Source organism: Grus americana, chromosome 2 (assembly GCF_028858705.1).
Source record: "Grus americana isolate bGruAme1 chromosome 2, bGruAme1.mat, whole genome shotgun sequence".
In the NCBI taxonomy this organism is placed as follows: domain Eukaryota; kingdom Metazoa; phylum Chordata; class Aves; order Gruiformes; family Gruidae; genus Grus; species Grus americana.
In genome coordinates, this window is record NC_072853.1 from 162,174,072 (window position 1) to 162,246,160 (window position 72,089).

Below are 72,089 nucleotides of genomic sequence, written 5' to 3' on the forward strand. Positions count from 1 at the left end.
CTCACTTACCAGTTGTACCTTTTGGTGGTAAATACTTCCCAAATTGGGTTAATCTCTGCAGAAGCGAGCACTGTCTTGGCAGTTTTTGGGATAGACTAAAGGGTTTGGATACTCTGGTAGCTGAGGCTGTGGCAGCCAGAAAGATGAGCCCAGCCCCTTACCATACCCAAAGGTCAGGCCCCTCGCGGGAGGTTGGGCTCTCCAGGCACTGCTCCAGCTTTATGCCAGATGTCTCCTTCCTTCCCCGCAGGGTCAGGATGTCGCCGGTGACTCCGTGTGATCCTTGGCTCTGCTGCAGACAGTCCCTGCGGGTCGGTGGGTGACCTCTGAGGCTGCTGGCAGCGCATTTTCCTGGGAGCGCTGTGTGTCCACTGATGCTGCGAACCGTGGAGACACCTTGGCCCTCACTTGAACTGCAAAGGGTCTGGTTTACGGGAGGATGCAGAGACAGATTTTCAGAAGGCATCAATCAGGATATCTCTGTTCTCACAGACTGTGATTCCATGGCTTGTGTCGGCTCTGGTCACAGCTCTCCTTAAACCTCTTCTGGAGCCCTGGGACCAAATGTGGGTTCCCAGGTCCACTGGCTGCAACCAACATGCAGCATTTTGGCAGGGCAATGACAGAGGCGCAGTCAGGGTGACAGTGTGCGGGCGCAGACCTGGCCCCATGGCCATGATCATGGTGTCTGATAGTCATGTTCTCGTGTTGGGCTCTTTGTGGGGGAAGGATGGGGAACATGCCTGCTGGTGGCTTGGTCCAGATGTGGGAACCAGTGGAGACTCACAGCACAAAATCAAGACCAGGAGAAACGGGGTCTGAAACCCTCTTGTCTTGCCCACGCCATGGGGCAGAGATGTCAGGACCTGAGAAGAGCTAAAACCTTCTGCTTGCATGCTGTCTGCTCCAGGTAGAAAATACAAAAGAAGACAAAAAGCCCAGCCAAGTCCTCACCTGGTGCCAGCAGCATCCTGATGTCAGCCGGGGCTCAGCCCCACGCCAGCGCCTGTCCTTGCAGGCTTTGCCTGCACGGGAGGAAAGCCGGTGGCTGTGGAGGGGGAGCGGCGTTGGGAGGCAGAGCCGTTCCGCTCTCTCCTTCCTCCCCATCCCTCCCAACCCCCTTCTTTAGGGGGTTAATTTTATTTTTTCCTCCAGGGGTTTACGAACAGCTAGCTGAAATGCGCAGGCCAGCTGCCTGCCGGTGGCAGCAGGAAAACAGGCAGACAAAGCAGATGGACCCAGCAGGGGTGAAGGAGCACTGTCTTCAGCGGGCCACAGGCACCACTAAAGAGTAAACAGCTCTCCAAAGGGAGCCGGGAGCTAACCCCAAACCCCGTCCTCTCCAAAGTACTCAATCACAGCACATTAACAAGAGCGCCTGGACTGCTGGGGGAGAGTAAACAATAAGAGGCTGTGCTGGCGGGAGAGTGGGAAAAGCAGTACCCCTCCAGCTAATATTTATTGTAAAAGGGCGTAAAAAGTGGCTTGTGGCTCAGCGTGTTGTCAGCGAGCTGTGGTCTGTGTCACTGCTCGTCTCCCTTCGGGACAGCCGCCCTTTCCCTATCGGGGAGAGCAGCCGCCTGTGTGCGCACACGTGTTCGAGAGACCTGCTGCGAGGAAGGAACAAAGGAAATCCAGAAGCTGGAGGTGAAACCACTGCCCTCTCCTCTTGTACCAGCTGCGGCTTGGTGGATGCACCCTTGCTTCCCAAACCCGGGCAGGGACTGGCATCTGGGGGCTCGACTCTCCTCCTCCAACACCGGAGGCACTCGGCCGTGCTACCACCCAAGTGAGCTGCTCCTATGTGGGAGGGGGGGAATTGTGTTTGGGGGCCCAGGGCTATTGTTTGGGAGCAGGAGGGAGTGATTCCTCTCCCGCTTGTGCCAGCGTGACTTCCTTGGTTTCACTGGAGCGGCTCCTGATTTATGCTGAAGAACTGGATCCCGCTCGCCGGGTGTTGCTCTTTCATCTGCAACATTGCAGTGAAGTTTGTTTACAAAGGTTTTGGCAAGGCCACAGATTCCTTCTCCCCTTCCCCCCTTCCTCCTAATCAGCTGCAGTTTTCCCTCTCCTTTGGCTCCCGCTGCAAAACTGATTGACCTTTCTGAGCTGTGTCTGACACATGAACCATGCAAAATCCTTTCTACTCCCCCAGCCCCGTGCTTGTTTGCTTGGGAACCCGGCCGCCTGGAGCAGCCCAAATGGGTGGCCTCCGGCAACCGGGTTTGCTGACTTTTGGGAGCTGCTTTGCTTTTAATATTGGCCATCCTTGACGTTGGGTGAATACGTGTTTTGTGGCTGTCTCCCCAGTGCTCTTTTTGAACAATGATGCCATCACTAAAAATGTGCCTGTGATGTACACTCGGTCCTAGGTTGCCTTTAAAATGGACCCATTTAAGCAAAACTGAATTTCAAGCCAGGATATGAAAACTTCTGGCCCAGCGGCCACCTCCATCCCGGTGGGGTGGTACCCGCATAGGAAGGGCACAAAGGCAATTTATTCCTTCTTGGGACCAAACACTAAGCAGAGCCCTTGCATGAAAAATTAGTCTTGTGGCATGCTAGGAGCCGGTCTCACCTGCGGTGGCTTTGTTTTAGCCAGCAGTAAGAGTTGCCTGTGCTTGGCCTGTTGGGCTGCTAAAGATCTCATGAGCGCCATGAATTTGCCATAAATATGGTTAAACTGTTTTTTTCTTTCTCGGTCTCTTGAGGGTAAAGAAGCATGGGGGAAGAGACGAATGGTCTGGTGGGCTGGCTTAAATTTTCTTTGTAGCCATTTCCATGGACTCATATCAGTCCAGTGACATTGGAGCCAAAACACTCTTTTACCCCTTCTTGAGCACACGTTGGACCTTGTCCCTTTTACCACATCTCGCTGCTGGTTCAGCTTTCTGTTGTGTTACTTGTCTGTGTTGCAAGAGCGAGGTTCAGATCAGCTTTCTGCTGGCAGCAGGTGGAAATGGAGTAATTTTCCTGTTCCAGGCAGGCCAGCAACTGCTAAAGGTTATCTTTTGCTGTCTGCCTTGTGTTTTAAAAGCTGGAGTTTGAGGCAGGTGAAAATACAGAGGTGTTTTCTTGCTCTTGTCTAAAGCAGCGTGTTTCTTGTGCTAACTATAGTGACTGTGTTATACACCTTGGTGAAACCTGAGTGTTACTCACTTCAACCAGCACACATCAGAGGAAATGTAAACAGTAAATTGTAGCACAGGCAAGGACAGAGCACTGAGAAAAAAGTGCCAAGGTGACCGGGGATGTGTCAAAGAGCGAAGGCTGCTCCGGCTCTGGGAGCAAGACAAGAAGGTTCCATTTCCACAGAAAGACAACAAATTGTCCAAAATAACTTCACAGTAACTGTGCAAGCTGAGCCTCCTCAGACTCGAAATATAAAGCACAAGGGTCCCATGGGGCACCCAACCCTGTCTGGCATGTATCTGGCAAGGGGAGCTCTCCTTGGCTGTGACATACCCCAAATGACCCGTTCCCAAGGTCACGGATGTTGGCAGAAGGCTTTCACAGGACTCGAGGAGAGCATTGATGTAACTTAACAACGGGGTCTCCCTCCCTTTTCCAGAAAAAGACATGTCTTCAAATCAAGTAAGAAATAAAAGCATTTTCTTCACTTAGCCCTCCTACGTTCAAATTCCTCTGGTGCTGGTGGTGGGCTCCTATTTTCCCTGGGCAATACATCAATTTGATTTTCTCCCTCAAAGGATTAGTCACTGAACAACACCACCACCCTTTCCCCCCCCAACTTTTTGGCTGCCTCCAGGTGCTAGGGGAATACCAGTGAAAGGAGCTCTGAATTGCTTCAGTCCTGTGCATGCTCATTTTATTTCTCATGTTTGCTTTCTCTCTGATCATTCTTTTTTTTCTCCCCAAAACATCCTCCTCTCCACCAAGAGTTGGTGCTGCTGAGGCTGTGCCTGCAGCGGCTGAGCATGCCCCAGTGTCCCTCCTGGGCAGCTGCCCATCCCTGCCCCTCCCCTGCCACGCTGATTCCTGCATCTTTGCATCATTTGCTGAATAAAATTGCCAACAGCAGCAACAGAGTCCAAGCGTGTAGACCCTGCTGCAGGGCAGTTGCAGAGCTATATGCTAGGTGTAAGTGTAGAATAATTGGACATCTACAGCCGATGGTGGCAGAGCCCTCACATGGTATATAGGACCAGGCAGTGATGGGCAACTTTTCTCAAAAGGCGATAAATATTCAGCAGCCCTCCATCTCCCCCGGACATGGCAATAGTTCGGTCTAGAGGCTGACAACAAACAAGGTGGGCTCCAAAAGTGTCCTGATGCTTTCAGTGCACTGCGGTGGTTTTCACATGGTGCCATTCCATCTCAGTCTTGGGTTTAACCGCTATGACGTTGGTTTTTCTTTTTCTCCATGGCCAAATAAAAGCTCCTGTGTTTTGGGAGGTTGCATGGGTTTATCAAGCAGAGTCATGTGAAACATGTTGCTCCTTCCCTGCAGGTGGGCAGAAGAAGAGGGGATTCATTTTGAAGACACTTCAAGCTTGCTTTTCTTTTCCTCATGCCAACGTCACACCGCTTGAATAACTTGGCTGGAAAATTCAAGCAGAGCAAAGATCTCAGCTTCTTGCAGCTCTGGTAGTGGTCTGCACTCCCCTCCTAAAGCCGTGCTCTTGGGGAACAGATTCACCCCGAACCAAGGGCCGAAGGGTGAGTTTTGTGTTGCTGACCCTGGGGCCTGTGGATGCCGATGCAGATCCCAGAAGAAGTGAAGAGCCACCGGGGCTTGTAGAAGTGAATTGTGAGTTGGAGTGCTCTCCCCTCCTGGATGCTGCACCGTGCTCCTGTGGAGGCTTTGGCTGGGCTTGCCCCAGGCTGGCACAGTGAGATCCACCTGGAGCAATGGGGTCACTTGCAGGGGTATCAGGGGGGCTTTACATTTGGCCGTAGTGATTTAAGAATGCCTGTCCCTGTCTCCATGGCTCTTAATTTCATGAGATTGTGTGTTTTAGGGATCTTGAATGTTTTGAGTGCTCAGTTTCCTAAAGCAACTGAAAATGCTGCCTTCCCCCTGCCCTGCAGAGGGTCTGCCAGGAGGCACCCAAGACAGCCCCTGCTTTGGGGAATGAGTCTGCTCGTTTCCCAGGGACTCAGCCAGTGCCATGGTGGCCTCCAACTCTGGGCTGGAAAATAGGGTCTGAGGAGCATGCTGTGCCCACGCCTGCCCAGGAGTGATCTGTCAGCCTAATACAGGTATGACATCATTTTAAGGACAAGAGTTTTCTAGCCAGCATCGAGGGATGTTGCAGTTTCCTTAATTAAAGACCGTGGAGTGCTTTGTGGTCCTTGGAAGAGGAACTCTGCAGCATGTCCCACACCCTAATGTTGTTCCCAAAAGTAGGTGAGTTGTCAGATTAAAAAATATTCTTCCCCACATTGCTCTGACCTCTGAGGTGTCTGGTTTATTTTTAAAGACATTACTGCTCCCCTCGGGAATGGTGTCTTCCTCTGTTTTATGCTCTAAGGAGGTAGCTCTTTTCATGTTTATCTTTGATTCAAGCATTGTAAGGAGCAATCCCTCGCACTTATGCGCTTCATTGTATTCTAGCCATGAGAGATTCTCCCCTACTGTTTGTAGCTCTCTTTTCAGTGCAGCTAGTAAAATATTTGAACAGAAAAAAAAAAAAAAGGAAAAAAAAAAGACACTAAACAGCCTCCAGCATTTAGAGGATAAAACGAGATGTAAGCAGGACAGCTGTGGTTAATGCACAGGGCTGGGAGGCCTTAGATGGTCCATGGCTTCTCTTAGCTGCTCTTCTCCTGACTTCTTCTGTGACTTTGTCTAAGTTATTTGACCTCCTCCTGCTACAGCTCTGTGGTCTTTAACACACCCCATGTTTTCTGCCTGGAAAACCCATGCAAAAGCAAAGCCACAGTCAGAGCTGCAAAGTCTCGGGGGAAGATTTGATGCTGTTTATTAGTCTAATTCCTGGCAGATGAAGTCTTGGTGGAAGAGCTCAGACAGTGTTGTGTTGAGGTGCTGGAGTGTGTGAGGGGCTGTGCACAAGCAGCTGCAGCCTCCAAGGCCAGAAGATTCAGGAGTTTGCCCCACTCCAGCTTTTTTCCCCCTTGCTGGCCACATGAAGTCTTGGGAAGCAGTTAGGCTACAGGTAGCAAGACATTTTGGAGCATGAGCTGTTGTCCTATGTCAGGATTCACACTTGCTGGACACATTTACTGGAGTTGTTTGCAGTGTGGTTGCATGTCCACATGTCAGCTGAAGCCCCAGCAAGGCTGAGATCTCTTCCTCCACTGACTGTTTGGGACAAAGACAGTTTTTAAGCCATCTCTCTGCCAGGTCTAAAGCTGCAGAGAAGCTGCTTTGCACAAGGTGATTGCAAGCCAATGGCTCATCCACTGAAAAGTACATTAAATCTCAATGGGCTATGGCAGGCAAACTTGAGTCAAAGGGTCTTACGGCTGATTTCCTCCTTTGGAAACCCGCTGTGAATTCAAACCTGAGCCAGACTGGCATGGAAGGGCATCATAGGGTTAAATGTTTGGAAAAGTAGAAACTCATTGCGATGGTGATCATGGGGTGGTTGAGGGAGGCCTCCAGCAGGCAAGGATCTGGTGCAGTCCAGGTAATTCCCAAATAGTACCCCACATTGCAGAGGGTTTTCTTAAACTTCTGGGGCATTATGGCATGTTTGGGGATGGAGCACAAAGTGACTATTTGACATAAATAAACCAATGTTCCTCTGTGGGAGAGGGGCAGAGGGAGCCTGTGAATTAATGATCAGCTTTTAATTTGTCCTTTCATTGGAATCAATGAAAATGTCAGAATGATTGAGGTTTATGTGCTGATGGGAAAGATGTGAGCCCAAGAGAAAGAGATCAGACCTATTTTTTAATATATTTTTTCACTGAAGAAGATGCTTCCCTTCATCTCTAATACCAGAAAAGGGATGACAGAAAGCGAAAGGGCAGCCTGAGATTTACCCCTTTATGGGAGCTGGTCTGAAGGTTGTGATTCCTGACAGTGATTTCAGTCACCTAGAGTCAAGTTATCCATCCTGCCCTGCCCAATTTGAATGGGCAATATGAGTGAATTTCTCAAGAAGCCTAGACAATGCTCAGGTCCCATCAGAGTCCTCAAGCCCGCCATGCTCGGCATGGTGGCTGCCCTTGGCACAGGATTCAGCCTGGCTGGTGCTGGCAGATGCAATTTTGCTGGCTGCAGACGTGTGCTGTTTGCTCTCTCCAGTGCTGGGAGGTGCTGGGTGCGTTTCAGGATGGTGGGAAGACAATGAGAGACTCATGTTTCTGAAGATCCTGGATCAAAAAGGCTGGATGCTGCTGATGGATGTGACAAACTGGCATTAATGCCATGGAGGCAAAACCAGATTTGGATTCTGACTACTGGAAATATTAATGTTTGGTCCCCAGAGCCACATCTGGTTCTGCAGGACAATGCACTTGACTCTGCACAGGGTGCCACCTTCCCCACCGTAGGACCAGAAGGACTAATGACCTTTGCAGTGTAATGAAGCTTCCTGAGGGCCACCTTCAAGAGCAAGCAGTCTCCCAGACTTCATGCTTATGGACATACATTCACAGAGATCTTTCACACCTAAAATGGGCACCTACAGCTCCTGTTTTGGCTGCTCACTTGGTGCTTGTAGCATTTCTGACCATTAAGTCAAGTATTTAGGTGGGTGGTCAAGGGTTTGGCTGCCTGCAGGAGGGACCTGGGGTGGAAATAGTGGCCTGAGGTTGTAGACTCCTTTGCGCATCACCCCTGTCTTGATGGAGGTTCTCAGGCAGCCCCATGGCAGGGGGAACGTGTCTGCAAACCGCCAGGCACGCTTTGGCCTAATTAAATATTAATTGTGACAAAATGCCACAAACACAGGGGAGTTTTCAGCGATTGCTTCACCCTAGAGAACAAACTGACGCCTGCTCAATCCGGCGAGGCTCCCACGATGCATTTCCTTCCTCCCTCCACACTCACCTGCTCACCTTGGTCAGCCTCTTGTTTCTTGTAACATACAGGGAAAGGGTGAGCAGGGCTTTTTTATCTCATGGCTGCTTCGTCTCAGTGCATCAATTCTCCCAAATGCTTCTTTTTGTCACACAGGGACATGATTATCGCATCCTACACTCTGCTCTGTGGACTCTGGCATTGAGTCGAGGTCTTCCCCAGGTGGGTCAGCTGCCAGACTGGACCTATAGCCCCTCTCTTGCTTCTGCACCTTGGCTCAGGCTGGGTTTTTGTTGCAGAAAATTTGTCATTCCCAACACTCCCAGACATGAGCAATGCAACCGTGCTGCTGCCAGCAAGCACAGCCCTCAACAGGAGCTTTTATGATAATATCAGCTCTGCTATTGCCACTTCTTTTCCAGCCCCGTGGCCGCCGTCTCAGGAACTGACCTCACCGTTTCCTGATTTTGAGCTCAAAACATGGGTCACGGGGAATGTGCGTGCACGTTGTTGTAAAACCTTAGCAGCCTGGTGAGCACATCCTGCGTGAAACCTTCCATCAGCCTGTCCCTGCATTCTGGAATCAACACCGCCTGTCGGGGACCATGAGCTTCCCTGGTGGTCTCAGCAGACAGGGGTTTTAGCCAAAATAAGGGTCAACTCCTACTCGTACCTAGAAATAGAAGTGGAAGGACTGAGAGTCAGGCTCCTGGCTTCCAGCTACATTTCTTTTCTCTTTTGAGATGAATATGCATTTCTTGTGGAAGGCTGCAAGCTGGATGTCCAATCTATCCTCCAGTCCAGCTTAATACCCATCCCACAGCCTGACCTGTCCTTTCTGATTCAGGGCAGATGCTAAAACCCCTGATGTTATGGAATATCTTACTTGGAGAGAAATTTTCTACAAAATCCTTGTTTTGCTTTCCTCTCCTTCCCCCATCCCTCCAAGCAAGTGGTTTTATATCCCTGCTGAACTGCCTTTTTTTTTTTTTTTTAGGGCTTTTTTAACTCCTTGCTTTTATTGCTTTTGCTGTTCTTATTATTGAAATGTCCAACCTTGCCTTGAACATGTGGCTTGTAGAGATGTACCAGAGCAGTGAACTGCGTGGATAAATCGTGCATTATGTCAAATCCAGGGCCTCAGACATCCTTCAGTGAGATGATTTTTAGTGGCTTTAGTTTCCCAGCTGATTATTTAGCCATCTTCACCAGAAAGTTGTCTCAGTGAAACGAGAACTCGCCCACATTAAGGATAAACTCACGGTTTGGTTTCTTTTTTTTAGGTTTGGAAAATGTCGAGTTGTCTCTGGTGGAGGATGTGTGTGTGTGTTTTATTTTGTGTGCGTGGCATCCCTGCATATGTCTTGGATTGGTTCAGAAGCTGAAATAGCAAAATAAGGTTTTCTTTATTCAAAAATGGAAATGAAATGATCAAACAGCTCAGACAAGAGCTACGTGTAATGCTGTATTTTTTACTGATTATTTAGTAGATATCAATAACAGTAATTATTGTTACTATGACTCTACGCTGTTGCTTTCCTCATCACTCCTGAGTCTTTCCATATTTGCGAAACATTTTGATAGCCCATTCCTGTTTGTTTGCCACCCATTGAGGATGTTTTAAATTCTGCTGCAATCTTCCTAGAGGCTGTGGTAAGCCAAAGACAGTGGTTTGTGCAGTGCGCTGCCAGAGCAGGAATCCGGATCCGTGCACAGAGGCGGTACTGGGGATGCTGCGGCAGCAAGGCATTAAGTTTACTCGTACCCTGCCTCAGTAGAGGTGTGCATTTGACTCATGCTCAGCTACCAGGGAGCATCCTTATGTCCTTTAGGTAAACATCTCTGGTCACAGGGATGCTCTGATTTTTGGGCTAGGGATGCTAGGACTCCTGAATACAGCAGAGTGCGATGGACAGACTCTAGGAGGGGGAATCTGAGACCTAAGGGATGGTCGTTGAGAACAGAGGGCAGCTTCAGAGGAAATCCTGCAGGAAAGAAGGTTGGGGGTAAGTAGAGGAGGGGACCTGCATAAATCCATGTCCTTTTGCAAATTTCAGCCATTAGAAGATGTGGAAATGCAGGGTGGAAATAATTTCAGGAAACTGGTTTTGTTGCAACTACATAGCTACGTGAGTTAAGAAACAGGAAAAAAAAAGCCACATCAAAAGTTTTCAGGCTCTGTATTTTTGGATGGGGCTTTGCTGAGCTTTTTTTTTTTTTTCTTTTCTGAATTTGGCACGGTTAGCACGACAGAAGCTAAGATGATACATATGTTTTATAACAGTAGTGCACATTGTGAGTTTAAAATCAGTTTATCAATGTCTCTTCCCCTTTCTCTTTTCTTGTTCTGTGTATTTTCTCTTGTTCTTCATGAAAGTTCTGCAGCCTCAGCTGAGGAACTAGATGCCATTTCGTTGAGGGAACAGCAATGACATTTTGTTTGGATGGGACTGACATTCTTGCATTTTGGATGTCCTGGAGAAAATAACAGCCAGATATGTTGGTTGTTTTTTGATTTTTTTTTTTCTGCTCATCATTTCTCAAATCCTGGCCATAACCATAAGAGCATTCATTTAGAAGAAAATTCACTTTCAGAGAGGAATTACCACAGCTAAGTCTAATTAGGAGGAGCAGAATGCCTAGCACAGCGCACAACACATTTGGATGCAATGGAGTCTCTGTGAAGAACAATAGCTTCAGCTCCCCTGGAGGTGTTGGCCACTGCAGATGTGTTGACTGGATGTATCATGGGGCAGAATAGCTGTGCGCATTCAAATCTTCAAACATCCCATAGCTAAAAGGTTCACAGTATCCTGTGTTTCTACACTCGACAAGGTCCACGCAGCCCACAACTGCATGTATGAGGGGAAGGTCTAACAGTGCAGATGTGGGAAGGCTTTCCCATATGCAGGTCTTGCTTTAGCATCTTAAAACTGAGCATTATCCCAGTAAATCCAATGTCTGTACATAAGGCATGTGGACCACCCCCGCTTGGCATGTCGGCAAGCTCTGGGATGGGATTAGAAAGGATGCAGCGCTGGTTTAGGTTGTTGGCTGATGCTCGCTTGGTGTTGTTCTACTGCCTTCCATGAAGCTAAACTGAATTACATCTACTGAAACCAAATCCATCTAATTTTTTCCCCTAGCTTCTTATGTTCGGGCTTGATGTATTATGTCTGGAAGCAAACAGTTAGAATAAGATGCATTTGTTAGATTGTATCTTTTCATTATCCAGACAGAAGGAAGAGGCAGTTGACAAAGTTTCAGCAGACGGTGCATAGTTGTTGTTTATGTTAAACAAAACGAGAATGTGCAGCATTCGGGTGTATAAACAGCATGACAGCAATAAGCATAAAACATAAGATTGGAAGCAGATTTCACTTTCAGGCCTTGGGGAGCAGATGGATCTGAGATCATTGTGCATTTGTGTACAACTCCAAGACCTATAGAAACTCATTTATTCCCCATGTCGATGTGTTTTACAGGACTCAAATGTAGCACGGCTGCAAATGGATGCAGCTCCATTGAACGTAATGGGCTGGACCCAAGCACCTAGATCTGTCTCTTAAACTGCTCCAGCAACACTAAAAGGATGGAGAGCCGCTTTAGTCTTGCAACCAGAGATTGCCTTGTCATCTTAATGTTCAGGTGGCATAAAAATGAGGCAGCCCTTATTTGCATCTCCTCTGTGTGCAGGCTGGAGGGAGCTGAATGCAAGAGGAGTCACAGCTGGAGGAGGTTACTCTTGCTGAACTTGCACAGGAGCTGGTTTCCTCCCCATATCTTATATATATATAATGTATAGGTATGTAAGAAGGCTTAAACTTTTCTCTTGATTGCTCTTTTCTTGCTCCCTCAACCCCCAAACTCCCATCCCAGATCTTGGACCAGGGTGAGCACAGCTGGAAGCGGAGATGTGGCTCAGTCGAAGGAGCTGCATCTCTCGGTACCTGTGTGGTTCGGGACTGATGCTGGAGAAGTCAAGCCCACCCTCTATGCAATGGTGGAGACAAAGCCATCATTTCTCAGTTTCAGTGGGCCAACTGGATCGGTTCAAAGGCCGCACTGATTTGGTCCTTGTGGAGGCAGGACCACACGGGCTGCCTATTATTTATGGCCCTGATTCCCCGGCAGATCTGTGTCATTGAAATGAAGGACATAATGAGGGATTTCAGTCCCAAGCAGAGACTATCCAAGCAGGTGGGAAAGTAACGGGCCAACATCCAGCCTTCAGAGCACAGACCAAAGCGAAACTGTTTTAAATAGCAACAATGGTACTAATCCCCCGGCAGGATGGAGAGATGCAGATTGGTAAAGGGAAGAAAGGGCAGAAAATAGTAACCAGAGAAAGTGTGTGTATGTGAGAATCCCTTTCAGGATGCATTAATGGGATGCAGTGAATAGGAAGAAGAGACCCTGGAGTGTGTTTAAAACTGATTCCTGGTATAATATGAACCACTGTAAATGAAGCGCTGTACAAAAGAAATAATAAAAATACATCACTGTAGTCAGTATCACTGGCTGTGTCAGTGTTTAACCACATCAGAGCTCATCATTAACTAAGAAGCAGAATAACGAGAGCAAACAAGACAGCAACTGGGAGGAAGAACATAAGGACTGCGACGGGGCCCCAGCGAGGTTCCTCCCGATGCCGCTCCAAGAAATGGGGGCCCAGGAGAGAGAGAAAGCCCACCCGCCGTGTACAGCTCAGCAGAGACACCTCCGACGACGGCGTGGGTATGTGCTCACCTCCTCCGTTGCCAGCTCTCCTGCAACAATTCGTCTGGAACAGCCACTCGCCTCCGAGTGAAGAGTTTTAATAAATGATCGTCATGCACAAGCCGTGCATGTATGTGAGAGAGGATGGGGACGTGTATTTTTAAACGCGAAAACTCCCACCAGCCGCAGTTTGAACACGGACTGTATGATCTTCAAGGGAAGGAAGAAAATGTGTTGGTTTCCTCTAGAACTGGATCATTTGCTGCAAATTGGGCAGTAAACCTGAGAAGAATTATGGCAAAGGTAGTTGACAGTGTTTGGTAATTTGAGGGTGGTGTTTTAGGATGGCCTGTTAGAGACTCTGTCCCAGAGAAGATGTTTTGCACTTTCTGGAGATCAAACCACCTCTGGATGCCTCAGGCTGGATTGCCTTGACTCCAGGAGTTGAAAATGTAAATCTATATGATGCAGTTTCCAATGGCTGATTGTGGATAATCTGTGCAGCCCTTAGGAGAAAAAGGGTGAAATCCCACCTCCACTAACATTAATGGCAGATGTGCCATTCAGCAGGGTGAGGACTTCCCTGGGCTGCCTGACTCTGTCCCCTCAGCTGACTGTGGTCTCCAGGTAGGATCTGAAGCCACGCCAAATCCGGAGCAGCATACCCAGTCTCTCAATGTAACGACACCGGCCAGCCAGATTTATCTACCCTTTGTATCCTGGGTGGTTTACTTTTTGGTGTTTAATACCTTGCCTGATGTAAGCTTTTGTCATGCTGAAGAAAGCAGCTTTATTGAATTTGGCTTTATGTTAGCATTGACTGCACAGACTGTATCAATTCAGAATGGGCTATTACCATCCCTTTTGCCAGTTATCTGGAGCTCAAATATCCTAAATAACATGCTTTGATGATGTCAGCGTCTCAGTATCAATAACCCGTCATCAATACATGTCCATGCTAAGATGTGCTGTCTCTTTCTCTTTTTTAGCACAGGAGAATATGCATACACATATTTGTGCAACCTTTATGTTGAAGGCCATGGTCTGCTTGCACAGAAGTCGGTGTGGGTGTGCTACGGCAACCATGAGCTGGACCACGGGTCCCCAGGGCTGGGCTTTGGTTGCCCAACAGCTTCCACCATGAGGCTGCTGCCTTTGGCTTGGCAGTATCACTGCAAGAACAACTCAAGTTGCATTTGGGGTTCTCGGTCTCTGACTCTTTGAGGCAGTTGGGAAAGTAGGAGGGGAGATGAAGAAATACATCCTACAGCCCCCTGAGCCTCTCCGGTGAGCCCAGTGGGATGGACAATGGTGAGAGTGGGAGGAAGGTTACGGAAAGGAAAGGGGACACCACAAAGGAGAGAAGTACAGACTTTACGAAAACATGCTGTATAGATTTAACCTAAATACCCGCCTGCTGCCCTGGCCTCTCATGGCCTCTGGGGACTTATTACTACAGCTAGAGGGTGGTTGTGCATGACAGGGGATTTTAAAAATGAGTGACGGAGAAAGCCTTCCCCGCGCCCTCAGCCTGACCTGCCATCCCCCAGCCCGCAGTGATACCCGACATTTCTGCACGTCCCACCAGAATACCTGCATACCTCCAGCTGCGGACAGAGCCCCGGGCTGGTGAGACAGGTTTTAAGTCAGCTTCTCAAAGCTACTCGGCTGTGTGTGTGTCAGAGCGGCATTTCATCCCAGCGCTCGAGGGCTGTGCGGAGCTCCCGGGTGACCAGCGTTTCCAGCTCTAAGCTTTCCCAAGTCCAGCCAAATAAAAAGGAAAGGTCAAAATTGGTTCTGCCTCATTTCTGCCGAGGAGGCACTTCATGACAAGTGCAAATACAGAAGTTCCTTTGACTCCTGGATGGATAAACTCTGGAATCTAAAGGATGTTTGAGGACGAATTTTCAGAGGTTGGCACGTACATACTGACTGTAAAATTACTTCATGGAGCCTGGCTGTGCATGTTAAATCCATATTTGCCTGCGCAAACAAGGTGCTTATGCATGCAGTTAGATGTTTTGCAGACACAAAGGCGAAGACGAGTTCAACCCTGGCTTTCTCCATCTTTACGACTGTACTTAGCAGTACTCTCCCCTGGCCAGGAAAGCTTCCCTGGGACCCGCGTTTAGGAGGAGGAGCTCATGCTGTGGCCCCAGATGGAAAGGCTTTAAGCTCATAGCTTAGCTTCAGATAGACCATTTTAATTGGGATGGTTCCCAAAGCAAAGAATAATCAGCCTTGAGTTTTAAATTACCCTGGAGGAAAGTCTCTTAGGCACACGGGGGGAAGGTGCCTGCAGCATGAATTCTCACTCCTCATTTGAAGCTGCAGCTTTGGCTCCTGATGCCAGCAGGTAAAAGCTCAGAGTGAGTCTTAGAAAATGCTCAAAATTACCCTCACTTCTGCCCCGGGGCAAAGCTGAAGGCTGGCGTCTGTGTTGTGAGATGATGCTCAGACCCATGGTCAGCTTACGATACTCCTGACTCTTCTGACTTCAGTCCATATTGCCAGCGGTAGGTGGCTGAAGTTCAACACCTCCATGATGCTTAGGGAGAGCTGAGCTTGGGTTCGCTTGATCCAGCGGGCATGGATGGGGGTTTGGGTCTATGCTCTTCCCCTGCCAGAGCCCTGCAGAGCAGAGCTTAGGTGCAGGACTGCGTGCAAGCCAGACCGCTGCCGGGTGGACCTGGACTGGAGGGTGGGCTCAGAGGCAGAGGAGAGGGACCAGTTGTGCATGGGGAGAACAGAGATATATCAGTGCTGGGTGCTGCAGAATATCCTCCCCCTTTCAGCACATGAAAACTGCCTGTGCTTTCTGCGTACGGGGAATTATGCTGCAAAAGCAGCTGGTCGCACCTCAGTGTCTAAAGGCAGAGAGAAACCGTGCTGCTCTTGGGGAGATAATAAAGGCCTAAACGTCCACAGGCTTTGAAAATAATTCTCTGAGTAAAGCGTGCTCCTAATCCTGCCTCTCCTGTGACATTCCTGCCTCCCCAAAGATCTTTGTCTCCTGCTTGGCTATCCAATGCAGCTCAGCGAGAAAACTCGTGTTAGTTAATAATAGTGGCTTGGAGATAGAGATTACAACCAGTGCAGCGTAAATAAGACATTTATTTTCAACAAATGGGATAGGGTGTCTGATCCGCCACGTTTGCATTTGGCATCCGCTGAAATTTAAGGCCTGATATTTGGTGTCCGGCGTGTCCATAACAATGTGGGTTCATCACAGCCCTAATTATAGCTCTTGGGCAGCTCACATGGGGTAGCATGAGGCTTATTTATAGGTAATATTTATAAACACACCCACAATCTTCCCAGGAAAAGGGCTGTTACAGCGAGACGTGTTATGCTGATTACTCTGAGAGGCATCATGGGGAACGTTGCTGCATGAACCCTTTCCCCTTCCCATCGCTTCCCTGCAGCAGGTGAGTGCCAGTCTCCCCATCCCGCCCCTACCCCAGCATGCAATTCCTGCTTGGGTACCCAAACTTATTTGCTGCACTTTCTGGTTTCTTGCAAAGGAAAGGGGATGTCTTAAAATAGCGATTTCCCAACGCCACTGAGGGCATGTGACAAGCATGCAGTTGTATCTCAGTAGGCCACCGCAGTGTTCAGCTGCAATCATGTGGCTTAATCACCTGACTGTATAAATGAGTTTCCCTTGACAAGATTCGATCCCTTTGGGCCCCTTGACTAATTACCTGCTATTGTGAGAGGCCCTGCTCGTTGGGAAAAGCAACTCTTGTCCCCCAGCAATAGCAAAATAGAGAAATAAACACAAAAGTCTGGAGATCAGAGGGTGCTCATTTACTCTCCATATTTACTGCCACATAAAGGGCCGTTAATTATATTCCTCTTTCATGACAAAAGTAGCTTTTGCAAACAGTTTTGCTTGTTTGTTCTCTTTTTTAAACAAAGGTACCTGTATTTTTGTCTTCCTAATCACGCTGTAGCAAGCAGCAGCCTTGCAAGGAGAAACTGGCAAGAAAGCATCTCACCCAGCCCTGTACAACTTGGGTTTCTCCAGTCCCTGCAAAACAGAGGGCAGAGCTGCCTGTCCCTTGTAGATCCCCTGGATTAGAGCTGCAAATTGCTATGAACATAGAGGAGGTGCCTGGCATGTTTCTTGTGCCTACCCCTGCACGGAGGTAAGGGCTGGCTGGAGAGCGAAAGGCAGGTAGGAGTCAGGCCAAAGAAATGATGCAATACCTGGAGGGAAAGGCTTTTAGTGTCTGCTCTTAGCTGTGCCTCATTTTCCATGCATATGGGTGGCAATGATGTACAAAAAGCATTTGAGAAAGTCGCTGAGTTGCCCAAGAAGAAAGTTGGCCTCTCTTCAGAAGAAGCCATCAAGTCTGTGGTGAATGTGGAGACTTTTAGTTTATTCTGCCAGGCTTTCCTCATTCATTTCTGGGTACGTGAATCTGGAGATGGAAGGTGACAGAGCATAGGGCTCTGTGGTCCTGCTGAGTGGTGGAGAGGGCGTTGAGATGCCAGTGCTTTCCCTGCACTGCCCTTGGGTGCTGGGTGATTTATAGTCCCCTGCCAGAGCAGAGCTACCTATAAACTTTAACAGGCCATGATCATCCCCGCTTCTTTTTTATTTTTAATTTTTGTTTTTCTGAATATGCAGAAAACAGCCCCAAATTGTCCTAAATTAGCCTTGTTCTGACATGCTGTCTCACACCTCTTTGGTGTCAAATTCTTTTTTAGGTAGTGCTAGAAATCACAAAGATGAAAAGAGGGGAGTCGTCTGACCTGTGCCTTTTCTTAGAGCATCACACGATTGTGGCTCACAAGCTGGTATAAGCCAGCTCCACTGGTGTCAGTCACCCTGTACCAGCCTGGTCCTGCCCTGGGATGAGCAGAAGGTCTTCTCCTGCCCTTCTTGGGGAGAGGAGGCCTTTTGGGTATTTCCTAGTAGGGATGCTCTATTTATAACTGATAATCCTCTGAGAAAACGATCAGGAGCAACCTGAGGTCATTTTCTATTCTTACATTTTTTGCTGCTTTAAGCTCCACCTAGGATAATGAAGCTGCTATAGGCTTATGCAGCAAAGCTGAAATCCAGCTGAAATGGGGCCTTAGTAACATGCAGCGGTGCATTGGGCCAAGGTTTCAGTCCTGGCTCACTTGGTGCAGCAAAAACCCAGGAGAAAGATGCATCTTCAGGGGTTTTCTTTGAAGGCACACAGTGGATCTCTGCTTTAAAAATGCAGTTTCATCTCCACTTCCATTATGATTTGATCTTAATAGGAATTTTCCAAAGAAATTGCCACTCAGGAAATACCCATCTTTCAAAAGCAAGTTTTTCCCAGAAACAGATATACCTCAGTGAGACTTTCGAAGGGTGAGTTTCTCAAGGTAAGGAAGAGACAAAATAAGAAAGGGACATGTGATACTGACTCCTGCCAACTAAGAAATAATATGTGTAAGACACTTGGCTTGGACCTGCAAGGATTACATTCAAGACCCTGCTCTGCACTATGAGATGTCAAGAGCCCAGCATCCTAACCTCTGGCTTTTTCAGTAGTCTGATGAAGAAGAGCAAGTCAGTCAACATTTCTTTGGTCTGTCTGACTTGTAAACAACTCCCTGCCCCATCATTCAATGTAGGCAGTTCTTTCCCAAGTTAAATGTCTATATTTTCACCAGCCTGCTTCCCCTGAGTAGGGGGCTTTCACTGTGTCTGTTCATCAGTGAGTTTCACTTGATAAGACTCATATCTTGACCAACTTGCTGCAGATCTGCTTCCAAACAATCTCGGGTAGCCCCACTCTGGCAGAGAGAGATTTGTCCTCCACAGATACTGCTGCATAACTGGGCAAGATCAGTTTGCAACCGGCCTTGACCCATGGTATCCAATGAAGCAATGCACACCTGTTCCAAACTATGGGGCAGGGTTGCCTTCCCTTGGTTCCTGATCTGCAGGTTCATTTCCAAGCCCTGCAGCAATCTGCGTGTCTACAGGGTGAGCGGGTGTGCACCAGCAGCGAGGGCATACACCTCGTTATTCCACATAATGGAGACCTTCCCTGCCTTTGACTTCTCACACCCCTGCAACCAGGGTGAACGGTACCAGCATCTCTCTCTTGGAGGCTTTTTGACTGACTTCATGGTCTCTTTCTGTGTATGTTTAATTTCTTGCTGCCCAAATTAATTTCCCCACTTGTAATTTTTTCTACTGACTTTAATGAAGCTTTCCCAAGACTCCTAATCTTGATGACATTTCTAAGAAGAAATACAAGTCAGCTTGTTTCCCCAGGCAGTTTTTCCTAATTTCTTACAGCTCTGTTGACAACACATTCCCACCTCCTTCTAATTTCCTCTGGATATGATGACTCCTCTCCTAGATCTAGAGATAGTAATCAATATCAGGAGGAAAACCAGCCATTTTGGCTGCTTGCTGGGGAAGTGCTTTGTCCTGTTTAAGGAAACTCCAGAGAGGGTCTGTTAGACACAAACCAGAGTAAACTGTCACCTCTCATGAGCTGACAACTCATGTCTACTGTTTTCCTTATGCTGATGCTTTCAAAGTCTGCGTCAGTCCCTAGCATCCCCGTTGGGGTTGCTTCTCACCTGACTGCTGAGATTCCCGTTGAGGACTATCATATAACTTTTTTTTGTACTATGATGTAATTATACTTTTTGCAGCCAGAGAAAGTAGAAGGCATTTGGAGATGACCAAATGAGGCATCAGCTGAAGCTCAGGTCTTCAGACGTACTCTCCTGTTGCAATCAGCCTTAAAGAGCCAGCCTAAATGACTTGCTGAGGGTCACCCAGAACATCTGTGGCAGTGACAACTGAACTTTGGTCACCCAAGTCCCATGCTAGTGCCCACCAGAGGATTATTAGTAGTCTCTTCTGTAGGAACTGAAGAGAGGAGAGTTACGGATTTCCAAGACCAAAATCTCACTTCTTCAAACCTCTTTAAAGGCTGTGGATCTAAATCTTTCTTGTGCAATGGGACCAGTATAAGCAGGGCAAAAATAACAGTAACCTTCAACTCAGGTTGGTCTGCAATCAGAACAGCCTTTCCCTGCTCCCCCCTTCCTTTTTCCACTTCGATATTGAGGGCATTTAAAGAACAACAAAAACTCAAAGACTATACACGGGCTCTGTATTTCTGGCACCGCTTGAGCTACCGCAGAGGAGCAACACCTCTGTATTCAGATGACTCGCTGACTATGTCATAGGCCTGGTAAAACACTGTTAAAAATAGTTATTTCTAATGACATATTCCAATGCAATGGAGATTCCTGTGTACACTAATTTGCTTTGAGGATTGCATCATCCCAAAGGAAGTGTAGCCAGAGAGATTTAGAACAAAAGTGGTCTGTCTCCAGGCTGAGCTGTGGTATTTGGCAGCGATACCACTCTCCACTGAGCCCAACGTGCTGTTTTAACATACTGCTCCCCTCCCTGTAATGTCACACTGGAAGGATGGCATTTCTTGTCTCCCGATCCGTAAAAGATACTGGATGAGCTATTCAAGCTGCCAGTGTCCTTGAATGAGGTTATTAGTCCACGTGGGACCTTGTACTGTGAGCATTACCAGGATTTCAGGGGAATTGTTCAGAAAGCAAAATGTTGAAATAGAACCTCTCGTTATTGAAGCAAAAGCCATTGACAACTACTGATAAATTGGTTATAGGACTGACATTTATCCCTGTTACTGTCCCAGAATTATATTAGCTAGGGTCATAAGTTAAGAGGTGAGTTGAGATGGTTGGATGCCCAGGAGGTGGAAGGATTTCTTTGCCCACTTCCAGGATTCACACAATGGAAACAATCCTAAGGCACACATTTTCATCCCCAAAAGCTAACATATGTCCTTCACTACCTGGAGGAGACAACTCTGGGTGTTGGCTTTGTGATGGGTAGAGCTGGTGAAAGGGCTGAAGGTATGTTCTAGATGACTGTGGAAGACAACACTGGCAAGTTCCTACCCATTGCTGAAGGTCTTGAGAGAGTTGTGCTAAAGGTTTGGAGTGCCGGTACTTCTTCTTCTTCCTCTGTAAGGCCCCGAAATGCCAAGGGAGGAGCATCTAGCTCTTTCCTCCATCCATTTATAACAGCATCTTGATGGGTGCTTGTCTCTTAGGTAAAGGGTGAACATATCAGCTCTACTGTAGGAAATGTGAACTGTGGCTGCATGCACGTTGCAGCCAGACGAGGAGTTAATTTTTCTTTTCTGCTGGTGTGAGTGAGTGACTGCTGTAGAAGAAAAAGTGATACCTTGGACTGAATGACAGTAAGATTTTTTTTCTTTTGAGATCACAACTAATGAAAGCATTGCCTGTCAGAGTTCAAGGAGCATCTGGATGATGCTCTTAGTCATAAGGTTTGGTTTTAGGTAGTCCTGTGAGGGGCAGGGAGTTGGACTTGATGATCCTTATGTATCCCTGCCAGCTCAAGATATTCTATGATTGTCTTTAAAAAAAAAAAAAAAAAGGCAAAACCAAAACCAACAAAAAACCCAAACCCAAAAGCAAAAACATTGAGGAAATCAAACATTGTTCCAAAATGAAAATAAAGGGGAAAAAAAAGTATCTTGGCTTTTATAATTTCATTTACTGACTAATCCACCATAAAATCGCAGAAACCTAATAGAACCTGGATAAAGAAAGAAGAAACTCTGCTTGATAATATTACCTTGTTTTAGGACTGATACATGGTACATTCCTGATGTTAGTGGTTATGTGGTGGGGATATGGGAGTGGATATAGATGGGTAAAATGCTCCTAGGCTTTGCATAGAACAAACACTCTGGTTCTCTCCCTTGGAAGAAAGGGAATTCCTAGAAACCTGGCCAGAAAACAGAGGACAAGCTGTCCCGTAAAGGACTAGCCCACTTGGGTTCCCTGGTACATCCACGCTCGCTGTCTTAGCATGGGGAAGATTGTCAAAAAGCGATTCCTAAGCAATCTTTACTGAAATGTAAGGCTATTGCAATTATGTCATGCCTTCCCTCCCACCCCACAAAGTGGTTATTAATTAAATTGCATAACAATTCTACCTAGTATTTAAATATTGTGCATGGATTATCTTCATATTTCATTATCCATTCCTACAGAGATCAAAAAGTATAGCTCTGACTCTGAGGAATATCTCAGTTAAAAAATGTAATCTTTTTGTCGCGCTGATCTGCTAACTACCTGTAATTGGAGGTACATCTGCCCACTCCATCAGCTGGGGGCAGCTTCTACCTCTGCAGCTCAGCCTCATATGGGAGCTGCCTGATGAATTCATGCTCAGGTTCAAAGGACTTCAGTGGGATAACCGATCAATTAAAAGCAGGAGTCATTTAATCTGCTTTAGATACGCTTTCGATGGTGAAGTTTAGAGGTGCTTAAGTTTAAAGTTGGCGATTGCAGGTTTCTTTTATGTTCACTGGAACAATCACTCTGGGATCCTTTTTACATTTTCTCGGTGGAGAAAAATGTCCCTTTCTAGAGGGTCGTTCTTCTGACCTCTCTTAGATGCTTATTTTAGGATGAGATCACTTCCCATCTCGCCATCAGCTGTAAATGAGGCTGAGGGTGAATATGTCTTAGTTAGATTTTTGGATACTTAAATGAGGGTGGATGGGCTGCACCCTGCCATGCCCCTCCGTGTGAGATGGGCCGTGGGACTCCCCTGTTCCCATCTGGGGAGCAAGCGGGCTCTCGGCCAGTGCCTGCCTCCTCGACGGGTTTCTTTCCTGACCTCAAGCTCTGAACACTTTCTTGTTCCTCGATACATGAGCCACTGGACATCCAAAACAGAGGGTGAGTTTTCAAGGCACGTGAAAGGGAAACCCTTTTATTTGGGAACGGAGCAAATTGGATATAACCTTGTTGGATGACAGTAAAACAGAGTTCATGGGGATACCTTTACAGAGTCAGCCTTCAGAGCAGCTCCTGCACCCCACGAGAGTCTGGCTGAGCTGAGAATACAGTCTGGGAGGCTTCAGGCTCTCTTCTGCTCTGTAATACACACTTCAAGCAAAAGGGATCGTGCTCTTCACCTGCAAGAGTGAGAGGAGCCGAGGGGAAGGCAGGAGCTCAGCATGCTAACAAGCCGCGTGCCTTTGTTACAGAAGGAATAAAATCTCTTTGCACCTATTATTCCTTTCTGTACCCATTTATAAGTGTTTCCACAATGCAAGTAGTGTTGTTCAGAGTTCTCTGCGTCTGACTTGTTTTTTAAATCTCTGTTATACTATTATCTGGAGCATATTAACCCCTAGGTGCTTAGGTTTTTAAATGTATAAGAGATGCCAGAGGGAGGGAGAAGGGGGGAAAAAAAAATCTAATCCTGCTTAAAAAAGAGCCAGAAGGTGAAATAGCAGAATAATCACTCTTTAACACAATTTGCTGTCACCTTCACCACAAGGTCCCTTTGCTCTGATACCCAGAATTAAGAGACAAACTCGGCTAAGTTGCTGCAATTCAGAAAACATGCACATGCACACAAATAAATCTGTGCCCAGCAGTTCCCTGTGGTACAATTGTTGGAAGCACAAACCATTTTTAAACTGATACCAGAAGTGAACTTTTATTTTCAATCATATTTACTGTAAATTAGAAATTGCTCAGTAAAATGCAATCTGTTAGGCAAAATGCATCCTGTCACTTTCAATTAACCAGCTAAAAGGTTGTTAATGAATAAATATTGACTTTTAGAGGAAATGCTTCTTAACCAGCTGCAGATCCATGTGTATGATATTTGACAAATGATCAATACGGAGCTGGTACACTCCTGCTAACCTGGAGGTAACTGTTCAAAATGCCTAGGCACAGCGTTAAATGACAAGTTGCACAGTGGCCCAGCTGTAGGTGTATAATAAAAAGATGCTGAGATACTGCAAAGCTGCCTTCTGTTGATGCATCCAACTCTACTGCCACTTCTAAAACTAAGCAACCAAGAGTGTAAACTTGGAGACAGAAATCAGCCATTCAAGCACCCCTGCAAGTTTCACTTGATTTTTCAAAGCCTTGAACACTAATGAGAGCTAAGACAGCTCAGCCCCTTTCCAAGTCAGACCTTTTCATTAGATACCAAAAATGCTTACGTAGGTGCTGTACAGATTGACTCTTCAGGCTCCTAAAGTCTGTCTGTTAACTGTGTCTGGAGAAATATCCCATGATGACACTCCAGGTCTGCACTGTCTGGTGTGTATGGTGACTCACGCTGGGCTCTTTGCTAATCCAGAAAACTGAATCATAGAATCATAGGATGGTTTGGGTTGGAAGGGACCTTAAAGATCATCTAGTTCCAACCCCCCTGCCATGGGCAGGGACACCCTCCACTAGACCAGGTTGCCCAAAGCCCCATCCAACCTGGCCTTGAACACTTCCAGGGATGGGGCATCCACAGCCTCTCTGGGCAACCTGTTCCAGTGCCTCACGACTCTAACAGTAAAGAATTTCTAACATCTAATCTAAATCTCCCCTCCTTCAGCTTAAACCCATTACCCCTTGTCCTGTCACTATACTCCCTGATAAACAGTCCCTCACCATCTTTCCTGTAGGCCCCTTCAGGTACTGGTAAGCCACAATTAGATCTCCCCGGAGCCTTCTCTTCTCCAGGCTGAACAATCCCAACTCTCTCAGCCTGTCCTCACAGGAGAGGTGCTCCAGCCCTCTGATCAGCTTCGTGGCCTCTGCTGGACTTGCTCCAACAGCTCCATGTCTGTGTTGTACTGGGGCCCCCAGAGCTGGACGCAGTACTGCAGGTGGGGTCTCACAAGAGCCGAGTAGAGGGGCAGAATCCCCTCCCTCGACCTGCTGGTCACACCTCTTTTGATGCAGCCCAGGACACGGTTGGCTTTCTGGGCTGTAAGCACACACTGCCGGCTCATGTTGAGCTTTTCATCAATCAATACCCCCAAGTCCTTCTCCTCAGGGCTGCTTTCAATCCATTCTCTGCCCAGTCTGTAGTTGTGCTTGGGATTGCACCGACCCACATGCAGGACCTCGCACTTGGCCTTGTTGAACTTCATGCAGTTTGCACAGGCCCACGTCTCCAGCCTGTCAAGGTCCCTCTGGATGGCATCCCTTCCCTCCAGCGTGTCGACCCCACCACACAGCTTGGTGTTGTCAGCAAACTTGCTGAGGGTGCACTTGATCCCACTGTCCATGTCACTGACAAAGATGTTAAACAGTGCTGGTCCCAGTACCGACCCCTGAGAAACACCACTCATCACTAGTCTCCACTTGGACATTGACCATTGACCACAAATCTTTGAGTGCGACCATCCAGCCAATTCCTTATCTAGTGAGTGGTCCATCCATCGAATCCATGTCTCTCCAATTTAGGGACAAGGATCTTGTGCAGAAAAATGTCAAATGCTTTCCACAAGTCCAGGTAGATGATGTCAGTTGGTCTTCCCTTGTCCATCAATGCTGTAACCCCATCATAGAAGGCCGCAGGTGGGTACTTCACCGGACTGCCAGGACTTCTCACATCCTTGAGACAGATGCAGCTGGGGGGACATTGACTCTCAAAATCCAGCAGAACTAGTTGAGTTGTAGCATCTATGAGAAGGGGAGAGCCAGGCAGACCAGAGGATCCCATGGTGAAGGAGCATGACTGGGGTTCAAATCCTGGCCCCAGGCTGCACTTTTAGGGCAGGCCATATAGTAGCTCTAGTTCTCATTTGTATGTGAAAGAGAGATATTAGTGGGACTGTTTAGCTGAGGGCTGCGGGTGGAAGGGTCCCTAGTAAGTCAGAAGCCTCTGGATCCCAAATATAGAGTTAGTTAGGCTTCCAGTAGGTTCAGTCACTTCATTATTAATGCCATGAGAAGTAGTCCACAGCATGACCTACAAAACACTGCTTTGTTTCACATGACTTCTATAGAGACTAAAGCTGTACCTGCCCCAGCACACTGTTGGACACCTGGCTCAGGGAGAGATGGGGATGGGGGAAGGCTTCCATGCCATGGGAGGTTATTGGAGCTTCTTGGGATGACCAGGGCTGTCAAGTGCACCCGTTACAGCCTTTGTTCCATGTCCTGTGTGCATGAAAATAAAGGTTGTTTTGTTCAGTGCTTCAGCACTTCCAGTTGTTCCTACACTAAAAAAAGTACCTTTCAACCTGTCGTTTCTAAAAACAGCGTGTTTTTCACCATGTTGGTGTTTCAAGTGTTTTTCTTGCTTGAACGGAAACAATTGTCGCTGGCTCCCTGGGTTGAAGATGATCAAGATTATGAAGTTCATAGATGTTTTGCTACTTTGGCATCTAAATGGAAATGAGTCCATCAGCTGGGACTCCTCAGGACACCATCAGCAAGATTACTGTTTCAACTAAGCCAGTTGCTGTAGAGGTTAAAAGGGGCCTTGTGGAGAGGTATTAGCCCTGTCTTAGATGAGCAGGATAGTCTTTATTCCAAATATCCTGCTGATCACTCTGATGTGGTGTGTTTGATTGGTTTCGTTATATGAGGGCTCAAAATTTATTCCAGTTGCCTTTGTGGCACTTGTGACCCTGCAGTAGCAGAGGGTTGTGCCGTCTTGCCATTTCAGATGTATTTGCTCCTTTCTTTCTGCCTGTCCTATTTACCTGGTTTACTTTTACCTTTGACCAGAACAGCATGGCCTGATATGTGCAGGGAAATTCAATAGCTGGGCCACCTTTGTCATCCATCTGACATCCAAGGGCATGTTAGTGAGGTGTTGTGCCCAATCTAACAAGCCCCATTTCTCAGCAGGACTATTTTGGCACACGCATGATGGTCCAGCTATGGCTTCTGGCTCTGAGGTGGCTCATTCAGTGCTCACCAGAGGATTTTTGATTTATGTCCTTGTGCATGTTGAAGGCAGGACCTTAGAGACTTCTTGCCTGAAAAGGGCATTGGGATATAACTCTATGATTTTGATAGTCCAGGAATTCAGAGTACAAGTGAGTATTTGGAGGCTCCTTGTGAAAATTATAGTAGAGTTTTTTTGTTCACTAAAAGGAGAGCTCGTGTATATATTGGATTTATACCCAAAGTCAAATGCGAGGAACCCTGCCTTCCATGTGAGCGTATCACTAGATTTTTCTCCAACTGTAATACACAGCAAGAACTTGTGTGCGGTGATGCTCCCTCTCTCCAATTGCTTTAATTTCTGTGCTTCAGATGCACCTAGATTCCTCTCACGTTCTCATTCAGGTGATAAGTAATGCAGCACAAATTATGGGAATGGGCATTGGGTGCATCAACAACAGTAAAAGCTAACAGCATTGCGCAGGGACCAATAAAGCTGAGATAAGAACTGCTGGGCTTTTCTCTTCTTCATTGGCAGTTAAATGTGATTTCTATTATCTCACTGTTTGCTTTAATGTTATATGGAACCTGTCAAAGCCCCATAGTCTTGCCGCTCACTGTTCCACTAGAAAGAAAAGACTCCGTAAATTACAGTACCTTTTGCTACTGAAAGGTGTGTAAAACTATTCCATCTAATTCATGGTCCCCTTTATCATAAGTGATAGTGGAAATGCAGAAGATTAGCAAGGTCAGATGAGTTTGGGATATCAGGCCAAATCTGTAAATCTTCTGAGCTTACTGTATTCTCACCATTATCCCTAGACCTGTGGCAGCCTATATTCACCTCTTGTGTGCTCCACCTCCAGTTCATCTTCTCCCACAAAGTCCCCTGTTTTGGCGGCCTGCTGGCCAAAGCTACCAAAACTGCAATAATCCAATGTATGCCAGAGAGGACATGATTTATGGAATGGTAAGCCTTGTGAACCTCTGCACTCAAACTATTTGCTCATGTATCTTTATAGACCACGATGGGAGACAGGTATCTTGAAGAATGTTTGAGAAGGTCATTACCTGTACAAAGTGTCTTAACTAAGTAATTCCAGTATAGCGTCATGCTAACCTCACTACACTGTTCCTCTTCAGGAGCTCTTTCTTGAACATCTGCATAAAACTGCCTTGCATGGTATGTAGGACCTGACATACACCTCAAGGCACTTCAAGGTGGCAGAAATTTCTTTAGATGTCTTTGTTCTACCTGTAGGGAGAAGCTTTGTTATTAACCTTTGCACAGTAGCATCACTTACTAACTAGGCTGGACTATCATTCTCTTGTCTCTGCTGTTCTCAGCACAACTCATCTTCTGCCTAGTCAGGTTTTACCCAGCAGCGTTGACTTAGAGGATGGCTTTGATAACACGGTTGAGTCCTTGCTGGGGGCCTTAAGTTCCCTCTCTGGAGCTGTGCTAGCGGTGGCTGTAAAACAGCCAGAACAAGGCATGAGTGTATAAGGTACGTGTGATGTAGGAAAGAGACTCAGTCTCTCTGGTAAGGGTCCAAATCTTCAATATGATCAGATTTCTTCAGCTGGCCATTTGTAGAGTGATTGAAATATCAGGCATCTAATAAAAATCTCCTAGAACACACGACTCATCCTGTGCTAAATCCTCATCCCCCTGGTGCTGTTATCAACAAAAGGTCATAACATTACTACTTAATATTTATGTTGCAGAATAAATCAGGAGCAATTGGGCCATGTTGTGTTATATACTGCACAAATAAGTGAAGTTGCGTCTCCTGCCCCAGGGAGTTTGCAAGATGTGCAAGGCATGTAAGGCATGGCAAAGGTTGCTAGCTTGGAAGGGAGAACCTCCATGGTGAACCATGACATTTTCCCATCTCTGGGCTCTCTCCTCAGCTCCCTACACCAGCAGAACAGACTTCAGAAATGTTGGAGTAACTTTTATAGAATAAAAGTTACTTTATGGAATTGGTGTGGGCGATGGGAAGGAGCCAGTACGTCAGCTCTGGTTCTGGCCCAAAACAGAAGGATCCTAGTGGATAAGATATATTAAAGACCATTGAAAGAAAATACCAAAGGGATGAGGGATAAAGTACCCTGTGATTACTCCAAAATGGTGTGTGCCTTTTCCTAGCTTACTCCTGCCTTGACTATTACTCTCCTACTATTGCGATCTCACCTGAGCCAAGAGCTGATCCCTTAGGTCTTTGCATGAAGATCACCAATGTCCCACAAACTCTGGTGGTACCCAAATCTACATGCAGCTGGGCTAGTCAGGATCTAGTGACTCCTCCCACCTAGGAAGGAGGCAGTAATTTGTACCCTGGACCCAATGCTGGGAGGTGAAGAGGGAAAGTGGAGGATACGTGTTGAGTCAGATCTTACTAGAACCAGGTTGAGGTCTGTACAGTCCTGTGTAGTTAACACCTTTTTGTGGGGGGAAAGGACGTGCAGAGTGTCTGATTTCAGAGCTGGAAAAAAGGTAAGTTTTGAGCTGGCAAACTGTGCAAGGAGGGAGAGCCAGAGCTTCATGTTCACAGTCGCCTGTGCACCTGGTGAAGAACACGTTGCGGAGTAGCAGGACCGAGGATTAAAGGGAATCCATTCCCTGTGCTCACAGCAGGAAAGGATAGCAGCCTTGTCATCCTCTCAGGAGTTTCTTTTCAGACACGGTCTTAAATAAGAGAGGATAGTGATTAAATTCCTTCCCTGGGAGCTTGCCTTTCTGGGACAAATGAAAAAAGGAAAGGAAACATGTAAACAAATATTAAACAGACAGACCAGCTTCCCAGATTTTATCAGGCTCTGGGCTGTTGCTTGGCTTGCCTTTTGAAGGAGATATGCATGCCTGTGTTTCTGTGCTTGCTTCTGTTTGCATTGGCCTTTCTGCATCCTCCCTCCATCTTTGTCTCTACACCCATCGCTGTTTCTCCTTGTGCCCTAGCTGTACAGTGAACTGAAAATTTTGAAGTCGGAGTGGGACTTTTGCTGCCAAGAGTTCCTCTCCAAACGGATTTGGAGATGATGTTTGATTATTCAGCTTTGAAGTCCATGCAGAGGTTGGGTAGTGAGGTCAGATTTTGCTCCTGCAAAGGACACAAGCAAGATAGGTGCCAAGAGGCATTTCGGCACCCAAAGCCAGCCTACGGGTGCAGGCAACGCTGCGTCTTTTAAACATTTCAGACGCATCCTGCTACGTTGAGCTGCACCTCACAAGTATGTTCTGTTGCATTATGTCAGGATCTGACATGACATGAGGTAATTGGATTTGATATGACATAATCCACCCATAACACAACATGTGATAGATGAAAGGACTTTCCCTGAGGCAAGCAGAAAACAGCTGGTAGTGTACAACACCTGCAAAAAAAGGAGGTTTTTAATCATCTCCTCCTGCCTGGCTGGGGTGGCAAGTTGTTCAGTCTATGCATATCCCTAATTTAAAGCTCAAAATGATTAATTGTTTTTTAAAATGCCACAGCACGTTTTATTGAGTTTGAAACAAAGGAAAGTTTCCGTAAATTCATATCAGCCATCCACACAAAAAAGAAAGAAGAAAAAAAAAAGCTCAGGTGGATTTCTACACTATATGAGATATGATCAGTCTGCTTCAAGTTCTTCTGATCTACAGTACCTTCTGCTCACTCTTGATATGTGCACGTTTAACCTCTGTTTGGCTGCTAAGGGGAACACTGATGGGCTGATACCCATTTAGATCTGCTCTTGAGCAGAGCTTCTTGTGGTGCTTCCTACTGTTCTGCCAACACCAGTGACCACATTTGATCGTCTTTTCCTTGGGGACATCACAGTCTGGGGTGGAAAGGGAAAGCCATGAACAGAAGATTGTTCATGGTTTAGGAAAGTGTTTTGGTACCTTGATTTCTGAATGAAGACATCCTGTGAAAAGAGCTGGAGGGGCTGGAGGAAGACTTGCTTTAGATAAAGTAAAAAGGATCTAATCCTAAAGGGACCTGTCCCCTGTCTGTTTTGATTCAGGTTACTGTCATTCAGCTGTTTTACAGGCTTCCCTTTCAACATTACTTTCTGGTATGCTGTCACCTCTTCATTCACTATAAATGTTTCAGAAAGGTGTGAAAAAAGTAGTAGTAGGAAATCCTGACAAATATAGGGATGGGAAAGAGAGGGCGTCATTTTCAATGTACGTGTCCTAATTCCTCTTGGCTTTGATGTATAGCTTGCGTCTTAAAGAGTTTAGCATAGACTGTCTTGAGCATGTGGCACTCACACTTTGATGACCACACTCGTTATTTTCCGAGGTGCAGCATGTGAAGGTTCATGTTACATCACTTGGCTATCAAAAAGATTAAATGCTCCTCTTTATCTCGTTTCAACCCCAACCCTACCCCCAGTATTTTTGTCCTGGGGAAAACCAAACAAAAATTGCGGATGATAAGACAACAGTACTTTCTGGTGTGCAAGGCTCTGGTTCACTTAGGGAGAGCAGGACTTTCCCTTTATTGCCACAGCACCCTTACCATCTCACGGACTTTTCTACTCTCTTTGCTGGCCCTGCAGTAACCAGGCTGGGCTCTGCTGACCTTCTTGAGTTCTTTTGCAAGCAGAAGCAGCTTGACTACAAAAATGAGGCATGTGATGACTTATTATGATGATCTCCAAGTAAGAGGTGATTTTGTATTCCTGTCAAAAGCTCTGCTGCAGTTTCCTCTTGCTGGTGTTTCCAAGTGCTCCTGCCAAGTGTTGCCATCCTGGTGGATGCCCTAGTAAGCAAAGGCAAACTGCGTTTCAGTGCTGGCCTTGAACGTCCTTCGACTGGGGTTGAGAGACGCTGAATGTTGTTCTAAGCTGTTTCCTTTGTGATGCCTTTAGTATAAATCTCTGCCCCCTTTCTTAAAAGCCAGCTCAGCCACATGAACTAGGCTTTATTTTATGAGGCTCATTATTTTTATATTGATGTTCATTTTCTGAAAATAGTGTGAAAGCTAAATGCATACAGCCCCCTAGACATTTTAACAAAATCATATTTCAGTTGCAGTATTGATTGTCTATCTATAAAGCAATATATGGCCAGGAGTTAATGTTAACAGTGCACTATGTTAACTGAAGTAATGTAGTGAAAAACAAAAATGAGAGTTGGGCTTGCTTTACTTTTTGCTGCAGTGTGACACCTCCAGCTGAGCTTTATTGCTTCTCCTGAGTGTTAGGTAATCACAGAGATGACCTATTGCAGTTTCCCTTAATGGATGATAAGCAAAATCAGCCAGAGTTCATGGTTGCTAGTGTGGGGGTGGCACATAAACAATCCTCCTTTCATTGTGTTTACACACATTTTGTTTCTGTCCTTTGAGCAAGAAGCAATTGGGTGCAGGTTCAATGTTAAAGTGATGCCTACACTTGGTTACTTCTATACACTCCTCTGGTCTTGAAACTGTTCCTGCTTTGCTGCAAATGGGTGGAATTTTTATAGGAACTATGTTTGTTCAATCATTTTCTCCCAGGAAATGAGGCTTTAAGGCTAAAACCAGGCAATCGTTTAGGCTGCAAATCCTTTCTTTCATGGTTTGTGCAGTTATGCAAAACAAGATGGAGGACCCTGATCTACGCTGTCTCCATCTATAGTAGGGTGGATCAGCTCCAGTTTTCAGAATTCAGCACCATCCCAACAGATCCATAGTCAGACAGATTTTCTAAATGCATTATTTATTACTTCTTGGTTTTTTCCTGAAAAGGGTTGAGGGGTTTTTTTCTGTGTATTTACATATGGGAACATTGATAAGTAGAGGAACGTAGTAATCTGGCCAAAATCATGTTCCACCAGAGATGTCAGCAGACCTAAAAACTCTCTGGTGTAAAAAGACTGTGAGGGACCCCAGCCAATGATCTAGTCTGTCCGTCAATCACTATGTCCCTTCAATTCAAACAAAAGCTTTTCCATCTTGTTTTTAAAATCCTCCAGTGATGATAATGTTAAAGATTACCTCGGCACTTGCTAAATAAGGAAGTTATCCTGCTGTCCAAACTAAAACCGCCTTAATTCAATCTGTCCTGTGATTCCATCTCCTACCCACTGTGGTCATGGGGAAAAGTTTATCCCCTTTGTCTTTGCAGCTGCTTTTTATGTGTTTGAAACAACCATGGTGCCACCTTTCCATATTGTCTTCTCTGGTCTTCCCTGTTCTTGTTTTACACAAATCATGTTTTCTGGCTTTCTGTTAATGGTCAGGATTTTGTTCTCTTTTCTTTTTTTCTCTCTTTTTTTTTTCTTTTCTTTCTTTTTTTTTTTTTATTTTAATTTAAATCTTATCTTCTCTCTTTCCTATTCATCTAACTTCTCCTGACATACAATGGCCAAAACGTGAAAAAGTTCTCCAGTAAAGCCTTTACCAACCGCAAACAGAGCAGAAGGCTTTCTTCACACATCTCAAACATGATGGTGCTCTTTGCATGCCTCAGCATGGTGTTCGCTGTTTTCAGCATAACCCTGTTGATTCACATCTATCTGCTGATCCACTCTAACCCTTAAGTCCTTCTCCGCAGAGCTGCCACCCAGTCTGTTGTTCCTGGCTTGTAGTCGTGCAGTTGTTGTTCCTCTCTGATCTTGATATTTGTTAAGGACAAAAGCTCATTTGCATCCTATTTTTTCAGACCACTTCTATCGTTTGCCAGGATGATTTTGAACTCTAGCCCTGTGTTTTCTGGCATGCTGGTAGCCCCTCCCTCTGTGGTGGTGTGTGTGAATATGTAAACATAAAGGTTATGCTGTCATCCAAATTGTGAAGGAAAATATTTCATAGTGTGACATCCCAGTCAGAACCTTGAAGAATGTTTCTTGATATATACCTCCTTCTTGCAAGTGAGCTGCTGATTACTACTATACAAATGCATATTTTTTTCCCAGATAATTTTGCATACTCCAATAGCAGTTTCACCTAGACCGTATTTCTGTACCTTGTTATGAAGAGATATAAACTGCTGAAGTTGAGGTATGATCTCTACTGCTGCTTTTCCATTCACCCTGCCAAAGCACATCAGTTTGGTTTAGAAATTATTTGATCTAAAAAAATTTCAAACTTGAGTGTTGCTCAATGTTCCTGGGTTTCTCTTAGATATTTACAAACACCTTCATCCTTTGTGCTCATATTTGTGTAGAAATTGAAGTTAAATTGCTTTTCCACTCTTTCTCTCCTTTCCTCTGCAATGGCTGTTTTCCATTTCCCTGTAATCACCACCATCCTTCAGCAGATCCAGATGAGTCCTGCCAAAGGCTCTGAGATCTTTTAGCCCACTTTTGAAATGCCATGCTTTCTTAGCCATTTTGTCTCTTCTTGGTCCTCCAGTGCTGATCTGCTGGATCATCAACTCCTGCTGTGCAAATCCCTGGGAGATGCATAGAGCAGATATACAGTATCCTAAATAGAGAGGTGAATGGTCTCACCTAATGGCTGGAGCACTTCTCAGCAGCCAGGAGACTTTGATCCATCGTGTCTCTGGAGAGTTATCTCGCAGTCATGATGATGGTCAGGGAAAAGGTGCCGACCTCCTCTATTCCAGCTGCTGAAAGGCTCCCACTTTTCCTATTTAATCCAGAGACCCCCCAAGCCAAGGAGAAGGTGTTTGATTGTCACTCAGTGCTCTTTTCTGGGAGGAGGAGCTCTTGTTTCCAGTCCCTCCTGCTCCAGGGACTGTTTTTGTCATTAAATGTGTTATTTTATGCATTTTTTCATATGTAAAGTGGATAATTAAACCACATTAAATCTCTTCATAGACCCTCATTCAAGTTGAACATTAATTTGGCTGAGCTTAATTTACTTTGTAAACTGAATTAGCGACACTTTAATTCTGAATGAGAGTGTGCATAAAAGAGCCTAATGTGGATTAAATAATCCAAATTAACTTAAAGTGTGAACAGAAAATGTATTAATTTTCCTGAGTGTCCCAGTGTAGGCTCAATACATCAATCATTCTCTGCTGCGACTGCTCATCCCACGCAGGTGAGGATTCATCTCCAGCGATTCTCTCCCTCTTTGCTACATGGACCTCTCGTTTCTCTGGCCGGGTGATGACCAGATCCTGCCAGAGCACAGATGGTGAGTTGGACTGACGGCAAGGGAACGGGGGGGGGGGGGGGGGGTGTTGTCAACAGAAAAGGGTGCAAGTGTGCAGAGCATGCAGGCAATGTGAGCAGCTTTCAACCAACAGTTAAATGCAGAAGGGAGTGAGAAACAGCATCTCCTGACCATAAAAAGGGAAATGAAAAAAAGCTCTTTCTCTGCTTTTAGCTTTGTTCCCCTTTGCTTTAACTGCCAGTCCTGATTTACACTGAAAAGAAGGGCTGGGCTCATGACTCCTGAACGTAAAGTATTCCTATAGGACACCATCCATTACTTGTGCTGCGTAAGCACTAATAATCCCATTGAGCGCTCTTTCGCTTGTGCCTTGATGCTAATGCCTTGTACACCAGCTTTCTCATGCATTCCCCCTTCATCAGGAGCTCTGGGGAGAAAACTAAAATCAACCACAGATTACTCAGACTTGCCGAGTGTGCTCTGCAGACCAGAGAGTACATCCTCAGCTCAATCTATGTGCACAACTCCTGTTCAGATTAATGGGAATTATGTGCTTAGATCCACAGGAGGCTATTCCCCAATGCTGACATCTTGTTTCATCATTTATGGTACTGAAATGACCTGCAAATTGTAGGGGTCAGGAGCAAACGCTGATATACCGGAGTGGTGCCATAGTTACATGTAGACTGGAGATCCCTTCTCTTTTACACCATGATGGTGCCTGGCCCAGGGCATCTTTGTTCTCTCTCTCTGCTAATAGGACAACTTTCATATAGTTTTACAGTGTTTTCCACATGGAATTGAAATAAGACAAAACTTAACCTCCCAAACGCTTTGACAACCCTGTAGAATAGATTTATGCCAACCCTACGTGAAAGGGAATTAGCCCTATGGCAACAATCAGCAATTACATATACCAGGGAAAAAGAGCAGTTGCTGCAAAGGGGATTAATTAGGAATAATGGGATAAATTTGAGGGGTGGGGAGTTTAGTTTAAATATTAGGTCATACTTTATACTGTTACATTTTTCAGCCCATGGAACAGTTTCTAAGAGAGGAAATCTTGTCACTTTGGGAACTCAAATGTGTACAGAGCTGGAAGCCTCTGAAGGGACTTTACCTGGTTCAGCAGTAATGGAGCAGGATATGAAAAGGATGGGACCCTCCTCATGGTGCATCAGGGTGAACTGTCCAGCATCCCTGTGTCCCCTCCTCCTTGGCAAAGGGGACAGGGGCTATGGATAACAGAGCAGGTATGAATATATCTATGCTATAAGCAAGAGAAATAAACATCAACTCCCCTCCCACTCACGGTGACGTATCTGCAAGGACTCATAGCCTGCTCACCACTACCCCTTTAACCAGGTGAAGGTTTGCCCGAACCATGATGGTGCTTTCCCTTCAGAATGACAGAGCATTTATTTATAGTTAATGGCATTTTTGACCTTCCTCATCTCCTTACTGCTCTTTTAAGTCTGCTTTAATCTCATTACATAAGAAAGTAAGAGCCTTAGAGGGAGAATCTGTACCCAAGCAGGCCAGCTCAGATAAAGCTCTAAGCACTGTAGGGTGAAAAAACCCCAGTATCTGGTTACCGGCTACATGAGAATCAACGGGAGTGAAGATGTAACCTGGCAGCCAAGTGACAAAAAGACTTAGAAGGAGGCTGATTCCTCTCTCTGCTTCCTTTTTGGTTTAACCAGACTTTTTCCAATTCATCTGGGTAAAGAAAAGTAATAGCAATCATCAGCCACCGACTCCTTGGCTTTTTCCTGAATGAGGTTTGAGAAGCAGATTCATCCTTGTCCTGGTGAAACACTAGAGAGGAGGTGACCTCCTGGTTTCTGTTTCTATAGGGGACTGCTGAAGGCTGGTTTGGCCCATGGCAAAATTTACAGCAGGTCTAACACTTGCTTTGTGTTCACAGGAGGAATGACAGCTCTGCTTTGGTCAGGCTCCTTCCCTCCTCCCAACCTGCCCTGAAACGGGAGACCATCCATCCCCACGTAACCAGCAGAGGTGGGATGCACTGGGAATGCAGGGAGGAAATGTTTGTGCTGTGTATAGTATAGAACTGGGTGCATTGAAAAGAGTTTGGGGTTATGTGCTCGCAGCTAAATGGGAAAACCCCTGTGGTTGGGGTTGTGGGAGTTGGGTGTAAGCAGCTGAAGGCAGAAGTCCCAGGACCTCCATTATTTGAGCTCTTCTTTCAGAAGCAGAGAAGAATCCATAGTCTCGGAGCATTGGGCATATTCCAAATGGGTGCAATAAATGACCGTCTCCTGCATAACTCCCCAAAGTCATGTTTCTCTTCTCCTCTACTCCTGCAGGCTTTCCTGGGGCAGTATCACCTCTGGTTTTAAATTTAGCTTCTCAGCGACACTCACTAAGAGCAGAAGCATTTAATCTCCCATCCTGTGTCCAGGCTGATGTTCCACTTTTTAATGTCTACATATATCTGTAATTATTAACTTACAGCAACATTTCATTGGCCAATAAATGTTAGTTATGGTATATTTGGTAGCTTTATGAAATGTAATTAGTGCTGGAATAGTATGAGATACTCAGGAGCTCCGGCACTGGTAGATGAACCTTTTATCAGCTGTGGGCATTTAATTCACTTTAACAGAAAAGACATAAACAAATAACAATATTGCATACTTGGACTGCCCTAGTTTCATCTTGTTTGCCTGGCTGGCTGCTGTGTTTCTACGGTTTCCTTATGTGATTTTTAGCTCCCACAGGCTTGTAGTAAATTGATCATTGTTAGTTCTGAGATTCAAATTTCCCTTTATACTATCCACAGACCGTTTATTACTGCTTATCATATTTCACTGGAACCTAGGAACCTCCACCACTTTTAGAGGTCCTTGCTCGAGACTCTAAGAAGTGCAGAACAGATAAAATTGGAAAAATGCTATTACCAAAGCTTTCAAAAGATGCGTTTTGGTTTTTTGTTTGTTTTGTTTTTTTTTTTTTCAGTTTGGCAATCAAAGTAAAATAAATACCATTTAGATCAAACTAAATAATGTTTTCCTTTGAGTTATCTGGCCAAAATAAATAACCCCAAATGCCATTTTATATGAATCAAAATGTTCCCTTCAACTTGGAGGAATGCATTGTTGTTTGGTCATTTGTCCAGAAAGTAAAGGGCTCAAAGACCAGCAACTTTCTGAAGCAGTGGATATTTCAGAAAACTTGAAGATGATGTCGAAGACCCAAATTCAGCTGTTGTTTCAGGCTGAGAAAACCAGCATCTGCTCCTGCACCTCCCAGGTGAAGACTTTAGCCACTAAGAGAGAAGCTGTTCTTGCCTGAGATATGCTCAGTATTTCTCTTTGGCTCGATTCCACTTTATGCAATCAAACACTCAAAGGAGCAGGGGTAGGTTTGGGTCTACCACCTTCTAAAGTGGGTGTCCTGGATGCTTACAAGGAGGTTCACCTGCTCAAAGTAGACCAACTCCAAGATAAGCTGAGAGATGCCCGCCTGAACTGCAGAGACTCAAATTTGCAAGTAACTCCAGGCTGGCCAAAATGGATTTTTAGCATATTTACTGGTTGTCAAAAGTGCTGTCCTGGAGCTCTGGTTATTATTTCTGCTTTTATGACAAGTTAATGTGAGGCAAGTGAGGTTTAAAGTCCAGGCACACTGGAGAGGTGCAGAACATTCGCTTTAAAACTTGCCTGCTTTTCCTGAGCTTTTAGATAGCACTTGTCATGTGGTATCTCAGCATTTTGCACATCTGAAAGCTAACAACACTGCAGGGATCTCTCCTTTCTTCTGTTACGAATGTCTCACCATCGTCTTTTCTGACATGTGAGATGGCTCTTGGCAGCCATGGGTGTGGGTCACCACACCAGACCCTGGCTGCAGTGGGCACCGTGGGGTCCTTCATCCACTGAGATGCACCGAAAAGGCCATGGTCACTTGCAGGTGTGAAGTCTCCCTCACTATAAGGTCTCAGTGCTGAACATCTTCTACTTGCACGGATGAATCATGCAAGCATTTCCTGGGACTCTTCCATAATAGGAATCCTATTCTTCTAGGATAGGTTTCACTTCCAAAAAGACACTAAGCTTGGTCCTGAGTGTCAGTCTCTCCATCGAAGTCTTATTCATAGAATCATAGAATCATTTAGGTTGGAAAAGACCTTTAAGATCATTGAGTCCAACCGTAAACCTTACACTGCCGAGTCCACCACTAGACCATGTCCCTAAGTGTCACATCTATGCATTTTTTAAATACCCTCAGGGATGGTGACTCAACCACTTCCCTGGGCAGCCTGTTCCAATGCTTGATAACCTTTTAAGTGAAGACATTTTTCCTGACATCCAATCTAAACCTCTCCTGGCACAGTTAGTTGAGGCCATTTCCTCTTGTCCTATCGGTTGTGACTTGGGAGAAGAGACTGACTCCCACATCTCTACAGCCTCCTTTCAGGTAGTTGTAGAGAGCGATAAGGTCTCCCCTCAGCCTCCTTTTCTCCAGACTAAACAACCCCAGTTCTCTCAGCTGCTCCTCATCAGACTTGTGCTAGACCCTTCACCAGCTCTGTTGCCCTGCTTTGGACACGCTCCAGCACCTCAGTATCTTTCTTCTTGATAAAGCTTTGGTAATCACACACAGCAATCTTCTCAGCAAGACCTTCTGTGTAGCTGGGGGAAGAGCCTTTCCCCTGCCCCCTCACTCTCAGGGGGCTTATAGCATCGCTAGCTAAAATCCACAGACATGTGCTAGTCTAGTGAAAAAGGGAAAATAAGATGCTTGTAATCTGACTTTATTTAGCTTGGAGCTAACACAGAGAGCTCTTGGATGTGGCGCCGTTAAGAAGCCTTTTGGAGCTGCCAGCACCTGGTAGAGGGTTATCAGCACGTTGTGGGACTGGTCTGGATGCAGGCTGACAAAGCTGGCGGGAGGGGGAATTCGCTTGTCATCCATTGGATTATACCTGATTTATGGTTTCGCTCATTGACTTCAGAAATCTCGCAGTGGCAAGCTGCATTGTCTTAACTTTGCATTTGTAGATTATCCACACTGCAGAGTTATAAATCCTTCTGAGCACAGCATGCTTCCAAGGCCTAATTATATTGTCAGTGATAGGGTCTGGAGCGGGAGTGTATGTGCTACAATGCTCTGCTGGCCCCGAGTTCAGGAGGCATTCATAGAGGCATTTTATCAGTCAATTTCATGAGACATTAATTAATGAGATACTTCAATTAGATCATTTCTGTCACTAGGAAGGAATTATTCTTCATGGTCAAGATTACATCATCTTAATTAGTCCCTCTCCAAGTAATTTGCTTCTTTTCAAGCCCTGAAGAAGGGTACATTCATTATAGATAATTAATATTCAAGTTAATTGACTGTACCCTACAATTCATGGAGCCCCTTTGAAACAGATTTTCTAGTTAGGCATCGGGAAGGGCTGTTGAAGTTGCACTGCGCAGTCCTATGTAAGGCTTCTCAATCATCCGGGGGACCAAATTATAATCATCAGCCCCAGGCCTGCCTTAGCCACTCCAGTTGATATTCACAATAGAGCACCCATTCTGAGCAACTACTGTATGGGCACAAAAGTTGAGACCAGAAGGTTAGGCTAAATCTCTTGTATTTATGTACACACTATGCAGGGAATCTATTTTTTGTTAGCACACACATTCTTCACAGCAAAATTACTTTGATTTGACTATTTCAGTTTTAAAAGGGAATTTTTATACCAAGCCAATCAGGAATAACAGATACTTGAAGCTGAGATGCTCTGTTAGTTTATTCTCTCGTAAGAAAGGTCATGCAATATTAATGTTGTGTCTTTGTGTTGGGTTTGCGTGGCAGGGTTTTGGTGGCGGGGGGGCTACAGGGGTGGCTTCTGTGAGAAGCTGCTAGAAGCTCCCCCTGTGTCTGATAGAGCCAATGCCAGCCAGCTCTAAGACGGGCCCGCCGCTGGCCAAGGCCAAGGCAATCAGCACCTCTGTGATAACATATTTAAGAAGAAGAAAAACACTTAGAGAGAGAGAGCTTTTGCAGCCGGAGAGAGGAGTGAGAAGATGTAAGAAACTCTGCAGACACCAAGGTCAGTGCAGATGGAGGGGGAGGAGGAGCTCCAGGCGCCGGAGCAGAGATCCCCCTGCAGCCCGTGGTGAAGGCCATGGTGAAGCAGGCTGTCCCCCTGCAGCCCATGGAGGAAGGATGAGGGGGTGTAGAGATTCCACCTGCAGCCCATGGAGGACCCCACGCCGGAGCAGGTGGAGGCACCTGAAGGAGGCTGTGGCCCCGTGGGAAGCCCACGCTGGAGCAAGTTCCTGGCCGGACCGGTGGACCCGTGAAGAGGGGAGCCCACGCCAGGGCAGGTTTGCTGGCAGGACTTGTGACCCCGTGGGGGACCCCACGCTGGAGCAGTTTGCTCCTGAAGGTCTGCACCCCGTGAGAGGGACTCCATGCTGGAGCAGGGGAACGATGAGAGGAGTCCTCCCCCTGAGGAGGAAGAAGCAGCAGAAACACCGTGAGATGAACTGACCGTAACCCCCACTCCCCGTCCCCCTGTGCCGCTGAGGGGGGGAAGGTTGAAGCCGGGAGTGAAGTTGAGCCCGGGAAGATGGGAGGGGTGGGGGGAAGTGTTTTAAGAGTTGATTTTATTTTCTCATTCCTCTCTCTGTTTTGCCTAGTAATAAATTAGATGAATTCCCTCTCTAAGTTTGGTCTGGTTTGCTCGTGACGATAATTAGTGAGTGATCTCTCCCTGTCCTTATCTCGACCTACAAGCATTTCGTTATGGCTTTTCTCCCCTGTTTAGTGAATGAGGGGAGTGAGAGAGCGGCTCTGGTGGGCACCTGGCCTCCAGCCAGGGTCAACCCACCACAGTCTTTTAATGTTGCCAATGACCCACAGAAACCAGTGCATCCCACTCAGAGTAGTAACTTTAAGGGAAATGTTCTGTATCATATACAAACATCGTTGCATAAATTTCCTTCCCTAGTATTTGTGCTTAATTTGTTACATTTGACTTAAGTCAAAACTTAATTTTTCTCTGTTCTGTTTCAGACTATAGCAGTGATCTTACATTTGAAAATGCTGCCTGCCTAAAAATCTCAGAAGCTGGAGACTCAAATGCAAGTCAGTGTTTCCAAAAGCAGCTATTTAAGAAAAAAAAGTTGATAACACTTTCAGGTTAGCAAACTTAGAAGCATCTACAAGTCCGGAATAAACAGCTACAACTCCCATTGAAGCCAGGGAATTGTGCTGGCTGTGCTTATATCAGGGCTAAATCTGCCTAATTGCAAGTGCAATATTGCTGCTCTTCATTTTTATGCAGATTGCTGAACCCATCTGATCCAAGCAGAGCTTCTGAGGAGAGGAGATGCAGTTCATACATGTGCAAGTCTTTGTTTTTAAAAACAAAACTTCCCCTTTGACTTGAACTTTAAATAGTAGAGCCAGGCACATAATGTGGATAACGTCACTGAATATGTGCTCAGATTTCAGCATTTTATAGCTCTTCCTGTCCTCATGCCACATATTAGTTTCCTCTGAATAGTCTTTCAAAGAAATTAAATGGCAGGAATGTTAGTGGAAGCAGTGAGATATAAACAAACACTGAATATTCAAAGCGACTATTTTTATTCCCAGCAGAAACCTAATTTTAAGATCAGACTTTCTCCAACCGCAGAGAAGAAATATTAGTACGAGTACAACAGTGTTTGTGTGCCGTACTATTACAGGAGCGCTGCTAGAAGCTTGCCGGGAGCAGGATGCTGTTGAGTGAGCTCACACAAAGTGAGACTTGGGGCAGATCCTTATGGGAGAGGGTTTTTGGCTAGTGTGGTCAATCCAATTCCTGCATGGCATGGACTGTGTGGAGAAAGAAGCCTGCTCACACTAATCCCACCAGGGTCTGTCTGAATAGGTTAGAAGCAGGGATGAACGCACTCGAGGAGCTGGCTATTTGAATTTAGTAATATTGACGTGGAGCTGCTCTGCTTGCATTGCCCTTCCTGCAGACTTCCCAACCTCCTCCAGCCACCCTGTGAACCTCGCTGCAGGAGGTGAGCACCAGCCCCACAGCAGCCGTGCAAGGCAGGGAATAGGGGTGCTTGGGGGGGTGGTACCCTCTCTCCTGAAAGAGCTGCCACCCCATGGGCTTTCTTTCCTCAGCAGCCATAGCTGCGTTGCTGGCTGGCTGGGGCTCTGGACTAAACAAAGCTCTTTCTTTGCTGAGATGTTGCTATCCTGAATATGCGACAGAAGAACTCCAGTGCAGAATCCCGAGTAATGAATAATTTTGGAGATGACTGTATTATGCATTTGGTCAGGTGGCACAGAAAAGTTTAAGAACAAAAAGAGAAGTGCATAAACTTCAGCTAGGAAATACTTTGTTGAGAGTTACTCACCCAGCTTGAATTAACATCCTGCCACTTGCATAGTGCCTCTGCCTAACTCTGTTATCTGTGATGATTGATTATCCAAAACCAATTCTCAGAAGCTTGCCCAATTTGTTTTTACTGCTATTTAAGCCAATGAAAAGCAATCATCCAAAACTTCTTGTTGTCTGTCCCCTCTCCCTTCTCCATCCACATCCCTTTTCTCTAGATGACTCACACACCTCCTAGCTCTGTCCCCTGCATCATTTCTGCATTTGACTTGCTGATATTTTTTTTTCCAGTTTCCACGCCCCACGGAAGATACCAGAACCCTTTTGCTGTTGGTTTTAGAATCCATTAGAGTTGACATTTTGTGGCCCAAATCAAATCTGTGTTCTTCCGTCACCTGCTTACAAGAGTACAGGCTTTGCCTCCGCTGGCACAGAGTACGGTAAGTGCACAGAGACAGAGCAAAAGACTGTACTTCTTCAACTGTAATTTTGAAAGGGTTCCTTTATTGATTTTGGGATAAAACAATGCTAAAAAAGCATTTCTGATTGTGTTACGAACTTGCCTGCCAGGCTGCCTGACTCCATGGCTGTGGACACGTTTGCTCTTTCAGCTCTGGAGCTGGCAGCGCTTTCTGCATAATAACTATAAAAGGTTTAGTTTGGGAGGATCACTGCAATATTTTTGCACCTCCGGAGCAGCCAATTTGAGAATCTCCAATTGCTCTGCAAACAAAGGTGCAAAATCTACCGAAGTAGGTCAGTAGCATTAACCCTATTTCAGCACTGACTAATTTAATGTCCAGAGAGACAGAAGGTCCGCACTGGAGATGCTGAACACGTGCACTTTGAATTGAAGTCTGGAGGAGCTGTGGGCATTTGATGTCTGTGAAAAGCAAGGATGCCATCGGGGATTTGTTTAAAGGTAAATAGAAGAATAAATGGGAAGTCTTGACTCCCAGTCCTCTCCTCTGATCACTGAATTGCACTAAAGGATAACTTGTTTAATCACCCTATGCCTGTATGATACCAGCCTGTAGCCTGTAAAAAGCTTCCTTAGTATTTCAACAGTTTTGTTTCTTATCCTGGGAAAAATACTTACTCTTTAAAACCACTCCCAATATCTGTGCGGTTCTAATGTTTAAACTGGGCTCTTCTGAGTGGCGGCTGACTTGGGCACATTTAGGTCGCTCACTGTTCCTGCGTGAACATCTGATGGAGACTTTTACAATGTTACACCATCATTCTCAGCAGCCCAGAAGGTTTTCCTTGCACTCAATTTTCTTATACCTTGATTTCTGTCCCCAGACCTTTATTGATATCTTCAGGCCCTGACTGACTCCAAATTAGGAAGGAAATGCCCTGAGACAGAGAGCACTCATCAGTACACCCTGCATGCTGAATAATTATGGTGAAAACCTGCATCCATTGGCAGAGGTGAGCAAAATCATGGAAAAAAGATAATGGAGTCCACTGGAGCAAAAAATCCATTTCAGCACAGATCTCTGAGAGCTGGGGGAGCTGTCTTTGGTGAGAAAATAACAAATTGCACATTTTAAACTACATGTTTCCTTGCAGAGAGGTCCATGGACTGTGGAGAACCAGGTAGACGCTGGCTTTGGACAGCCTGGATCCAGGGTCCCACAGTCCTGCCAAGACGAACTGGAAATCTGAGAGCTGTTCGGAATGGGAGCATCTTCCTGACATGATGGTTTGCCAGACACAGGGCAAGAGGCAGAAATCAGAATTTACTGAAGTGACTGATCGGCTCTGACGACATGAGGCAAGTTAATCGCAGATTATGCTGTAACCTTGCCATCGGGCAACTTAACTGTTCTTCTGAATGTCTTAATGGTGTAGTACAGTACCCCCAGCATAGCAGTGTGGTGGGTGTTTCCCAGCTGAGCATTTCTTTTTTGATAATCTCCAGCCTTTCATGACAAAACTTCTTTTAATTAGGGTTGTCGTATCTATTTGGACATTTGCCCATCATTCTAGCATCTGGCGTTTGCTTTGTAGGTAGGACCATTGCTGGCACTCGGAGAAAGAAGTTTTTTCCTGGTCTCTGATGAGGCTTAGAGAAGAGTGAGCGTGGCCCAAATCTGTAGTCAGAGCATTTCCATGCGGTGCTTTGAGTCTGACAGGCTGCAAACAAAGGGAAAAAGGGAAGTGCTCCCTGAGCGCAGCCATGGGGACTGAGGTGACAACCTGATGGGACCTTTCCAATGAGCACTGAAAATACCCATCATCTTCATTCTGGAGAAATTCTTTTCAAGTTTTTTTTCCCCCCGCTCTTCTCTTTTTACCTCTTCTTTCTTTCATCCTCTCCTTTTCATTTTCAATTTCAGCCACTTGATCTTCAGATATTTTTGAAATGACTAGGAAAAAGGGAGACAAAAATGAAGCTGACATAAGGGAAATTGAAGTGTGTGGAAAAAACACAGCAGTTTATTCCAGACCTTGTTTAATGAAAAATAATTAGAAAATTTCAAAACACTCTGCAAACTGCAATCCCATTTTCTGTTTATTCATGATGGACGAAAACCTTGAAGCTTTGGTTTCCTATGATAAAAGCAAGCAACGTTTACTTTTTTAATCACTTTTTCCCCCCACTTAATAATGTGAAGGGCTTTTCCATCTGAAGAAGACACAATATTCAGAGCTCTGCATTCTTTCTAACTCTTCTTGTCCTGCTGCCCCAGCTTGGTTGACATTTACCTCCATGACTTCCATTGTGCCTGGGTGGGCCCAGAGCTAAAGCCATTGCTTGAAGCTACTGGTGAGTGGTCCTGACTCATGCAAGGAGACAACTTGTGTTTGTGCCCTGTTCTCCAACAGAAGGAAGAGCTGATGGGACTGGTCAGGCTGGGTCTTTCCAGTTTGGAAAGGAAATTACTGTGAGGGAACAAATTAGGAGGCACCAAAATCAGGGATGGAAAGGAGGAAGCAAAGAGGGAATAATTTTTCACCTCTTCTCAAAATGAAAGACCTACCTTTATTCAATGCAATTACCAGGTCACATACATAAAACAGACAAGACGGTATTTTCCACCTAAAAAATCTAAGGAACTTGTTGCCACTGGATGCTGCAAAGGCCAAATGCTTTAAGTGTACTTAAAAAGGACTGAACAGTTATGAAGGATAGCAGTACTGGTGGCTATTAGACATGATGGTTCTCACCCAACTTACAGCTCAGATAGCCCTGAGCTGCCAATGGACAGAAACTGAAGGGATGAACCAGGTTACAATGTGTTTTTTACAGTCTTTCTCCTCCTCCTTCCACCTCTGCTTTCAGTGATAGGACAGATCTTTCATGTGTCAGAGTTTGGTGGGTTTTCTGTACCAACATGCCATTCCCCTGCCCAGTTGCACTTGGATTCTGTTAACTAAAAACTGAGCATGAATTAGTTGAATCAGTAGGTAAATCTAAACCATTGAGTAAAGAAAGACAAAGATTTCCCTCCCAGATATCCACCCCAAACTCTGTCAGTGCACCAACTGCTGTGGCAGGAAAAGCAGTTTTATTCTTTACTTTTCTAAGCTCTTGGTTAAAATATTTTCTTCTCTGATTATTTTCTCTTCTCACCTGTGTTGAGTCTGAACTTTTTGGAGCAGAACCTCTTCAAAAACCTAGGTGTCTTCCACTGTTAGTACAAAGCCTAGTATCATGGAACTTTAACCTTCTTGAGGTCTCGAGGTTCTTCTTTAATGCAAGTAAATAATTATAATTTCTATAAACTACAGCATATTCAATTAGGTCTTGATAAATATCTTCTGGTAAAACAGGGCTTGTAATAAAACTAGTCTTTGGTCTTACACTTACTGAGCGATGAGCAGAGCTCTCTCTTTGATGTTATATTTCCCTACTTTCTCCTTTGAATAAAGTGGAAAATATCTGAATGATGTACAAGGGCTGCTTCCTGTGGTGTTTTGTTGTTTTGCAAGTGGAGGAGTATTTTTAAAGAGATCTAAGTTGAGAACCCCAGGAGTGCATTGATTAACCAGAACTAAATACATCAATATCCATGTCAAAGGAAAGGTGGTGTTTTGCTACTGGAGACCACAGACAGAAGGGGGAGTGTAAGTTTTCTACATGGAAAAGAGTAATAATGACATTTGTTCATTCAGATAAAAGAAGTTAAAGATTGCCCCTTAGAAAGTTGTTTTCCTAAGTATAAATAATCTCAAAGTGCTATCGTGCTCATCTATATTTGCATATGGTTATTATTCAGCAGCACCAAGTTAGATTTGGTTGCACATTGCCATGTGGACGCCATTTGAATGATCAGGATGTGATATTTTGAGGGTTGGTGGGGCAGGAATGGGGGGGGGGTGTTGATCTTCTGTAAATGTGAACAATGAAGGACTAACCCAGATTTTCTGTTCTGACAAGCATGTAACTCACACAATATGAAGTTTTAAAAAAAATTGCCTGGTAGACAATTTGGATTCAAATAATGTTTTCTAGAAGGAGCTGCCTGCTGGCAGTGTGTCTCAGTCCGCCACGTGTTGACAAGCCCAAAAGCAGAGTTAAGAGGCCCTCTGAAGTTGACTGAAGTCAGTGTCAACAAAGCTGGGATTTCTTCCAACCAAAAGCTATGCAACCAGTGTGAAATGTTTGTCAGGCTGTAGAGAGGAACAACTAGAGGAGCTACCAAAATATTTAACTGAGAATCTCAGAGACACATTGGGTTTCTACTAAAAGATACTGCGGTGGTGTCGAACACTAATGTTTTATCCAGAAACCTCCTTGAGTTTCCACTTTAGAAAGATATCATTGGCAGGTATACGAACAGTTGCAAGGTATTTAATATTCAGGCGACAGGGGACCTGTGTTGCCCTATCCAGGGGCTGGAGGCCACTACTAGCCGGATTTGGGGCATTCAATTCCAGCCCTACAATTTGCAACCCAGCAAGCTTCTGCCAGGTCCTGGTGTGCTAAACTCTATTCCCACCTAGTTTCTGCCCTGAAAGTATTCCTTGTGAGCAAGTAAACCCCCTACAGAGGGAGAATAACTCTACCTCCATGCTCTCCATTGACTGCCTAGGGAAGGATGAATGACTGAAGACCTAAATTAGGCTCCAGTTCAGTTGTGGCTCTGACCTGACAACAGCCTGTGCAAGAAAAGATCTTCAAAGGTACATGAAAGGTGGAAGGAATGAGCAGTTGGGTATAGTTTAATGCCTGATGTAAGGGGTTAAACTCCTACCAGGACCTGTCATTCACATAACACCTCAATCTTGACATTGTTGGGTGCTGTCTCACACTGATGCCTGAAGGAGTGCAATTCCTTCATCAAATTGCTATATTTTGGAAGCATCTGGTGCGTGCTTATCAATTTAAGTCAGTAGGTTAAACATGTTACATGCACTCTTTTGGCTTCTTTTTCCTCTTTGACTTTTCTAATCTGCTTCAAAGAATTTTTATTCCTATTTCTGTGAGTTGCCCCAGCTGCTCTCAGAGTATTGTCACCTCTCAATCCCCAGTGATCTAGTGTCTGCCCTAGACCATGGCTGGCACTCTTTCCTGGGAGGTAGGAGATGTGGATCTGAATTCCTTGAGGCAAAGAAAGTTGTTAAACCTCGGTCTCCTCTGTCCTTCGCCAGGCTTCACATCACCAGTGATTGCCTAAAAGTAGGGCAATTCCAGTGCCACACTTTGTATGGATGTCCAGCCCTCGCTCCGGGAATGAATCATGCAATTTCTTCTGAGTATTTTTAATATCAAGTACAGACAGTCCTGAAAGCAGAGACCCCCAGAGAAAGATAAGAGGTCTGATATCCATTCCCACCAGTCCCTGGGTGCTCCACAGGGTGGTTGTTATGGATCCTGCTCTGAATTGCTCATCTTCCCCCAGCTATGTTCCAGGTCTCAGAAGCCTCGGGCTTCAGGGACTGTATCCCTTTTTAGAGGCAGCCCAAAGCTAATAGAAAGTCAGAGCTGATCTGTGATGATTGTGATTCCTGCCATTTTAGTGATGCTAAATTGCTTCCTGTGCCACTCACAGACAGACGCTACTACACTCACATACCACAGACATCACATTTTTCCTAACTCCCCTAGAACTCATGTTAGAGCTCTTGGTGTCAACTACTTGCCCAATAAATGGATTCTTCTCTAACTATCCTAATGTTTAGAATGACTCCCAAAATGAGACTATTGAACAAGAGTGACTAACTATGACTTTACTCCTCTGTGGCGGAACATAGCAGCTCTGGTGAACATACATACTGCAGCACGTATGTTGCATGTCCTTAAAGCAGGGATTTGACTAATAGCTTTGGAGCAGTAGAAATGAAGCTCCACCTGAAAATCCAAGGGGAACTCAACACAAGCGAATTGATGAGGACACTGAAGATAGCTCTCCTGCTCTTGAGAAAATGCCTATGTTCTGCTGTGCTCACAATTGCTTACAGTCTCAGCTTTATTTCTCATCCAAAGGGCAGCTGCTCGATGAGACCTTGGTTGGGAGCCAGTTTCTTGCTCTGTAAAGTTGTATTAAATACCCACTGAGGCCATCACAAGGAATCTTTGCAATGGCCTCAGTGGGTGTTTAATTGAGAGTAAGAGAAGACATGAATTTTAAAGAGGTAACATTCCCTAGAACAAGGGACTTGCACGAAGCAATTCCTACTTGCTTTGCCACCTAACTAAAAGATGCACGGATCATTAGAGTGCATGCTTCCTCAGCATCTGGGATAGTGATCTACTGTGGCTTCAATGATGATTATCTACAGAGCTTAACCATGAAAGCCAGGATAGCTGATGAACTCATGGTACCAAAGATCGGTAGGATTCAAGGCTAGAAGAGACAATTAGATTATCTGTCCTGTTCTCATGAACATACAAAACAGAAAATGTCATCCAGTGATGCCTGCACTGAGCCCAAGGTCTTATGTTTGATTAGACCATCTGCATCAATTCAAAATCCCTATCACCCCTGTTTGCAGACTGTTTTAACCAGAAGTTCCATCTTGTTTGAGCATTACAGGAGTGCAACGGCAACTGTTGAGTCTATAAATAGACCAATGCGCTATCAAATATTATTTGGTGATCATATTAATCGAGACCTTTGCCCCTTGCCATAGGAGGAAGAGGAAAGGCAGTGTTTACATTGACTGGAGGTAGCAATAAATGCTAGATTCTCACGGGCTAATTTATAGGACCCTGTGGAGTGCTGAGGAGTGGAGTGAATGTTTTGACCTGGTGGGGTTGAAGCCAGTTCTGTTCAATAGGCTACAATGAAAATATTTTTGAAGGATAGTCCTTGCTATTGTTTGGTGTTAAATGAAAGAAAAAAGGAAAAGGGACAGAGTAAAACCAAGAATAGAAAAAAAGATCAGAGAAAAACATTGGCATGGAACTCACCATTTTTTTGGGGAGGAGGACAGAGGGGAAACAATCCCTTTCCTCAAAGATTTTGGGGAGAAAAAAACCCCTGCTGTGCTTGCTAAAATTCCCTTCCAGCTCCTATTGTCAGTGTTAATTGGTGATAGCCCCCATCACACAGAAGCACTGTGGAGGCAAAATGAAAGGAAATATGTAAGGGGGTGTGTGTGAGTAAGAGGCTGCTGTATCATGTGAATGAGGAGCACAACAATGGCCCAGAATAAGCTAATATATATAAATGAAAATATCAGCTTGATGCTTTGCTGGACTTTTTGATGCTTTGAAAGTTCACGTTAATTCCAGCTGCGTGGGTCCCTTTATTAATCAAATGGTCAAGGCAAGCTCCATGTGCAGTACCAGCTCCGCTACCAGACGATGAAAGCACCATGTTGACATCCTCATTCTAAGCTCCACAGTCACCTTCAGGGCCTGCATTCAGGGTGAATTACTTTGGCTTCAGTGAACTTAAAGAATCCCAGGCTTCTTTCAATAGATTTTAAATCCTTCAGCGCTGTTCACCTAAGAAATGAGAAGGTCTCTTGCTGACACCCTTCTTGATGTTCCTGATAGTAAAAAAAACTTTGGAGCCAAGTAGGTAGATCTAATTATTTCAAAGGGTTCCCAGCTGCACTGCTTCTTAGCTTTCCCTTTCATCATCTATTTAATTAGAAAAGGGCTTTGTTTTATTTATTTTTACACAGTATGTGGTAGAAATTTATTTTAGACTCCTAATAGCTCATGGTTAGTCTGTGTGCCGGAGACTGCAGTGCATGTTCCTCTTGTGCTTGGGTAGAGTTTGAGACCAGTTGAGACCAGCTGAGAGTTGACACTTCTGTGGACAGCTGCACAAGCATGGATGGCTTTGGTGACATAAGAGAATTTGCTTTGTGGCTGACCTGAGCATCCACACAGAGCAGCTTTGTCCTCTCTGTGCACAGGTAAGACCTAAATATAAAAGCTGGGGGTCCTTTCAATTACACTCTCAGTCGAAAAGCCACCTCTGATGAATATGCAACCTTTGCTCTTTGTCACTTCAGTGCACGGTGTCTCTGGGTGTCTCTGCAGAAACACACTGAGTGCAGACCCCAGAGGTTTGCTGAGGAGGAGGAGGGATAGCTGTGTGCTTGAGGAACAGAGATGACCCAGGGCCCGGTGTAGTTGTAAGGATTGTAAGGATTGTTCTTCCTCACCCTTCCCCTCCTGGTTGGGTCTGGTGACTTTTCCTCATTGTCTTTTCTGCAGACCTGAAGTCCTGCAGGAGCCAATTCTCTCTGCAGGTAAAGTGATGCAGTGTTGAGGTGTTGGTCATCTTTGCAAATAACAAAGGATTTAGCTGCCTTCATAAGGAACATTAGAAGTTCATGTCTAAGCTAATCTAAGCTTGTGAGCCTCCTCTGTGTCGAAGGAGGGACTTCCTAACAGATCCTCTTGACCCTCATGTAGATTTTGAACCCTTCTGGAAACCTTTTGCAACACCACCTAACTGAACATTAAATTAAGGCTGTGAAAATAAGGGCGATGGAAATGACATCAACCTTCATGCATGAGGAGGAAACACACTTCCAGCTCTGAGAGCCATGAGGAGAGCTTCCTTGGGGACAAACTTGCACGTAGCCAGGTCCTTCTGCCCTGGCAGTGCTCCGGCTGGCACATCCAGCCCTGACCTGCTGCAGCAGGTCCTCAGCAGGTGGACCAAGTTTGGGTGCTGTGTGTTGGGCTTCTTTAACACGTTATGACAGGTTTTGATCTTTAAGTCTCAGAAAAGAAAGTATGAGCTGATTTAGGAATGGATATTGTTATTCTATAATGATTAGACATTGCATGAGCTTTCCCCAGTTTAATTCACTGTTATTTTACTCTATCCTGTCGCGGCTCATCATTTGAGGTTTGAATCAGTAATCTAATAACATGCTTCAACGACTGAGTCAATTCCTCCTCCTGGATTTTTTTTTTCCTTTCCCTTCTGATATTAATAGCAATAAGGGAGATGAAGGCACTGGATTAACAGTTGGGCCCGGTGGCTGTCCAAAGTGGTAATGGCTTTTTCCCAAGCCAGCACATGCCGCTTGCTGCATGGTTTAATGTGCCAGGTGTCCAGAGGGTAGAGCCAGCTCTTAAGCTGCTTGTCATCCCTGGGTGGCGTCATTAGTGCATCATATGTTTCAGAAAGAGAGAGCCCAGTGAGAGCCGTGCATTGCAGAGCAGTAGCTGAAATGCTGATGCTCTGCCCTTCTGTCACCAGGAAAACATCGCGGCGAATGGTTGAGGAGGTTTGGATGCGTGGGAGCACCCCTCCCATGCTGTGCGCACTGGTTGTCCAGAGCACCAGTCCCACTGCTCCCCCCTCAGCACAGCATAGGACAGAACCCCCCTCCCCCTCCCAGGAAAAGGGCTTTGCTTTAATTTTCAGGGTCAGGTTTGTGTTGTTTTTCTGTTCTTTCTCCCTCTTTGTGCATGCGCGTGCACACACACACACATGCTCCCTGCTCTTTCTTGGGTGCATTTGTGCTTAACAGACTGGTTATTTACCTTTTCCTGCAATAGTGGGGAAAGCTTGATAGCACCTCAGCCTGTTTCGGAGCACGGACGCAAGCTGCACCGCTTGTATCTTGACTTTGATACCTTCCTCTGACCCTCCTGCATGGCTGGAGGACTGAGGGAGCTCTGCAACAGCTCTCAGTGGGGTGAAAAATGTGGTCCTGGGGTGCCCACAGCCTCCCATGGCCCAGTGTTTTCCCAGGGTTGGTGACACAGGGCTGGTCCACACCAATGTGGACATCTCAGTGGCATCTCCTGCCTCACTCTGCAGCGATGATGTGCCCCTCGGAGTCAAGGCAGCTCAATTGGAGAAGTAATTGGCACTAATTAGGGAGCCTGTGAGCTGTTGTGTTCCTCACTGGCAGACACGTGGCCTTCACAAATGCACAAAACTCTTCCTGGGTTTTGTAAATGTCAAAAGACGTTTAATACAGACCTGCAATGAACCCCCATGGTGGAAGAAGTCTTTGGGAAATTAATAGGGGATCCGTGTTGGCCAAATATTATCAGGGGTCAGGAAAAACAAACCACACAGGAGTGTGGTTTTGCATTCAGAGTTTTGAGAGGATCTGTGGTTATTTCGCTGGGAAGGGACCTGTTTCTCTAGTGACAGGGCCCACCTTCACCAGGGCTTGTAACAACACCTGCGTGTTTGCAATGGGCAAGTCTTTAACACAGTCGCCTGCACCTACACTGGAGGTTTGCCAGCATGTAGTTGTGTGAGTGGAAGAGCTCAGTGCAGTCCCACCGGGGTGACCATTACTCCATCCTTTCCCACCTCTGTGCCTCAGTTTCCCCATATCTAAAATACCAGGACTTCTCAAGAGCTACGGCAGAAAAATGCCGGATGGGAATCAAGCGTTAACACAGGCGAGACCACTGCCCTGGCTCGGGAGGTTCTTTCTTTCACATGCCTTTTCTTTTTTTGTGAAGAAAGAGGGCTTTGTGCATGCTTGAAAACAACCAGCTGAGAAACGCAAGTGCTTGCAAGAGGCAATATGCGTGTGTATTTCTGTGGGTGCGTGCACTGCCCTGCCTGTAAGCGGCACGGGGAAGGCTGAGCCTGGACGGTGCACATGCAGAGGGAAATTGTGCAGGAGGAAAAGATGAGCAGCTCAGGGGATGGATTGTCCAGAGCTGCAAGCGTGTGGCTGCATCCTGCTCCTTCACCCGGCTTGCTTGGTGGGGGGAAACATCACAGCGTGCCCAGTAACAGCATGTTTTGCTTATTCTCAGGGAAAACAGCTGAAATGAGATTTAGTTATAAATGTGCTCTGTGTTCTTTAGGAGGAAAAGGCATGCGGAAGGAAATATTTTAATGAGCAACATATAAAATTAGATGATTCCAAAATGTGCATATGTTATCTAATAGCTTTATGATGAAATGTACTATCATCAGGACTGTTTTCAGTGTTTGCAGAATTAAAGTAAGTGTCACCATGTTTTGTGTTTTTAATATTATTTCTGCTGCTCTTGGAGCACAAGGTGGCCTCATCCTGGCTCAGGTCCCTTTGTGCTTGGCACTGCACAAACACCAACCTGAACGGCTGAAGGGAGGATGAAACCAGGAGGGTAAATGCTGACAAAACCTCTGGTTGATTCCCATTTTGGCCAGCTCGGTTTTCCTGAGGGTCTGGGGTTTATACGCCCTTCTGACACAATGCACGTGAGTGGGATGTCATCACAGGTGACACATTTGCAGAGGTGACAATTGTTATGTCCTGGTTGGAGTCACCTACTGCGGAAGATACGCACCAGTAACTCTTTGGGGTTTCAGCCCCTCTGGTGCCGCGGGGTGAGGAGAGCGTGCAGTGTGTGCGCGCTGCACTGACACAAACCGTTCCTGTGTATGCAGCACCTGTTTGCTTTCTGCATTACAGCTTATTCCACCTCCCCGAAGGGACAGAGCACAGTTTTCCACTTTGTCACAAATAATAATCTCAACAATAGCCTGTGATGGGAGCTTGCCCTGAGGAGGCTGCTCTGGCTGCAGGAGGCACAGCGAGATGCTCCAAATGATGCTCTGTGCTATTTTAGCTGTGCGCTTCTTGCACAGAGGGAATCCGCATAGAGAAAGGGGAAAGAACCTGGTGCATTTACCCATCGGAAAATCTTTGGATATGTCTGCTTGCAGCAGTACAGGTGCTTGCAGCTTTCCCTTTGCCTTCTGGCCTTGCTCTCTGCATGTGCCCAGATGGAGCAGCCTTCCAGTTCAAGCATTTTTCTGCTCTCGGAGCACGATAGCTTCTCGATATGTGTTAGCCTCGTACTCCGACACTGCTGCTTTGCGTTCTGTCCCAGTCAGTCCCTTACCATTAAAACAACCATTCATCATTCACCATGTACAATAAACCAGGAGATTGTATTTTATTCGGCTCCAGCCCCAGGCATCTCAAGCAGGTATGAATCTTTTAAGCCTAAGTTCATCTTTAACTTGTCCCAAACGTGCCATGAATTACTTACGTGGTTTATTAAATGTCTGTGAAACAATCCTGACATTGAAAATGATGATGTGGCCCAAGCAGAAATACGCTCTCTAATGTTTGTGGAGGGAAGTTTGCTTGGACTGTAGGTTGGACTGAACAGTGCCTTACTTTCCTGTTCTGCCTTTCAGACAAGGTTTCCAGAGAGCTTGGCAAAATGCTAATAATTATGGTTTGTGCCATCCCAACAAGATGTGACTGATGGGAATCCAACATACCCAACTATTGGAGTGTGACCATTTATGGTAGAAAATGCTCAAACGGAAGATTAAGGAATTAGGAAAATTGCAATTTACTGTTTCTGTAGTGTTTAATGACCACAAGAGGTCGGGGCTCCTGTTTTTACATCTCATGTGAGAGAAAAGCCCTATCAGAGTGCAGCATCTTTAAAGGTACAGTTTCCTGAGCAGCTTAAGTTGAAAGAGCTACTAGCTGAAAGAGGCATCTGCACCCTTTCACCGTCCCATGGCCATGTTTTCTTGCCTCCTCCTTCGCCCTGGCACTGGTAATTGCACTGCCATGTGAATGGTCAGCCTCACTTTCTGGTCTGGCTGAAAATGTACAGGTGAACTTATAGTTGCAATCAGTCGAGCAGAGGGAGCGGATGGCTGGGCAAGGAGGCAAGGGGACCGTGGGTGGTGTTGCTTTCGGTAGCAACACAGCCTTTTATGGGCTCATGCTGACTATGAAACCATCCCCTTGGATCTGCAATGTTCTCTGGCCCTTCGATAGCCCTTACTATGTTCAAATAATGACCAAAACCAGTCTTGGGAAGCATGGCGAATCTGAATGGCAGTGATCCAAGCAGCCTGGGGTACTTGAGATGAGCAACTTTGATGGGAACCCAAGGATAGGATGGTGAACCCAAACAGGCAGATTCTCATGGGCAGCTAAGGACATGTTTGGCTCATCAAATACGCACCAAGAAATGCAAATTCCTCCCAGGAATGGACCATGCTTCATCTTGGAGGCATGCAGGTCATTTGCCCCTCTGTTCCTACTGGAAGATGGTTCTGTCATCTCTCTCCTAATAGGTGTAGACACTGTCTTCTGATTTCTAGACTAGGTAGTGCATGTCATGTTTTTACCCATGGAGAAAGGAGGTAGATATAGCTGTTTACAGAAGTCTTTGTCCTGGTCACTTGAGAGTTGATGGGGATTATCCGTTGTCCTGAGTTTCACCTGAAGCTGCATTGAAAAAAAATCCAAACTCAGCTGACCTTGTGAAGTAGTGAGGCTAACCTCAGAAAGGAAAAGTTACTCAAGGGAAGACTCTTGGGAGGAAAAGCACTTAGGGCACTTTATAATCTGGGAGAGAAGTGCACCCAGTATCTCAAACCAGTGAAGATCTGAAGCAAAGCACAATGCACAAAGCAAGCAGCCCTTACAGCAGTCATTCCTCTCCTCTTGTGTCATCACACGGTTTATCCCACCAATTTCTATTTCAGAGTCTTTTGTATGTCACCAGTGTTGATATTAATGGTTTTGCTTTTCAAACCTACGCTAAAGCATACCTTCCCTAGGCGGTAGCCTTCATAGCAACTTGTATCAGCTCTGTCCTAACTTCAGCGTATGGGGTCTTTAACCACCAATGAACTCACCAAGGTGGAATTTCTGAGCTTAAGACTGGAGGAATGTATACATTCTGCTGTACAGCGGCAATAACATGCATGGACATGGCTGTGCTAGGAACTGTGTCATGAGCTTATTCATGTTATGCCAGAATAATCATTTGCTACCAGTCTCCTGCTTCCAGAGCACTGCAATGTCACTCCTGCTGGGTTTCTGGTTTTGCTTTAAAGTGCGTGGCAAGCCCCAGGGACGCGATTGTTTTGTAAAGATGAAACTCGCTGCCTCCTCTCCTGAGATGGAGTCAGAAGTGTGAATTCTAAAGGACCCGATGAAGTCTTAAGTGGCTAAAACAGATAAAATACCAGCACCGGGCACTTCAGCATGCTAAACTAAGAGCAAACAGGAGCTTCAGAGGCAGAAGTGCCTCCTAAATACTTATGATAATGTCTAACAAGAAAAGAAGATGTCAGACAAAATAGCAACTATGCATCTTAAGGAAAAGCCTTGATGTTTCCTTAGCTTGTTGGATATTTATCAAAGCATAACCTGTAGGCTAGCCTACAAAGCACCAGAAAACAAAGGCTCTGTGTTCGGATCTTTCAAGGGGGAAGGTTAAACAAAGGACATTGAAATATGCTATGTCAGAAGATCTTTGTTTCTAGACATCAGTGGAATAGAGGATTTGGAATAGCCTTTTCTCTTCCTTCATTGTCCCTGCTCATGGGTGTTTAAAAAAAACACCGAAAATCCAACAGATTAAGAAGTGGAAACAATTGATATCTGTTGCAGTTGTTTGAGTAGCCGTATGTGAATCACCTGGAAAACGAACTATTCATATTCCAGAAAGTAAACTGTGACCCACTCCACTCAGACTTCAGAGTCTTCTGCTGCCATAGATGTAGGATTTTCAAGATAAATTCATTTGCTCAGGAAGTAATAGATACAAAAAAGAGTAAAATTAATCTGTGACCAAATTCCACAAGTGGGATGTATGTTATGTATATTAGAGGGATTCATGCTGGTTTCTCTTAGGATGAGTAAACCAGTTATACCTCCAGTGGCACATCACGGCATTACTGAAATGATTTTGGGTGCCAGAAAACAAAACCACTGCAGGTAACTGGACTGAGGTAAAAGGATTATCATATATTTAGAAAGTCTTTGTTTCACAGGAGGACCATCATCCAGGGTTGACTCTTGTTCCTCTTCTCTGAGTCCTTCCCTGTGAAATTTGATGGCTAATATCCTCCTCTGAACTCATTAGTCTGAGCAAATAGCCCTTCCCAAATTCCTTCCAAGGCTCCTTTCTCCACACTATCAAGGGAAAATATCTTTCCTTTCTTTATATTGCAGACTCTGGAGCACATGCACCACATTTCACAGCAGCCCGAGATACGACTTTATCCCGTGGGTAGAGGCTGCTTCATGTAAAGGTTAAGAGACTCGTGTAGATGCCAGGTAATAGGTCTGCTCTGGCATCGGCCCATTCCTCTAGTTGATGCCAATGCCAGATGCTCTACGGGGTAATTTGTTGGCATGCAGTCACATCTCACCAGGCTCCGAATACTTCACCAGAACGAGCAACTCAAAGAACAAGAAGAAATGCTTTGAAAGCAGGAAAAACAGTGAAACCACAGAGAACCAAGGTCACCTTTAAATTCAAGTGAAATACCTATCTTAATGAAACTTAGTCAGGTTGCTTCTGGATGGGGTAATGTGTCCATGTAGAGGGATTTACGTTGCTGGGACGCTGGTAATGCACAGCTTGTATATGTTGGAATTAGACTCGTACGCATGAGTTGGTTACTTCATACTGATTGCTTTTCTCCAAAGCACCTGATCGCAGCTGCTGTGGGACACCGTATGCTAGACTAGATATTTCACTGGGATGCTTCAGTACTTGCTTTGTGTCTGTTTGATACCATACAGTTCATGTCCCACTGCTTTTCAGGCCAAGGATTCCCTGATGTCAGTAAAATCTGCCTATTGATGCTACAGGTTTAAAAACCAGAGAAGTTAAAAATTGGCCTTTTTCAAATATGTAAGGTGGCTTTCTGTGTTGCCTGCAGGCTTCACATTTTAAGAAGCAACTTTCCTTCTCTAATGGCTAATTCTGATGAGGTGATCACACAATCTGGTGATGATAGCTATTGAAATGCCTGTAATGTAAAATTAAATGGGTCATTCTGTGTATTTCAGTGATAGACATAAAATATCATAAAAGTTGGGCAACTGCAGCTAGAAATTACTTTTTTTACCATTTGCCACTGAAGTGAATATAATCGATGTACAACAGAGAATAAAAGGGTTTAGCATATACATTTGGATCATGGGGACAGCTCCGCTGTATGAAGTTAAGATGCTTAATTTTTAATGTTGATTGCTTGAAAAAGCCTCTCCAGAGTTTTCCATTCCCTAGAAACACGGCCAGGATAAACGCTCCATAAATAAAGGAGGGGACATTTAGTGGAACTTGAAGTGATCAGAAGAGACGTGAAAGATGGCCCTGGGTTTCAGGTACTGCATTTTAACTCCAAATAGCTGGCTTCACTTGCAAGCTCCCACAGGCTTCTTGTGACCGAGAGCAGTTACCTGGGGTTGCGCTTCCCATTTATAAACCAAAGGAACAAAGCAGTTTTAATGCACTTTTACAAGCGTCTGTTTACTACAATCTTAGCAGCAAAAGACCATTTTTTTTCTCTTGCTATCAGAAGAAGCCTGCTTGAAGAGCAACTTGCATATGGCAGCTGTATTTTATCTGATTTTTCTTAATGCATACTGTATTTAGCATGCAGATTTTTTAGCATTTTACTCATTTCTTTTAAAATTGTAATTTAAATATTGACTAAACGAGGCCATTTCCATCTCTACTGGTTCTTCATAGACACAATGGGAACCCAACAGCCAAAACCACACTACAGCTCAAAAACAGTGGACTGCTGTCACATTCAGTCACAGTGACGGGTCAGGGATGAACCTCATCTACATATTAATTTAAATCATATTAATGCAAGATTCAGCATGTGGAAAGACTTTTCTCTAAAGTTTGCAATTTCCAGGCAGGAAGGAGAGCTTTACCTTTAAAAAAGCAACCTTTGCTTTTTGATGAGTAGGATCAGCTCCTGTGGGCTTTGTTTGGGGTGAAGGGGACTTTGGTGGCTTGGGGCAGGGGGATGCAGCCCTGGTGTGATGTTGACTGAAAACAAGGAACACGATGTCCTTGGGATATCTGACCTTGAATAAACCCTAAATAAATCAGGATAGTGGCATCTCCATGGGGAATGCAACCTGTGACAGGGAATATGTGTCAGGGAAGTGTCTACATCCCATCAGCAGATCGGGGAGCAGGGAAGAGGCAGCCTTTTGGCTCTGGACTAGGGGTGTACTCACTTGGCAACAGCTCAGATCAGTGCTGTTTTGTTTACTTTCCATTACCTATGACTTTAGCAGCCTTTACAGGCAACATAAACTCTCCTGATGTAGCGCAGTTCTGAAGGAGCAGAGCTGTGAAAGAAGGCATTTGATGAAGAGGGCAAATAATCCTTACTATGGTTTTAGATTTTACTCCAGAATCACACCTAAATATCCATTAGTGGTAGGACTTTACTAGATGTGCTCCCAAAGAGCATCTTCCAGGGCCCTCTATCTGAGAAGGAATCCCCTTCCAGTGCTTTGTGCCTGGACCATGATGTCAAAGAAAGCATGGTAAGCAAGGACCATAAGAGGGTTCACTTTCAAAGTACACGTCTGCTCCAGACTAAAATGCTGATATTGATGTGCCCCAGGCACCTCGGTGGAGGATGCAGTGATCCTCAAACCTAGAGCACTGGGTCCTTCCCTTAGAGTGGAATTCAATTGCCTAAATGTAGCTACGATGCAGGACTTTGGGGAGACCTGCACCCACCTGGGGTAGGAGCAGGAGGCCAGACTACAGCTCCTAAAATGACATTAAGTGCCTGCATTGAAGCAGCAGAACCCGATCCTCTGTAGCCAGTGTCTCAGCGCATCTCCAAGTCACCCAGAGAGGACCAGGCTGCATTTCTGCTTGTGCTCTCACATCCCGTGGGAGTCGGATCAGGCTGCTGGTGGGGAGAGCCCCAGCGCTTTGGAGGGGGCTTCTAACAGCGCGCTGTGGTGGTATCTAGTTCAAATGGAACGTTTCTTCATACGTCTGAGGCAGTGACTTGCAAAAGGTTTATTGCAGTGAAAACCCTGTTAAAGTGAACATTTATCCAAGTCCCTCGAGGGTTTGCTATATTGAGAAGTTAGATTACAAGTCTCCTTTTTCCTGTCATCTATTTAGACTATACACAATCCGTGGAGCATGTATCAGCTTTTCCTCAGTGTTCGGAGCTGTGAGGCTCGGGTCTCTGCCGAGCCCCTAGCTATGATTGTGATTAAAGCAGTTTGGGGCAAAGGGTGGCTTGTGGTGTTAAGCAGAGACCACAAATAATACGAACAAGATGCCAAGTGAGGTCTGGTTTGAATTCTTGGATAATGCTTCCTCGTGGCTAATTTAGAAGGGCTGAGGCTTAGAGTTTCTGTGGTCAGTTCTGCCACTGTGATCTGGTAACAAATCTGTCCTTGCAGAGGCAGGGAAAAAAAAAAAGCCAAAAAACCCTCACAGCATCATGTCCTCTTTCGCAAGCCTGGGGTGCTTATTTAGAAAAGCCTCCCGTTGACTCCTGTAATATGAATACACAACATCCGCAGGAATGTAACCCAGAAATGTGACCCAATAAATGCTGCTTCTTCAGCCATCAATCTGTTTCGCATCATGTTGTTCTCTCAACTGTTAATCCAGATGTTATTTACATCGGTACAGTAACATTAAATGCTTGTACAAGCAGTATTAATAGCATCAATAACAATACTAAACATAAATAGCGGCAGCACTGATAGTAATACTTCCAAAGCAGCTTGTAATTGTAACAACCTGTCATTCCTTTGCTAACTCGTGCTGACTCAAGATTAAATTGCTCTATGTGTGGAAAGCAACATGCAAAAGAGCCCATCTGTGCCAAGACTGTTTTCCTCCCTTTGTATTTTTGTTTGTTTGCTTACAGCGACTAGCTGAGAAAATGTCACCATGCTTTACCCTCTTTATTGTTACCATGTTTCTGACTGGCATCGTTCACAGGCTGTTAGTCCTTGGAAATGGAGTGCAGAAATGGAGGAGCCATGAGTCCTCCTTACCAGCGGAGTCTGAATGCTGGTGAAACTGCACTGGCTTTGGTGGGTTGACTCCTGGTTTATGGCGATGCAATCTGACCTCCCTGGTCAATTAATTTAAAAAAAAAAAAAAAGTGTAAGAGCTGTCAAAATATCCTCTGGCTATGTTTCCTACTGCTATGGTTTTGAGCTGTTTCTGGCAACTTCAGAATATCCAAAGCAGCCAAATTTCCCTAAAATGACTCTTGTCTAGAACAAACGTGACCTGTTCCTGCTCCTGGGTGTGAATGGAGTCTCACAAGAAAAGAATTGAGACTCCTGACATGCAACACATCAAAAGCGGCTGTGGGCTTTATGAATTCCTCAGCTTAGTAAAAGGATTGTCTCCAAAGAGGACAGGTAGGCTTTCAGCTCCCCAAATGATAATTTTTTTCCTTCAGTGCAGTATGGCAATGTTTCTCATTTTTGTTTAAATGGCTATGTTTTCACGTTTTAAGAATATGCAGAAAGCAGACTTTTCCTGCATTCCTCGTAGAATTTTCTCCATAGCCCCATTTGTTATAAAGCAAGCAAAGAATAATTCCTATAAGATAGGAATGTGATATACCTTTTGCTGGCTATATGGCTTATTACAGATTGGGGAATATATCTGAATGCCTTCATTGTACTGTGGATCAAGCCTTAGGTCATTAAGTAGTTGAATAGTTCCCACTCGGAGATGTAACTATGATAATAGAAAGGACTGAAGTACAACATGTATTGAGGCAGAGCTGAGAAAACTTCCAGAGTTTAATGCAGATAGAACCAAGACGTTTTGTGGCTTTCTTTTTTTAATCAATGATATTTCAGTTATTGCCTTGGACTCTATCCTAAGTGAATTGCTCTGCTAGACTATATTCCTCACCTCCTGTAATCTGTGCTCCCATGGATTTCAAAGGGAGCTGAACACTTCAGGACCCACGGGACCACAGGACCACAGGAGCAGTTTTGGAGTAGGAGAGACCTTTTACATTTACAGTCGTGAGATGATGAAAGGAGCAAGGGGATGGTCACTGCAGGAGTTGTGCAGTGTGGTCATCTGTCCTTCTACTCCCCGTACAATGGAGACAACACTGCTTAGCTGCAGAAAAGGGATGTTGTGAAACACAGATCACTGACAGCTGGTCTCTGACAAACCCTGTTGCTGCAGTTTCGGATGTCACCATGCTTGAGTGTCTCTCCTGTCCAGGGAAAGTGGATTTGTGCTAAGACGCCTGTGTGTGAACCGGAGCAGCAGAGGGAAGGACAGGCAGCACGTGGAGGCGTCATCATTAGCTGTGGAGCAGCAGGGTGGATACCTGGGGCAGCGGATTTTTGAGTCACCACAGCAAAATTTAATAGGGAATATTGCCCATTGTCCTTTGCTAAATAATATTAAGTGCCTAAAGCCTGTCTACAGAGAAGAACTAAATACAGAAAAAGTTACATTTACATGTCCCCTTTTTTGACAGCCTCACCTTGAAAACCGTGGTTGAAGTCACCATTAGCTGCTGTCTCTTGAGTTTTCCATTTACTTGTGTCATATAAGTTATAAACAGAATTGTAAAATGAGCAGTAAAAAAGCCAGCCTGGGATACTATCTTTAAAGAATTTAAACTATTTCGGTTTCATAGGCCCTGGTGATGCTGAGTTTAAATCGGTGGCTGGATCCTGGACAGCTTGCGCAGAGGTTGGCCTCTCCATCCTGTTGTTGCTCCCTACCCCCTGTCTTAGCATGTTTTCATGAAAACATCTCCATATGTCTGAGAACAAATGAAAAATTTTGTAAGTGGATGTTGCTTTGAGGTGTTGGAGTGAAAGGTGTTCATCTGGCCTGGGTTATAGAAGAGGCCAAATGAAAGGATCATTGTAATGATGCCTTCTGGCTCTTAAAAAGAACTATTAGCATGTGGATTTTGGGGATCTTGGAAGATTTTGCATAATGTTTACTCATAATAAGAACTGTAGTAAAACTTCACTTGGAACTTTAAGAACCTTAAAAAAAAAAAAAGAAATGGAAAGTCAAAAATTTAAATGTAATCTTGGCATGAGTAGTTGTACCTTGTCACAGCTTTAGCTGTCTGTAAATATTTGTGTAAAGAAATGAATTACCTAGGCTTGGGAAGGCTCCTCAGAATATGAAATAGTTTCAAAAGGCAGAGGGAGACCCTCCTTTGTATCACGAACTGTATTTTATCTGTGCTTGACAAGTACAGTTCAGATATGTAGCCAAAGATTCAAATGTTTACTCAAATCTTATCTGACCTACAGAAATCTCTAAGTATGCCAAATTAGGCTGCAATTTTGTGATAACAAGATTCTTCAGGAAGATTACAGTATTTCTGATGGGTCTTAAAATAACGGCAGTGTAATCTGCTGCAACGTATTCAGCCCACTCTCTTCTGATGATGAAGGGATTGCGGAATAGAAGTATGGAAATAGAAAATGTTGATATTTTTTTTTTTTCCTTAAAGAACATCTCCAGCTGTGGAAAATATTGTATTTTCACTTCTTAGTTCCAGAAGGTTTCGTTTCCCTCCCGACAGTTGTGACCAATTTCAGCCCAGACAGAGGTGGTGCCAGACTCTTTTGCCAAGAACTCAGCCTGTCCGAATTGCCTTGTGTTTGCTGTGGGACGAAAGCAGAGGCACAAGCTCACACGTCACCCACGATGTGTCTGCCTTTTCCTGTATCTGATCCCTACATCCCAGTTTAATCTGTGAGTTACCCTATCTTATATTACAAGGGGTGGAGTTTTAGGGGCATTTAGCAAACTCAACATGCAATTTGGCACCTGAAAGATTTCTAAAAGTATTTCTGAAATATTTGGTGCCTAACTGTCATTGAAACCTGAGCCCACTTACCTAAGCCCCTCTTCTAAAATGAGATGTAGGCAGCCATAGCCTCTGAGACTCGCACCCCAAACCCCCATCCATGGGACTGCACCTTTCTCATCTCCATCAAAGCAGTGTCCCTCGCCACTCCGCTGACACAGTCCCCATCTGGGCAGTTGAATGCAAAATGCTTTTCCTCATCTGTCCACAGGAATGGGAGATGATAAGTAAGATTTTGCTTTTGAAAAATCTCAAATGAGAGCAGGTCTGGTTTTTGGCCTTGCTTCAGGGTCGGGCACAGGAGTGCGGCAAGCTGACCTGCTCTCTGAGGGTCCTCGTGGGGGTTTTCGTAAGCTTCTGTGTGATTTGGGATGTGTGGATAAATATCCTGAATCTGATGCTCCCTAGCCACTAGGACACTTTCCAATGAGTGCGATACCCTGTGGCAATGGGTGATGCGCTGGTTAGGGCACAGGACCAATTCTTAACACTTTCTTATTGCTGATGTTGCTTTTCAACGTAAGGCAGCTCTGTGCATCTTGCTAGATGGAAGGTCTGTCCTGTGCAACAGGATTAACAATGAGCCATCCTCTCTCATCCTGTTGACCTCTGTAATTTCTTCAGACAACCCCTCTGCCCACCAGTCCCTCTCGTGCTCCTTTCTCCTGCTGCTTCTTGTCGGTCACGCTGAGGGATGCTCCAGGGGCAGAGATCACTTTGCTTTGCTGTTTCTGTATTTGCCAATAGCACCCACAGAGTCCTTTGGTCTCCAAACCATTAAACCCACTGCTTTTGAGGTTACTTCGTCCACCTGCATGGCTGTGGGGCTGAGTTAAGTGATTTTTTTTGCACGCTCTTTTCTTGAGTCTCGAATGAGAAGCTACTCAAGCACAGCAAGCCCTGTGAGTGCATACACAGCCGGTGCGAGAGCACCACTGGAATTTCAAATGCTCTGATTAGGTTGGAGACCCAAACTTGCATGAGTCATTTGGTGGGACTTGGGCATTGCACTGCCATCGGTATCTTCTGAAAAACGCCCTTCTCTGGAAACAGTATCTCCATAGCGCTCCTCAAGTGCTCCGGTGGCTGGTGCTCATTTCATCCCTTATGTAAACAGCACAAACCCTGAGCTGAAATTTGAATGCTCACACTGCACAGAATTAAAAGAATTTTCTGCGTTACTGCTCAGCAACAAAATGTCACTTTGTCTGGCCCCACGAGAAGAGGGTTTCGCTGTACATCCTCCTGGGAAATTCCTCTTGGCTGGCAGTCAGGAGAGCGGCAGCATTTTGAGCACCGCCGGCAAGATGCTGCAATTACTGTACTTGTGTTTCTTTGCATTTCAAGCTGCTGTCTTAGTGTCAGCCTGTGCACATTAAACATGACAGTGCTCTGTAGACTCCTCTGTGATACCAGTATATCTCTGACAAAAATGGATTGTAGGAACATGGCTAGAGAAGAGGTTTTTTGCTTCTTCTGCCCCTTTCCTTTTCGTTGGTGGGACTGGTGATGATTCAGGCGTGAATCTGGAGCCAGTTAAAAATGCACCAAAAACCTGAGTGTAGCTATGCAAAACATTAAACAAAACCCAGGAACATTTCACAGGAAGGAATTGTGTGTGCTGCAGTTTTTTGATTAGATTAAAGAACTAGAATGAGGCAGTGTGATTCAAAGTGGTCACACAATAATAATAATAAATAATAAATAAAAGCTGCTCTGAAATCCTTTAATTGGAAATAAAAATCAGCTTTTGCTAAGCAACCTGGAGAGAGGGTACAAAGGGAGGGGAGGGAGCGTGGATTTGGAGCCCTTTTGAATGATCTATTATGCTGAAACTGCTTTTATCTTTTGTTTGGTGCAGTTGTTGAATGCAAAGTTGGCTTCATCTGTGTGACATGTGTGGCAGACGCCTCTTTGGTCTGTGCATCCTACAGGGTGCAAAAGACCAGCTGGCTCAGCAAATTCCTCCCGGCATTATTTGCTGCTTATGTTAATACCGTGTGCAGGGATCCTCTGACATCCTTGGGAAAGAGGGACTTGCACAAGAAGAGGGAGGCTGGTGAGGAGGAAGCAGGGGGAAGGGAGATGAGGTGCAAGAAGGCGGCTTGCCTCTTGGCACCCCAAGGAGCTTCTTACAGTTCCCACATCCCAACACGGGCCGTGGAGATGCTTTCCCTGCCTGTCCGCTGCCTTCGGTCTGGCAGCAGAATGTCCCATTCGATGAGTGGACAAACCCAAAGCCACCTGCACGCTAAGTACTTTGCTTAGGCAACTTTTCCAAAAGCCACCTCCTCCGGGCTCTCCCCAGGCTGCTTAGCAGAAGCAGAGCCTTTTCTCCTGCTACAAGGTTTCCAGGAAGCTCCTTCCTATTTATTATCATCGTTTGGCCACTTTGGATCCCCTGTGTCACTTCAGCAGAAGGCAGCGGGAGAGTTATTTACCTGTCATATGATGGGTAACCAACCTCCTGGGACATGTGTGACCTAGTGGTTAATGCCAACTTGGACTATAGGTGATGGACATTTTTTTCCCCCTCCTACAAGCTTTAACAAGACTCCTGTCTGATGCAGGAAAATCTGATCTGAGTACTGTCCTGTAGATAGGGTTACCCCCATGCTGCAGAGCTATATAAAATATAAGTCTGTCCATCTATGGAGGTGGTAAGTGTGAAGGTCATTCTAATCAAGCTGATGATAAAAATACTTACTTGGATTGAACTCCCCTGGAAAACTCTGAAAGTGATTCTGCTCCAGGAGGGGTCTGGCATGGGACATTCGCAGACGGCACATGGCGTATTTTTCATTTCCGATCTGCGCCTGTAATAACCTTTATGGCTGAAAGAAAAGTCGACAACTTACAATAAAGGTGCTATAGGCAGAAAAAAAAAATATTCTAATTTATGGTGATTTAAACACACTGTACCTGCACTGCCATTTGAAAACCATGATTGTAAAAGAACCATAACATGAAAAACGTGGGGAGGAATTTATTAAAGGCCAGGCCACTTTAGCAAAGCCAGGATCTGAGCTGCCTGAAATGTAATGTGGTGCTTATAAACTAAAGGCATAAGTTATTAACTTAACTTAAATGATTTCAGATTTGTGTTCAATGGACTTGGTAATTATACCAAGGAATTTAAGCTGACCTCATCAAGCCTGCTTTCTCTTTTAAAATGTATTTCTGTGTCAATTAAAATGCCTGAGTATAAAAAGCAAAGTTTTTATAGGCCCAGCCATACAAATTCATTATCGCGCTATTATATACTTGGCAGTCTACAAATATGCCAGTGATTAACTTCGTGTGCATTAGCTGCCAGTGTTGCAGCATTTCAGATAAGTGTGGCTATTGTCTACACTCAGCTGACTGAAATTGCCATGGATATAAACCTTGGATATCCTGGAGAAAGTAAGACCTTTCCGACTGATAACGGCTGTCTGCTAGATGAAGCTTATATTGGATACAGAAGCATCACAGTCAATAGCCAGATAACTGTTCCTGGAAAACGGCTGCTGGAGAGGCAGGTTTTCTGCAGAGCGCCGGACAGGGATGGCAGATTCCCAGGCTGGGATCAGTTCTCGCCTCTGCCCATGCATGGCTGTGGTCAACAGCTTTCCTACTCCATGTGTTTCCATCATTATGTTTTTCCCATTTTGTTCCGTTTATATGTCTGCTTTACACTGTAAATTTAATGGGGCAGGGACTATTTTATGAGTGACTGTTATTGTATTATTGTAAAATATTATCAGCTAAGCTGAAATTTCTCTAGCACTTGTTCCTGCTCCTCTGTCTTAGCACTGTGACAGGAGTGGTGGTGGTGAGATGAAGCAGATCACCACTGGACACCAAGATCCAGAGGAACATACTCCCTCCCTTTCCATCCCATCTTTAAAGTGGCGAATCAGGTCAAGAAAGGCTGAGCACCATGCCCAGGGGACACCCAGGAAGGCAGAAGCAGAGCAGGGTATACCCCAGCCCTCCAGCAATGCAGATGGTACCGTAGCTGTAGATGTATCCTTTCCCTATCTTCAATATTGTTTAGTTAAAAAATACAATAATATCTAACCCTCCTGGTAAATATTTCAAAATACCTAATATAAAACTCAATAAAGTGATAATGTCAATAGGGAAGGAAACTATTTCCTCAGGTTAATGGGCTCTCTCTGTCAGATAAATGCTGGAGCAAAGCCTTGAGTTGTAATGGTAATAGACATCAAGGCAGACCCAGGGGAGATATGTTTGATGCTGTGACTGGGTTTTTTTCGCTTGTCTTTTATGCGTTGGCATCTGGGAGCTTGTTTTCTGGAGGTGCTGAGTAGCCATGTTCCCTGTGGGAGATGGTGGTGCTCAGCACTTCCAAAAATCAGCATTTGAAGATCCATCCTGCTAACATTGCCTATATCTGAAGGTGAGTGACAGCTGCTCAGTGAGGCCGTGTTTTGGAGCAAATCTCTGAAGGAGACAATATAGGGCTTTTCCTCTGCTGCTTTTCACCCTTGGGAAGTGCTCTGTGTTTCTGGGTTCCAACTGGAGGAAGTCCCAGGAGGTGCAGTGGGAGAGGTGAACCTTAGCCTCAGTGTCTCAGGAGACCAACCTGTTCTTGTATAATTTCTGCCAGTAGTAAAGGACTCCCAAAATACAGACAGAGTGATCTGGGGAAGCATGAGGTTGGGGTTCCCAGGCTTGGTGTTCTCATTTCCTCCATTGGTGGCAGCTCTTGGCTCCACACATCCCCCTGAGACGAATGCATCTCTCATCCTGCATGTACTGCAGTTGGGAAGCCTGTCCTAGAGAAGACATCTGGGCTTCAAATCCATGTCCGGACTTCATGTCCCTGTCTAGGCTTCAAGACGTCATGCAGGTGAGGTGAACTTGACTCTAACTTTAGTCTTATGAAAATTAGGGACCTAGCCTAGACAGCTAACCAGGTTCCTCTTCAGTCAAAAGTGAGTGCAGCTGTGATGACAAGACCCCCAGCTTATATACTGGTTTTAGGCTGCCCATCCTCTGGAGGTGCATAGGCATGCAGGGGAGAAACCTAGGCTGCTTGCTGACATTAGAAACTCAATTTCTCTGAAGGTGTAAGATGAATTATACCCTGACTGCATTAGCTGATCAGCAACGTGCATCAACTCTCAAAGGCCACCTAAATATGAGCTAGTAGCTCCAGGTGTCTGACCTGTAACTGAGACCCAATCTGGGTAACTGATAACCCCTCCAGGCAAAGAAGAATTGCCCAGGATTAAGAAGCATCGATGAAATCATGTTTATGTATATAAAATGATCAGTTCTGTCTTAGAGTATAAACAAAATCAGGCAATGTAAAATGAGACATGTTGTATCTTTTTGTTGTTTAAGAAATACCTGATGAGCCTATCTGCATATGAAGTCTGGCTGTGATTAGACTAGACCAGCTTGGAAGGAGCCCAGAGTTTTCCATACCAAGTTGCACATCTGTTTAGTAGAGCTTCCTTTATATATCCGGTAATGATGGAGCCAGAAGATACTGTTGTTATTTCTTAGAGACACTACGATGTACACCCATATGAAGGTCGCACCTGTACGCCATGGTGAACAAGGTTGGAACTAGATGATCTGTAAAGTCCCTTCCAACCCAACCCATTCTATGATGCTATGAATATTATAGTCTCCTGGTTTTAGCCAGCCTGCAAGCAGTCTCCTTCTGGAAAGTCTTACTGCTTAAGGTAAGATGAAGACAAGGGAGAGCTTGGAGGGAGATATGTGTCTTATTATTGTTTTACAGCTAAAGCAGTAAGAGAAAGAGAGAGAGAGGAGTTGTTTGTGGCAAAGATTAAGACTAAATGCAAATTTCCTATTTTGCTTCAAGCACAAGATGACTATGAACATCTCTGGGAAGGAGATCAGTCCCACTTGGGAGGTAAAACACTTTGGGATCACAAGCATCTTTGTGGGTTTCTGCAGACAACATCCTGTACCTTAGGTGTGGCAAATTCCAAGGCACAAATGGAGGGTGGTGTGTTAGAGGTCCTGATATATATATATATATTTTACTCCTGAGCAAATAAAACTCAATTATTGAAGTTTTTGAAATGAAGGAGGACAATTATGTATGCAGGGGAATACTTAACACAGCTAGACATACCACAAAATGAGACTCAAACTGATGCATTATTATTTAATTAGTATTGCTCCATTTAAGCAAGCCCATTTGTACTTGTACATATCACAAGCCTTTAATATAATCCATTCAGGCACAATAGTGGCATGGAAACAAACAATTTAAAAAATGTACCTTTTTTGTAAATGGAATAGTAAAAAGTCAGTTCTGGATCCAGTGAAATCCTTGTCTCTGAGTAGAGGAATTTGGCAGTATCTACCAAACAAATCACATGGTAGTTGTCCTGTGGGTTCAGAATATTTGGGTACTCAGGGAATATTGAATCTGGCACTTCAATTCTGGCTCCCTGCACTAGAGGCTTGGTTCCCAGAAGTGGATGCAATAGGTTCATAAACCAGGTGGTGTTGTATATCTATTTGGGCAAAACCAGACCCTCTCTTGAATATACCTATAAAACTACACCTAAGGTAGATCTGACAGTATCCCTACTAGAGTGCTCTCAGATTGGGGTAACATCTTCTTTTCAAGACACACATGGCATATTCTCTGTTCTCCTCTGTGCCCAAGTAACTCTTTGTTGGACACAGTAGGGGGAAAAGATGGGGAGATGACCTCCAGGTCATTGTCTTGAAACAGCTGCAGGTCTACTGGGAGGAGTTCTTGACTGAAGGGATTTCAGTTGTGCTACAACCCAAGAGGTGCCAACCTGTTCACGTACCTTAACCCTGCATATATGTGTTTACGTGAACCTGGACCTTCCTTTGGCTGTCTTTTGAAATGCTAGAATCTGATTTCACACCTAATACAAACAAAAATAATCTAGTTCTTATTACTGTTGAGCTTATCTATCCAGACATGAATTGTACAGTGATGCTTACCTGAGTCTGAAGACTCAGTCTACAGATAGCTCCAGGGAAACAGAGAACACGAGTCACTCTTCAACCTGGTGGGAGTGCTGCAATGCCATGACATTCGTGTTGGTCTTGCTGTTAAGGACTATGTAACTTATCCAGTTGTTGATGATTTTTTCTATGAAGATGTGTACTCTGTGCTGGAATAGTCAACAGCAACACGGAGAGCCCAGGAGAGTATCACCATTTATTTTCTCCTCTGTGAAATCATGGACTTCTTTTATTTTTTTGCC